The 60,948-nt window shown below is 37.6% G+C and overlaps 2 protein-coding genes across 3 annotated transcripts; one reads left to right on the top strand and one right to left on the bottom strand.

Annotated features, from left to right (window-relative positions):
* Positions 1–17,193: 17,193 nt before the first annotated feature.
* Positions 17,194–26,158, bottom strand: LOC145801996 (uncharacterized). Of its 2 annotated transcripts, XM_082894062.1 has the most exons (7): positions 25,589–26,158; positions 20,046–22,343; positions 19,675–19,962; positions 19,494–19,593; positions 18,170–19,396; positions 17,752–17,978; positions 17,194–17,329 (listed from the first exon to the last, which is right to left on the bottom strand). In XM_082894062.1, exons 2-5 carry the CDS (start codon positions 22,313–22,315, stop codon positions 18,671–18,673), a joined length of 3,384 nt encoding a protein of 1,127 aa, XP_082750188.1. In that variant the 5' UTR covers positions 22,316–22,343; positions 25,589–26,158; the 3' UTR covers positions 17,194–17,329; positions 17,752–17,978; positions 18,170–18,670. The 2 variants fall into 2 exon arrangements, with proteins under 2 accessions (XP_082750188.1, XP_082750187.1); XM_082894061.1 differs by having other exon boundaries at positions 20,046–26,158.
* A 1,502-nt stretch (positions 26,159–27,660) lies between these two features.
* LOC114311522 (basic leucine zipper 43) lies at positions 27,661–28,420 on the top strand. Its single transcript, XM_028257667.2, has one exon. It carries the CDS (start codon positions 27,737–27,739, stop codon positions 28,280–28,282), a length of 546 nt encoding a protein of 181 aa, XP_028113468.1. The 5' UTR covers positions 27,661–27,736; the 3' UTR covers positions 28,283–28,420.
* Positions 28,421–60,948: the final 32,528 nt, after the last annotated feature.

Genomic DNA, 60,948 nt, shown 5'->3' with positions numbered 1-60,948 from the left:
CCTTACTTTATATTTATCAATAGTTCCATCCGATTTAAGTTTTTTTCTCAAAACCCATTTATAGCCAATAGTTTTACAACCTGATGGTAAATCTACTAATACCCAAATTTTATTGGATAATAATGATTCCATCTCATCATTTACAGGCTCGTTCCAAAAAACAGAGTCAGGAGATGCCAAAGCTTCTTGTAAAGTTAATGGAGTTTCCTCCACATTAAAAACATGATAATCAGGGCCAAAATCTTTTTCTAATCTGGCTCTTTTACTTCTTTTAGGTTAAAAAACTATAGGATCTTGGTTTTGTAAAAGAGGAGTAGAGGAACCAGTTTCAGATCAAATATTTTCTTGATAATTTTGACCTCCATCATTTTTAGATTTAAAAGGAAATTTTTCTTCATGAAAAATTGCATCACCTGATTCAAAAATTATTTTGTTTTCAATATCAAAAAATCTATAGGCTGTACTATTTGTTGTATATCCAAGAAAAGCACAAGTGGCAGCTTTCACACCTAATTTAGGTCTTTTAGGGTCCACTAGTCTAACAAAAACTAGACAACCCCAAACCCTCAAATATCTCAAATTTGGCGTATGCCCTTTCCGCAACTCAAAAGGTGTAACTTTTGTTTTTTTATGTGGCACTCTATTCATGACATAACATGCAGTTAAAATTGCTTCTCCCCACAAATTTGAAGGAGCACATGCTTTAATTAGCATAGCATTTGCTAAATCAGTTAAAGTTCTATTTTTCCTTTCTGGTACACCATTAGATGCAGGTAAATATGGTGGAGTAGTTTCATGGATTATTCCCAAAGACTGAGCAAACGAGTTGAATCCAAAAGATTCATACTCCCAACCTCTATCAATTCTATATCTTTTAATTTTTTTACCGAGTTGATTTTCGACTTCAAGAAGGAATTCTTTAAATTTTTCAAAAGCATCACTTTTATTTTTCAACAAGTATACATAAGTGTATTTTGAAAAATCATCAATAAAAGTGATAAAATATTTATTTTCATCACGTGTTAAAATTCTTTCAAATTCACATAAATCAGTGTGAATTAATTCTAACAATTCAGTATTTCTCACCACACTTTTATGAGGCATTTTAGTTATTTTTTCTTGGCTGCAAACTTCACATTTCTCAAACTTATTTGTTAGTCTGAGAATTAATCCTAAACTACTCATGACTCCCACATATCGGCTATTAATATGACACATACGAGCATGTTAAAAGTTCATAGAAGACATCATGTAAACAACAATATGTGCTTTCTTAGTCTCAACATTTAATTTAAACATTTCATCACAAGCATACCCTTTCCCCACAAATATGCCTTTTTTAGAGATTACATATTGGTCAGATTCAATAGTTTGCTTGAAACCAACTTTGTTGAGCAAATAACTTGACATCAAATTTTTCCTCATGGACAGTGTGTATAACACATCTTTTAAAATAAGCACACGTCCAAAGGTAAAATTCAGCTCAACATCCCCACACCCGAGCACCTTGGTTAAACTGGAGTCACCAAGCATAACAGCCCTCTCCTCATTAAAAGGAGTGAAATCTTTGAACCAATCTTTATCATAGCAGACATGCCTATTGGCACCAGAGTCTGCCCACCACCCTTCCACAGATTGAACTATAAAAATATCTGTAATCATTGCCACAAATGGTTCCTTGGTAACATTAGCCTGTGGTCAAGACTGTTGTTTCCGAAATTTGCAAGTTCGAGCAATATGCCCACTTTTGCCACACACAAAACATGTCACATTTGTCAGATCTTGTGAAGGGGGTTCTTGGTTCCATTTATTTTGCCTCGGGTAATTTTTATTTTATGGCCTTTTAGTATTTTTCTAAATTTTCTTAACTGGCTTCAAATGACTATTTTTATGAAATTGACCTTTAGGTAAAGTATGTCCAGAAGTTAAATTTACCTTTGTAGTGGAATGCTCTTGTATCATAAGCGCATCTTGTCCTCGTCCTTCCTCCTCCACCCGAATCCGTGTGATTAGAGTCTCCAAGGACGTCTTTTTTTGCTTGTGACGCATCGACTTCTGGAACTCTTTCCAAGATGATGGAAGTTTGTCAACAATACCTGCTACATCAAGATTGTCTCTAATTTTGATGCCTTCAGATCCAACTTCAGCTACTAAAATTTAAAAATCTTGAACTTGGTCCACAACTGATTTTCTATCTATCATCTGATAGCAGAAAAAATGGCTTGCAGCATATTTTTTAGCGCCTGCCTCTTTAGTGTCGTATTTGTTCTGCAAGGCTTTCCAAATTTTCTTGGCAGTAGTGTAAGTAGTATCATAATAATCATAAAATTGATCTGAAAGACAATTCAAAAGATAGTATCGACATTTATACTCATCTGTGTTGTATTTTTTGAGTTTTTCAAGATGAGCAGCATACTCCTCATCGGTCATCTCTTCAGTGGGGACTTTGTTCGGATTTTTCTCGGTCAGGATATAAGCCACGTTGAGGAGATTGAGGTAGAAAAGCACCTTGCCTTTCCATCTCTTGAAATGAGCTCCCTTGAACCGGAAGGGCTTGTTGAGATCGCCGGTATTCTCGTTGGGTTTCTCCAGTACAGGCTCCATGACTTTTTGCTATTTGAATCTCTTTAAAATTGTTGGTGATAATTATAAATAAAACACCAGAAAATAAGAATAATAAAAATTACAATAACTATTGTAAGGGCTGAGGTGCGGGAAATTTGCTCTCTTTAAGGAGATTCAAGCCCTCTGCGGTTAGGCAAAGCCTCATACCAGTGCAGCAGAAAAAATCTTGACTTGTCCCCCCTAGGATACAACAGCCCAACTAAGTCGTATGGTTCACCAATACTGCACAATTGGTTGAACCCAAAGCTTTATCACATACACTCTTTTTTATTTGCCTGATAATCTCACACTAGACATAACAAAGCAACAAAAACTCCTTCTCGTATATACCAAGATAGGACATTAGCTCAATATATATAGAAGATAAGGCTTGGAAGGTTTTACCTGGTGATTAAGAAAAATGATAAAGACTTGGAGAAGACTTGATGAGGATAAGTCTTGGCGAAGACTTGGAGAAGATTTATCTTGAAAGACTTGAAAGGATAATAATGGGGAGACTAAGACCAAGACTTGGCAAGGACTTGGAAGGCTTAACCTTGGAAGAAAAGAAAAGAAAACCAACATATAACACATTATAATATTAAAATATCTGCTAGGCATCTCTAGAATCATCTAATTATGCTCTTGTGTGTGTAACTAAACCACCTAACTAGGTAATTCTCAATCACATATTCACTACATGTTTTATGAATTTCTCTAGAGACAAACCCTTGGTCATATTGTTGGCCACCATCTCTTTTGAGAGTATAATTAACTTTAATCTCATTCCTCTTCACTATATCCTAAATATAGTGATAACTTACATAAATATGTCATTCTCACCCATACCAGTATTATTGCATTTGTCTAACAACAATTGTATCTATGTGCCGGACCTAACTTAATATTTACTTTCTAGTGATACCATCATTTGTTTTGCAGTCTCATGCTCTTCAAATAGCAAAATGATATCACCTTTCATATTATAACATGGTTTCCTTTGCCATTATATCATCCCCTATCCACTTGTTTTGAGCCTAATTAGAGTCATCATTTGATTTATAAGCGGAAAGTGATTGAAATGTTGTTTAGTTTTTATTACTTTAGTCAAACCCTTGAAAATTTTGCTTGGAGTTGCCACCTAACATAGAGTTCGAATGTGTTAGGTCACCTAAAAAATAGATTTCTAATGAGCTAATACTTTTATATTTTCCTTTTATCAATGTGGGGCCTGTTTTGTTTTAATGACTCTCATTAATAGTTTGTGTGAATCATAGATGACTTTGGCAGTTTTTTGTTACGAGTAGGGAAGGTGATAGGCATCCTACATCGCCTTTTCAAGTAGTATTTTCCCTCTATATGTTGAAACCTGCTGGGAGTGGGTAAAATTGGTTTTTTTTTATTATAAAAAAATTTAGATCTATCAAGTCCAAATAGACCTAAAAATTTAAAAAAAAAAATTTAAAAATTGATTTAAAGTTGAAAAAAGTTTTAAAAAGACAAATAAATTGAAAAATAATGTACTTTTTAATTTTTCCAAATGAAACCAAAAGAAAACACCAACTTTTAACATTGATTGGACATAGTTAAAGCATAATCGTGGAAAGGGAACTATACTAGCGACCTACCCAATTTATTGTAGAAATTTTCGGGATCAATGATTGGACCATGCAAACTAGAAATACTTTTTCTTCGATAAAGGAACAGATTACTCGATCCATTTCCATATCACTCATGATATATATCATAACTTGGATATCCATTTCAAGTTCATATCCCATTTTTGAACAGCGGGGTTGTGAAAATCCACGAGAAGCGACTTGGTGTATTGTATGTGCCAATTGCTATTGTTTATTTTGACTGTCAATGTCAAATTGTTTAGTACAATTTTATGCTTACATCTTAACAGACATAATTAATTTAAGTTGAAAAAATTGATTATTTGGAAGTTAGGAAGGGCTGCTTTTCACTTATTATTATTATTATTATTATTATTATTATTATTATTATTATTATTATTATTATTATTATTATTATTATTATTATTTGTTTTTAGTTCACAATAAGTTGCACCAAATAAATCCAGTATGTCCCATCTGTAAAAAATTTTGTTTGCAATACCAAGTAAACAATGACATGTATTGCTCCCTAACTACTGAATAATTACCCAATAGCGAGATGCCTCCATCCTTCCAACCCTATCACTTAAGGAAATAAAAATATAAATAAAAATAATTGTTAGAGAAAGATAAGAAACTCACTATAAGGTAGGCAAGAAAAGCACCATCAGACAGCCTTCTGGTGCAGGCACATTAATAACACTGCTTTATTGAAAGGTTCGCATTTGTTGTGGTTCAAAGTGTCGACACTACAACAAAAATGGATTTTTATGGCTTCACATCAACAATATACAGTAAATGCAAGCCGTGGTTTTCCACTTTTACGACTTGTTTTTTTTTTGCTTGTCGTAAATAATTTCCAACCACGACGTGTCTATTGCGTAGGTCGTGAATACTAATAATAAAGATTTTTTTACGGTTTGTAATGTTAGCCGCAAATAATAAAACTTTATATAACGTGCATATAGCATGTCGTTAATACATCAACTATACATGACAAGCTTGCACTAGTTGTTAAAAATATTGAACATTTCACGACGCACAAAAAGTCGGTCGTTAAAAATTACACTTTTCACGACACACAAAAAGCCAGCCATTTAAAATATTGCACTTTCCACGACAAGCAATTGATATTGTGAAGGGTATGATTGAAAAAAAAAAGTAGCACCAAAATGAAAATTTTGAGCGCCAAACACCAAAAAATTAAAAGAAAAAAGAAGAAACAATCAAAAGCTCCAACTCTTTAGCCCCAACATAAAAAAAAAAAAACACTCTTGCACCAAACACCAAAAAAATATATTAGAAAAATAAATAACTATATCAAAATACACTCTTTAACTCTTTGAACATAGAAAGGTTGACTCCAAGAGAAAAAAACAAAGAAAGAAGGATGAGAGAAGAACAAAGAAAAACGCAGAGAAGAAAGAGAGATCTGCAAAGTTTGACTCCAAGAGCCAAAAAAAGAAAAAAGGATGAGAGAAGAACAAAGAAAAATGCAGAGAAGAGAGAGAGAGAGAGAGAGAGAGAGAGAGAGAGAGAGAGAGAGAGAGAGAGAGAACAATGAGAGAGAAGATGGCTGGAAGGAGACAGAAGAGACGAATGCAAGAGAGACTTGGCGAAGAATATCACGTCCACCCTTAAATTAGGTTTGGAGATTAAAACTAGGGTTTTGATTTGGGAATTTCTATTGAAAAATTAAGATTTTGATTGAGGAACTCAAAAATTAGGGTTCTGTCACCCTTAAATCAGGTTTGCAGATTCAAACTAGGGTTTTGATTTGTGAATTTCTTTTGAAAAAATAGGATTTTGATTGAGAAACTCAAAAATTAAGATTTTGTCACTCTTAAATCGGGTTTGAAGATTCAAAGTAGGGTTTTGATTTGGGGGTTGCCATTAAAAAATAAGGATTTTGTTTGAGGAACTCAAAAATTAGGGTTCTATTTTAGGTTATGATTTTTTTTTATTTTTTATTTTGTAAATGTGAGTTGGGAAAATTAGGGTTTTCTTTTTAATTCTTCTATTTTGTTTGTTTTCCAGGTAGAGAAATGGGTTTTCTCATTCACTCACTATTAAATGAGTCTTCTAATCTAGTATTTCATTTGTTCTGTGTACTTGTTTCTTACATCAATAAAGCTTCTTTTTTGCCGATCAAAAAAAAAAAAAAAAATGAGTCTTCTAAACTAATGCAAAATGGGTCTTCTTCTCTATTTTTCGATCTTTCTCTGTTCTTCTATTATTCTTTTTGGGTTTAAAATTTGAAGTTTTTATGCGAGTATTCTCGCAGTTTGATATTAAAACCCTAAATCAAGTGTGATTTATATACTTGAAATTTGAAAATTCTATTACAAGTATAAATTCCACTAATAAAAATCCAGCCATGATTTTCATAGTAGTTCTCCAAAGAGTGTCGGTAAAGGAGAACTATAAAACAGAAAAAGAAAACAGGTTCTAGAAATTGGAAAACAAAACAAACAGTGTGTTCAATTTTGTGTATTATAAATTTTATTGAATGTTAGTGCTCCTGGAAATTAAAACAATTATGAAAGTCCAAGTTTGGCTTTATATATTAGTGTTCCTAGAAAGTTTGGTTGGGTGTAAATGTAATAATTTATATTTCAATTTTACAATAGTGTCTAATTACAATTTGGTTGGGTGTAAATGTCTAGCATTGGTCTATACTGTTTGGGTGCTTAACTGACACTTATTGAAACACTTATTACTTGTATTACATATGTTTTGTAAGTTAACATCATGATTGAAAAGAACATAAGATAACATGGATATTATTGTCATCCATTCTATATTTTGTTATTGTGAAACATTCTGTCTTTCAAATAATCAAATAAATTATTCATATGCTCATTCTTATATTGACTATAAATTATTATCCAATTTATTGCTATTATTCTACATTCTTAATTTTTTGTCTAGGTATATATTCTCCTATTGTTTATTGCCATTCTTATGATAATATGTGCACTAAATATTATGTTCATTGTTTTGTATCATTTATTTCACTTCTAAGCATTGCAAGACTACTTGCACAAATGAAACAAATTAAGGTAATAAGAGTTGTTATTTTCTCGTTTATGTTAACTTAAAGTACTCTATGGAATTGGCAATATGTGGTTCATTTGCACATAAGCTTGAATTTGACAAACTTGGCTTTAAAGGGGGCTCTTTTTGGTCATTCATACTTGGCATTTAAGGATGCTCTCAATAGTTCATAAGGGTGATGACACATACATATATAATAATTACTAGTACATGCCAATGATGATTTAATACAACTAAAGGATGATTAAGGGAATTGGATTATACTAATTTGCCATATGTGTTTATATTCACTATTATATGCCTAAATTGCTGTATAGAGTAGCAATTGGGATAGCCATGACCACCTTGGCTTAAGTTTTTTGTTTTTTTTTTGAAGGCTTTAGTTACTTAATCTCATCAAACAAGTATGCTAATGAGTACAATAGTGTTTTTCAGTTTATTATCAATCATCTGTTCAAAAAAACTTTATTATGAATCTTCGTAAGCAAGAGTTCCATCAATCTTGAAGCTCTGAGTTAATTACTTTCGAAACCAATCATCTCGATATTTTTGCACACTTAATTCTTGTCATGGAATATATGGCTAAGCAAATTAGCTAACCAATTTATATGTATTGCAACTTCCAGCTATATTTGTTTAATTTAAATAATAGTAACCTCTAGTGTTGTAAGGATGTTGACCTAATTCAAATAAGTAGTAGCTTTTGGGCATAACTCATGACCTATTGTTGTGCTATCTAATTCAAATAAGTAGTAGCTTTTGGGCATAACTCATGACCTATTGTTGTGCTCTTTGTCTACAGGTGTGTTGCTGTTATGCCCTCTTGATCCCCAGCTTCATTTCAAGATCCATATTGGTGGATTTTTTAGGTTTGCTTCTATTCACAAAAAATAAAAGAACTCTATGATTTGATGTTTTTTTTGTTTAGTTGGTCTTTACTTATGGGTTCTCTAGCAATATGTTTTCCTTTGTTAAAGAAGATGGTCATTTACAAAATACGTAGTTTGGGTAATTTTAAAATTTGCTCTACATGTTTGATAAATTGCATAAAAGGGGTGTCGACATGTAATTATTCATAAAATTAAGATCTGACATTTTGTAAGGTTTTAGTAATGTTCTTGTGCTCATGTAACCAATAATTATGAAGGGGCAGACTCAGGATTAAAAGAAAAGAATGAAATTGGATCTACACTCCAAATCTGGTAAATCTACACTTCACCACTTTTTTTCACGCTTCCTTTGTTCAACAAGAAGAGTGTGCTAGGTTAGTTCTTTTATGTGAAATTAACTATAACCTTGTAATAATCATGAATGAATTCAGTAAAAGGTTTCTTTGCTTACTTTGGTTGGATAGCAATTTTTGTTATTATTATTATTATTATTTTTTATTATTTTTTATTTTTTTTGTTTGCTTAAGGTAAAATAGATGAGTTTATGATTTTTAACTTCATTGTTTTCTCAAACAGAGGAAATTATAGTCAGGGTGAACTTGTTGATTACTTTGAACTTGTTATAAAGGTAGCTCTAAAATGTTCTACTAGTTTATCTACTACTTCTGATTTAGTTTTATCTAGTTCTCATTCCTTTTAGATTGCTTTTGTGTTTTTGAATATTGATATTAATTAGATGTATCCACAAGGAAGGATGTCCTACCGTTTTTGAGAGATGCGTGAAGGTGATTACCTAACCGCGAAGGGACCCAAGGTAAATTTTCTTCCTCTTTCTAGCATAATGGTAATTGGAATATGGATTATTACGGGAATGTGAAACAAAAATGAGAACTTGATATTGCACTTGTTATAAATGTGTGATGTTTGATAGCCTTTAGAAACATAGTATGCTTTTGGAAAACTTAGTTGCCGGAACCATCATATGACTTGTTGCTATTTTTTTAAGTGCTGAAATGGTGTTCTAAAGTAGAGGCAACGTGTCTTATTATTGGAATTGATACCTACAGGGACCAATGTCACTCAATGATGAAATTACGGATTAAGAACCCAAGAAACTCATAAATTAGTGGCAGGTAGATAATAGTTAATGTTGAAATTGATATCCAGGAGCATACATATACATACACAAATATAATGGATCGAAGAAAAGAGAGAGAGCTAGGAGATTGGCGGCCAGTGGTCCGTAGACATAGAGGGCAAGGATCCGAGCGTAGGAGGGATCAGTCTGCTGTCCATACTATCTTCGTCGATGACATCCCTGACTCGATGGATCCGAGGAGGTTGTATTCTCTATATTCAAATTTTGGTGTTGTAAGGGATGTCTTCATCCCCTTTAAGAGAAGAAAAATGTCTCGTACCAGGTTTGGTTTTGTTCGGTATGATTGCTTAGTGGCAGCAACTATGGCGCTTCAAAAAACAGATGGGATGTGGTGTGACGATAAAGCTTTGAAGGTCAAGATGGCCCAGTTTGGGAAGGAGGAGACTGTGAAGCATAACTCAGCACATCCAAATGTTGGTAGAGATGATAGAGGTAAGTCTATTGCTGTCCCAGGGTCACACAGAAGGAATATGTCTTATGCGCAGGCTCTGCGGGAAGGTGGCTCAAAGTCAAAATCAACAATCACTGTCAGGGCACTTGAAGAAGGAAATGGCTGGTTATATGAGAGTGTAATAGTAAGGTTGAAATCCTCTTGTTCTGTAACTGATTTTCAGAAGGAGTTGTTGATCAGGGATTTGGGGGTTGTGAAATTTACAATAGGTGGGGGCAGAGATGTGATACTCTCCTTTAACTCAGTAAAGATGATGCAACAGGAAATGATGAAAATGGAAGGTTGGATTAAGGATTGGACTGACTCAGTAAAAGTCTGGAAACAAGGTATGATCTTGGATCAAGAACGTATTGTGTGGCTAAGCTGTTATGGAGTGCCCCCTAACTTATAGAGCTTTAATACTTTCAACAGCATAGGGAGGCAGTGGGGGCAAGTTATTGAGGTAGATGATAACACTTTGCAGTTAAAGAACTTGCAATGTGGTAAGGTTAGGATAGCCACATCCTGTATGGAATCGATTAACGTGTCCATTACCTTAGATTGCAAAGGCGTCTTCTACCCAGTCAAGATCTGTGAGGAGCAGATTGTTATTTCTAAGGTAGTAATGCAACATTGCAGCTGTCGGTCGATCCAAAGGGGTCGAGACAGCCAGAGTTCAAACAATGAGGCCGCTGATGAGGTTTCCGATTCAGATCTGGGCAACTTTCCGATGGTGCAGGAGGTCGATGAGGCTGCCAAGAAAGGGGTCGGTGATCATAGAGTTGCTGCCGCAGCAGGGGAGCGTACTGTGTCAGAGGATGATGGAAAGGTAAATAGTGGGCAGAGTGTTTCTGTGGTGGAAGAGACTATCAGTAGATTGGAGGTGGCATGTGGAGTACGTAATGTCAGCCCCGAAGTCAAGTTGGTGGGCTCTATGCAAGGTGTGAGTGGTGATCATGCAAAGGTCAATGATGTAGTATGCACGCCAGGTTTTATTCGAAGCTTGAGTGGTTCTGTTTGTCAAGGGGCTGGTTTAAACCTTGAGGTAGTGTTGGGCAAAGCCCAAGCCCAACATGGGGGGAATAATTCTAATCAGGCCCAAAGCCTTGGTGTCACTAGATGTTTACAAAGCCCAACTAATGGTGACAATTATTTTCAGCCTATTTGTGGGGTTTCGGCCCAGCACCAACTACAAATTCAGTCAGCCAGTGGAGTGGGTTTGGGTAAGGCCGGGGTGTGTTCAGGTCCTTCACATCAGGTTACAAAAACCCACAGGAAACAGAAGAGTAAATGTATGAGGAGGAGAGTTTGGAATAAGAAAGGGGGACTCGAGCTTCATAACCGAATTGGTCCATCACTACAAGTCAAGAAAGGAGCAATTCTTAGGTCTGCAGTGGCTGCTATTTCGCTGTCTATGGCAAGTGAATCCAGTCGTGGTAGATTGCTACTCAATGAGGCTGAAGCAACCTTACAGATGGGGCGAGTACTTGGGCTCAACTGTGAAGGCAAAGAGGAGGAGGTCATGAGCAAGCTTATGGAATTAGAGTCCAGGGATATGGACAAGGTGCACCAGAAGGGTAAAGGAGTAGTCAGTTAATTGACTTCTTCTGGGAGGCTAAGGTGTGCTCTTTTGTTAAATGAAGCTTTTATCATGGAATGTTAGGGGGTTAGGTAGGACGGGTAAGTGTAGGAAAATCAAGCAGGTGCTTAAGGAGAGGAAAGTAGACATAGCTCTCTTGCAAGAGACCAAAAGAGAGGTAGTTAATTCAGAGCTGGTGCAAACTATTTGGCCTGGGGAAAAAATGGAGTTTATGTCAGTTGATTCAGTAGGGTCTGCTGGTGGGCTTCTCTGTATCTGGAATCCTGTAGTTTTTCAGCTCAAGAACTGTTGTTGCAATCGCAATTTTATCCTCCTAGCAGGTTCAATATTCTCTTCTTTTAACTGTGTAATTGTTAATGTTTATGGGCCAAATGATTCTGTAGGAAGAAAAAGGGTGTGGGATATTCTTGTGAATCTTAAATCACATTTCTTGGAACCATGGTGCTTGGGGGGTGATTTTAATGAAATTAAAAGCATTTCTGAAAGAAAAGGTTGCTCTAGGAGGGATAAGGGTATGAGGGAGTTCAATGAATTGATAGAGCAACTAGAGATCTTTGATCTACCTATGTGTGGAAGGAAGTTTACTTGGTGTCATTCACAAGAGGGCAATGGATGGAGCAGGCTTGACAGATTTCTATTAAATCCAGAATGGTTGCAGACTTTCAATTTTAAGCTTTGGGGTTTACCTAGACTGGTCTCTGACCATTGCCCTATTATTCTGATGGAGGATGAGAGGGATTGGGGTCCTAGACCATTCAGGTTCATAAATGCTTGGTCATTGCATCCAAATTTCTTGCCATTTGTGGAACAAACTTGGGCTGCTCTAAATGTGTTGGGTTGGGCTGGATTCAGATGTTTAGCCAAATTCAAAGGGTTAAAATCAGCTTTGAAGGGGTGGAATAAGGAGGTGTTTGGAAATGTGGAGAGCAAGCTCAAAGCTATAGAGGAGGAAGTTCATGCCCTTGATCTAGTTGCCGAAACAAGGGTCTTATCTACAGATGAAATAGCAAGGAAGAGAGAACTGAAAGGTGATGCTTGGCAGCTAAGTAAAATGTTGGAGAGGATGTGGTTTCAAAAATCTAGACTTAAATGGGCATTATTGGGTGATCGAAATACTTCCTTTTTCCATGCTATGGCTAGATGTAGAAGTAATAGGAATGCCATTTGCTCCATTTTGGTGAATGGAAGTACTGTAGAAGAGCCTCTAGCCATTAAAGCTGAGGTGTTCAAACACTTTAGCAATCTGTTTGAGGAGCCTTGGAGGGTTAGGCCCACCTTAAATGGCCCCTTCAAGTCAATTGGGGAAGGCCATGATTCAGGATTTTTGGAAGCGGAATTTTCAGAGGAGGAAATCTTAAGTGCTATTAAATCTTGTGGGGGAAACAAGGCCCCCGGGCCTGATGGATTCAATATGGGCTTTTTTCAGAAATGCTGGCATATAGTGAAGGAGGATGTCTTGCTATTTATGAGGGACTTTCATCAAAATGCCAAGTTGGTTAGAGGGTTAAACAGTTCCTTCATAGCTTTAATCCCAAAAAATGAGAACCCAGCTAGCCTAAATGAATATAGGCCCATCAGCTTAGTGGGTTCCATGTACAAGATATTGGCCAAGGTACTATCAAATAGGTTGAAACAGGTGCTGCCTAGGATCATAAGTGAAACTCAATCGGCTTTTTTGAGGGGCAGAAACATTTTAGATGGCATACTTATTGCTAATGAGATAGTAGATGGGTGGAAGAAGGCTAGAGGATGTGGAGTTGTGCTTAAACTGGATTTTCATAAAGCTTATGATTCTGTCAATTGGGAATTTTTGTTCTCTATGTTAGTTAAATTTGGTTTTGGTACTAAATGGGTGAGTTGGATGAAGGTATGTGTTACTTCTGTAAGAACTTCAGTGTTGGTTAATGGGTCTCCAACTCCTGAATTTAGTCCACAGAAGGGACTTCGTCAGGGAGACCCATTGTCACCTTTTCTGTTCATTATTGTGGCTGAGGCACTTAATATCTTAATGGGTAGAGCAAAAGATTTGGGACTAATTACAGGGGCATCTATTGGGCCTAGTAGTCTGCGGATTACGCATCTACAATTTGCGGATGATACCATTTTGTTCTGTGAAGCTGATTGGGGGGAAATTGTAAATATAAAACGAATCCTCAGGTGCTTTGAAGTCTTGTCAGGACTTAGAATTAATTTTAACAAAAGTGTGGTCTGTGGGGTGGGGATTCCAGATGAGCTGGGCCAGGATTTTGCAAGAAGGTTGAATTGTAAATTTCAAAAATTGCCTATCAAATACTTGGGGTTACCATTAGGGGCCAGCCCAAGTAGTAGCAGAACTTGGCTGCCAGTGATTGATAAGTGTAAGCAAAGACTTGCTTCTTGGAAGAGAAGATATCTATCCTTTGCCGGTCGGCTGACCTTGATTAAGTCTGTTCTTGCTAGCCTACCTATTTTTTATCTCTCAATATTTAAGATGCCGGAGATGGTAGCAAAAAAGATGGAAAGTATTCAATCTGCTTTTCTTTGGGGTGGCTCAGATTTGAGGAGGAAAGTGCATTTGGTGAAATGGGAGGATGTTTCTAAAAGTAAAAATTTAGGAGGGTTGGGTGTTAAGAGAATCAGAATCATGAATGTATGCCTTTTACTGAAGTGGTGGTGGAGGTTTGGTGCTGAAGAGAACTCTCTTTGGAAGGATGTTATATGTGGAAAGTATAGGGAGTCAGGTTGGGCATGGTATCCCTCCATTGAGAGGACTAGTAGGTTGTCTAAAACTTGGGTTGATATTATTTACACTGTGGCTTCTAGGGCAGATCTGATGCAATTTTTTAGGAGTAATGCTGTGGTCAAGCTTGGGGACGGTAGAAGAATTAGATTTTGGTCTGATTGTTGGGCAGAGGGCATATGTCTTAGAGATGAGTTTCCTAGACTATATTCTCTATCAGTTGATAAAGAAGAGTCTGTATTCATGTTTCACAGCAATAGAGATGTATTTGGGAATTGGGTGTTTAATTTTAGGAGGCCTCTTTTTGCTTGGGAGGAAGCAGAATTGAGTAGACTACTAGTACTTCTGAGTAGTCCCCCTTTGCTTAGAGCTAATGTGGCCGATTGTTTGACTTGGAATGCAAATACAGCTGGTTGTTTTAGTGTCTCATCTGTTTATCAGTGGTTTGAAATGGGCTTTGGGTCTAATAGTTTGATCTATAGAGTTTTGTGGAAGGCTCCTGCTCCACCAAGAGCACAATTCTTTGGTTGGTTGGTGTGGAAGGGTAGAATCAAGTCTGCTAGTTATTTGCGCAGAATTGGTTTCCTAAATGACAACGTTGATGTTTGTTGTGTTTTTTGCAAAGAAGAGGAGGAAACTATTAACCATGTGTTACTTCACTGCCCTCGTGTGTGGCTGATCTGGTCTTATTTTGTCAGAAGGTGGGGGTGGCAATGGGCTTCACCAGGTTCTGTCCAGAGTGTTATCCAGTGGTGGTTCGGTTGTAGCATGAGGAAACTGGAAAAGAAGCTGTGGAGTGTAATTCCATATGCTATTTTCTGGTCCATATGGAAACAGAGGAATGACTCTGTGTTCAATGGGGTGGAGCCTAATTTTCTAGCTTTGTGTGAATCAATTGAGGTTCGAATTGCTTTGTGGATTAAGTCCTATGTCCTAGCTTTGAACTTCACTGTCAATGACCTAGTGCATAATTTGCAACAGATTAGAAGATGCTTGGCTTAGGAGTTTCTGTAGCAGATTGAATGGGATCTTGGTGACTTTCTGCAGCTTTGGTGGGGTAAAGCAGAGGAGGTTTCAATTACTGATGTGATGAAGAATAGTCTGTTATGCTCTGAATGCCGTATGGCTGGAGTGCAGTTGGAGCTATTGCACTGCTGAGGGGCTAGCTGGGGGCTAATCCACCTGAGGGTTGTGCTGTGTGGAGTAACTAGGCTTAGAAATTTTGGAAGTTTGTTGTTCTGCTATGGTGCCTTCTGGAGATGTGCTGTGGTGATTTATTTGTGTTTGAATATGTGTTTGAATTTTGGTCTGCCATGGAGGAATTTTGGTCTGCTAGGGTGGGAAGGCTGCTTCATTGTGTTGTTTTTGTATACATCTGGAAGGCAAATGGTTCATGGGCTGTTTTGTTTGGGAAGCCTATCTCAGTGTTCTGGTTTTGGGCTACTTGATGGTTGTTATTATCATGTTGCCTTCTTAGCTCCTAGGTTGATTCTTGCTGGATTGTTGCAGCCTAATTCTGTTTCTGGGTTGGACTGTGCAGAGGAGGAAGATTCAAAATTAATTGATAGTCACAATGGGTTACAATGGGTCTGCTGTAGTTAATTGAGTAAGTAGGTGAATGCTGGTTCTGATATTTGATACACACAGTGGGGCTGCTGCAAGCTCAGAAAATCTGATATTTGATACACACAGTTGGCTGCTGTTATATACTCCAAGGACAGCATTGGGTCAAACTTGAAGCATCTTATCAACTGTTCAAGGCTAGGTGTTTGGTATGCTTTGTTTGAGCTGTGGGTATTCATGGCATATAGCCCAGAAAATCTGTGCCTTTTTGGGTGATGTAGTGCCTTAGCTATCTGTTTTTTCTGGTTTTTTTCTCTGTTGTGTTTGCTCGTTGGTTTCTCACCAACTTGGAGGTTGGAGCTTGTTTTAGCTCCAAGCTCCTCTTTATTGATGTCATTTTCCTTTTCCATCAATAAAGTTTTCCTTTTGCCGATCAAAAAAAAAAAAAAAAAAAAGAAATTGATATCCAGGAAATATAAAAATCAAGCACTAAGTGCTGTAAGTTTGACTGTTATGCAAAATTTTATTTTTAGCTTACTATGTTGAATTTTTAAAAATATTTTATGACATAAGAAAATCATGAAAGTTTAGTATGATGTTCTACCATGAGTTTTCATTATTGAGTAACAATTTCAAGAATTAATTCCAAGGGGATAATATCCAAAAATTCATAGACTTGTCGTTGTTTTGTTGCATAATGCGTTCATGTATTACCATATGTGCTCATGATATAATTTTGAGTGAAATTAAACATTGTGATTCAATATTACAAGCATTTTGAATTATTACTCATTTGCATCATATGGCATGGCTTATGTTAGGTGTATAGAATCCTACACTTACTTCGGTTCAGCCTAAGAAATGGTTAAGCCTCGGCTAAGATGTAGTGTGCACAAGGTGAGTATATGGGATTATTATATACATTGAAAACTAAAATGTATCTATTTTTGGTCTAATTTATGCTCTTTCTGTTGATGTTGGGAACTAGTACTTTATCCATGATTATGGTCCAATATATATTCTTTATACTAATGTTGTTTCAAGCTTGGTTGCTCTAAGAAGGGAAGCTTCTAAAGACAAAATCCAAGTTGCTAGAAATTTTCTAATGCAGAGATATGGAGGTCACAAGCCAAGTGTTGATGCAATTAAATCAACCCATATAGTCCACTCACAAGAAGATATTTAAGTAAATTTTGTATGGTTTAAAATTTAAGCATAGTTTTTTTTTTTTTTTGGACGGTTTCGAACTTGAGAATAGTTTTTGATGTCTAGAAATATAATTTTTGGATGGTTTTGGAATGTAAAGTTTTTGGATATTCAGAACTTATAAATATTTTTATTTTTATTTTTTTAATTGTTTGCAACAATATTTTGGTGGTTAATTGATACTTATATATATATATATATATATGTTTGTGAAGCTTGTTTGTGATTCTTTTTTTTTTTTTTTTTATATATATTTAAAGATTATAGAACAAATGAAATAGAACCTACTGAATAAAAAATATATATATACATATTTTACGGCATGCAAAAAAAATTGTGAAATTTGGATGAGTTAACCTATCAGCATCGTTGTCGAATGGCGTATACCCCAATTGTTTAACTCTAGCCTTCCACTCTCTCCATTTTTTTCCAACAGATGCCAAAACAAATTTCTTCATTGACTCGTCGGCATCTGTATTGATCTGCAAATAATTGGCAACGTTGTGACTATTGCATACACACAGCAGCAACAACATATACGCAGCAGCATACACACAGCAGCAAGCCCACAGCAGTAGCTAATTTCACAAATCAAGATAATATTAGCCGTTCCTATGACCCAACGATGATGATTGAAAAATTCCAAGTGTGCAATGGCAATGCTGGTATTTGTCTTACAAACAAGCACTATTTTGGGTAATTGAATATAATAATTTTTATTTTTTATTTTTAATCATTTTCCTGGAAGGTAGAAAGGTCAAAGCCAGGAAGCTAGACAGCAATGCAGAAGAAAGAAAAAAAAATACAAAATAAGAAAAATAAAACTATAAAATATGAAACAAATAAAATAAATAATAACAAATTAAGATTAAAATTGATATGTAAAATGAAATAATTCTTTTACCTTTACTTCTCTCCAAATTCTCTCTTTGTTTTCCTTCGGTACATGGCTCCAAGTTCTATAAGTGAGGGGCATAAGGTTCCCATCTCGAGCTAAAACACCCAAACGAGAAGCCAAGGGTGTATACCCGTCAACCACTTGGTTCAACTCATTAGGCACAATATGTAAAATGCCACCACTTGGGTTCCAATCACTACCATGCATGAGTGTTGGGCCTCTCGAACTATGACCTACTCATCCAAATATCAATATCAAGTTAGAAGATACTAGAAAGAATGATAATACAAGAATTGAGCAGACAATGGAGCAAATGGAGTAGTGTCACTTAGTTTAAAAAAAAAGAAATATAAACATCAAAAGAAAAAAGCACATCAACAGAGAAATCTAATGGAGTAATTCAATTGAATAAAATAATTCATACCAGCAGTAGTGTCATGTGTCGAACCAGTACTCGATGATGTACTAGGCAAGCTACCTGGAGGATACCATGACATGGGTGGATCAGGTATGATGCGTGTACTCTCCTCTGAACTCTCATCTGAACTTCCACTATAAGAACTCTCATCTGCACTCCCACTGTAAGAACTCTCAGAATTTGCAGAGGCTAAATGTTGCCTCTGCCTAGAGCATCGTCGATCTGTCATGCTAGTTTACAGAAGACCACAAGCATACGTGTAGAATTTTATGGGTTAACAATGAATATAAAGTCCAAAATATTAAAAAAATTCTCTACAAATTTAAATTTTAAACACAATCTTAATATAACAGATATGATCTTTCTCAAGGACATAAAAGGTTGTCTCAAGGACAATCACGTTGAAAAGCAAACAAATGACGCATTTTAAAAGCAAAGGTTTCATTAACATGAATATCCATGCTAAAAGCACAAATGTAACAATGAATATGAAACAAAATTACAATATCATATCATTTCTTCATCATCTTCAGATTGTGTCTGTGTCGATATCCCAAGAGGTCCAATAGTTTCATCAATAGTTGTTCCAACTTCACCTTGCCTAACCCAATTTATGTCCTCTTCACAAGCAAACGAAGTTGCATCTAATTCTTGGTCGCCAAATCCTTCCACTTCATTGTGATGTTCTCCATCATTAATTGGTTGTTCTCCACACACCTCATACAAGTCTCTAGGTTTCATCTTGACTACAACATCCCAATCAGCTTCAACGGGATCATTAACATAGAAAACTTGTTGTGCCTGAGATGCTAGGATGAATGGCTCATCACTATTTTGTTTCTTTGTATATAACAAATGATTGAAATTAACAAGTGTGAAACCAAACCCATCCTGCTTCAATCCTTTGTTGTTGTCAATCCAGTCGCACATGAATAGCACATATCTACGGTCGTATGAGTAATACAATTCAATAATATCTGTCACATATCCATAGTATGCTACTTCACCTTCCACAGGATTCATGTCTCTGGTACTTGCATAGCTACAAGTCTTTGCTTTCACCATAACCCCACTATTTTGAGTTTTTCTTCTCCACTCACGACTCCTCGTATGATACCTAGTACCATTAATTATATACCCATTGAATCTCGTGGCCTTTTTACTAGGTCCCAATGCCAAAGTTTTAATCTCATCTGACAACACAGCATTTTCAATAGCTAGAAGCTCTTCAACCTATTTTTACAAAGTCAACAAAATTAAACATTAACTAACAAAGAATGTGAAAACATGAGAATTGAAAATTAAAAACATGTAAGTTATTAGTACTTACATGAGAATTAAACCATCTGGGAAACTCATCATTGTGACGGCGATCCACATCAAAATCTTTAAGACGACGATGTGACCGCTTAATAACATCACGATGCTCCCTATACATTTAAAGTACTTATAAAATGCAAGATACTTATTAATGGTATCAATAAAATTTTGGAACAAAGATTGTATCTTACTCTCGATATGGGACAACCGCAGCAGTGTTAAATAACACATACCGATGAGCTTGTACCCATGATGTGTTATCAAGCGCAAACCCTTTTCCTTTTCCTAAAGCATGACCCAGTAATATCCCAGGATTGTCGCTAACATCGTAATTCCTTATTGGTCGATTCAATTTTGACTCGACATCATCCAAGTACCTTGAGCAAAAGGTCATACACTCTTCAACTAAGTATCCCTCTGCAATTGAACCTTCTGGATGACTTCGATTACGCATATATGACTTAAGTGTCATAAGATACCTATAAACAAACAAATGCACACATGACTTTCAATTATAAACAAACAAATGACTACAACCTTAAATTGGAGTAGAATTGCACACCTTTCTATGAAGTACATCCAGCGATATTGCACTGGACCAGCAATCTTGGCCTCCTCTGCTAGGTGAATAGGCAAGTGCTCCATTATATCGAAAAAGGATGGAGGAAAAATTCTCTCAAGATGACAAAGTGTAAGAGCAATTTGGGATTGAAGACGATCTAACCCATCTGGCTCTAAAGTTTTGGAGCACAGCTGCCTGAAGAAATTGCTTAACTCAATCAATGGTTCAACAACTTTTTTCGGTAACAAATTTCTCACTGCTATTGGAAGTATTTGTTGCATCAATATATGGTTGTCATGACTTTTCAGTCCAGATATGCTATGTTGTTTGAGGTTAACACGACGAGAAATATTGGATGCATACCCATCTGGAACTTTGATATTCTTCAGGAGTGTACAAAACAAACCTCTCTCTTTATTGTTCATAGCAAAACATGCAGGCGGCAAATAATACCTGTTCCCAACCCCTTTTTTAGGATGTAATGCCTTTCGAATTCCCATATCTTGCAAGTCTCGACGAGCATTTAAATTATCCTTTCCTTTCCCATCAACATTTAATATCGTCCACAATACATTATCACACACGTTCTTCTCAATGTGCATTACATCAAGATTGTGGCGAATCAAATTATGCTCCCAATATGGAAGCTCAAAGAAAATACTCCTCTTCCTCCAATTATGATCCTCCTCGTTGTCCTCTTTTTCCTTTCCTTTCCTAGTTCTTTTTTGTCTGTTAGTTGGTTGATGCTTAGGCCCTAGCTGTCGTAACACATTAGCCCCCGATAACCGAGTTGGACATGGTTCAAATTCAGAAGTTCCATCAAAAGACGCAGCATCTTTTCGAAATTTGTGACTCGCATTCAACCAGCGGCGATGCCCCATGTAACAAATTTTCCTTCCATTCTTCAAATACCGATGTCGAGTACGTATGTTACAACAAGGACAAGCTAAAGCACCTTTCGTGCTCCATCCAGACAAATTTGCATATGCAGGAAAATCATTTATTGTCCACAGTAAGACCGCGTGCAATTGAAACATTTGATTAGTTTCTGCATCGTACGTCTGAACACCATTTTCCCACAATTCAATCAGTTCATCCACTAACAAGCGCAAGTAGACATCAATGTTATTGCCAGGTGAAGAAGGACCATCAATGAGCAATATCATCATCATATGAGGTTGTTTCATGCACAACCACGGTGGCAAATTATAAGGCATTACAATAACTGGCCAACTGCTGTGAGCAACATTCATTGCCTTGAATGGATTAAATCCATCCGCTGCTAAACCTAGTCTGACATTGCGAGGCTCACTCGCAAACTTGGGATACAAAGTATCAAAATTTTTCCAGACAAGAGAGTCAGCAGGATGTCTCATTTTGCCATCATCAATTCGGCCCTCTACATGCCATCTCATTAATGAAGCAGTTTTGGATGACATGAACAATCTTTGAAGCCTTGGAATCAAAGGAAAGTATCTCACAATCTTCTGGGGAATTCTTTGTTGCTTCTTTTTATAATCATTCTTCTCACCCTCAAACTGTTTGTATCTAGGCGTCTGACACACTATGCAATCATCCCTACTAGCTGTCTCCTTCCAATATAGTGAGCAGTCTCTTGGGCATGCATGTACCTTGTGATAATCAAGGCCCAATTCCCTAAGGAGTGCCCTCGTTGCATAGAACGACTTTGGCAAAGTTTCACCTTTTGGGAATGCATCCTTCAAAAGTTTAAGCAACATCGTGAAAGACTTGTCGCTCCATCCACTAAGGCACTTGATATGCAATAATCGAACGACAAATGACAGCGTTGAAAACTTGTGACACTCTGGATACAACTCTCTTTCGGCCTCCTTCAATAAACTGAAAAATCTTTCAGTTTTCTTATCCGGGCCTAGTTCGATATTAGAACTTCCTGTCTCATTACTAGCACGATGAACCAAGCTTGGTGGAGGAAGTCCGAACCCCTCATATATCATTTCATTGACTTCATCGCCATCATTCGAATCACTGACATTCTCATTCAATGGCACAGACGCCGGTAAATCTTCCCCGTGAAAAATCCATCTGGTGTAGCTTGGAAGAAACCCATTGACCATTAAATGTTCCCCCAAAAGGTCTTTCTTTACTAGTTTGACATTCCGACACCGTTTACATGGACATGTGACTTCATTGGATAGAAGATTATTTTGGCATGCAAGTTTAACAAATTCCTTAACCCCTTCTATATATTCTGGATGCAACCTATGCTGATTTATCCAACTTTTATCCATCTGACTTCGTCTTACACTACAACTGTCACTGTCAAATCAACAAAGTTCAAAATTATCATTTCATTTTAATTATTCTTAACCTCAATTAAGTACCTTATAATGCATGCGACATGACACCATTTACCTCTAACTCTTCTCTAATAGGTTGGTTCATCCTACTTTCCCATTCAGGAATACACAGTCTATATTGTAAAAAGTAGCTCATACCGCTCTATCCATCTCTAACGAAATTTCGGCAGCATCTCCCCATGGTTCTCCAAGTACACTACACAGACTGGGTGTATTGCTACACCTTGTCTAGTATGCACCCGGAGAACATGAGGAGTTACTACACGAAATCTCTACGAGATGGACTATATTTAAGCAGTAGAACTACTAATTACAACATAGACTTGTGTTCCTGAACTGTCCGAACTGGACAATCCAAGAAGAGCCTCATCAAAGATGACTAGGTATCTCTGATGAAGATTCTTGGACGGGTCTACGGCTATTCATGCATGCATGGATAATTACTTGCTAAATTAACAACTGTCATGATTTTTGCATCCCGGTGGTGCAACTTGAATCAACACTATCAAGCATACTAGAAGCATTTCTAGCATGAAGCATACTAATGAAGAAACTAAAAGTTTCTACAATGCTCTTGATAGATTATGATATAGAACTTCATCAAGATGACTGAGTATCTCTAATGAAGATTCTACAAGAACAACCAGATTATCTTGATTGATCACAAAGTAAAAAATTCCATGATTGTAGTTGATAGCACATTACAATGGCAAGTACTAGATATTAGGTATGCTTCATTTAGTTTGTTCTTGTACTCACAAGTAAGCAACAAGTTCTCACTACTACATGAACACCCACACATACCAATATATCTTAGTAGTTTTCTATTTCATTTGTATAGCACCATTTTTGTGTCCCTATCAAAGCCCAAAAAGAAAACTGTGCAGACGAGGGTAGATTTCAAATTACTTAACAAAAAATTATGATAAACATTAGAAATTCAAAATCATAATGTTGCACAAAAAATATAAGCACAAAAAATATAGACCAAGCACACTTGCCAAATAGATAATTAATTGCAAACATCCAACTAATCTCATACATTGTCACTTTGAGATCATGAGACCATCTACATATGTGTGTGTAACATCTTACCATGCTTATAAAGGTCAGCTGATTTGTCCACAAAACTAAATCATGACTGGACAAAAACAAAAAAAAAGAATCTTGTCTAAGTGATGAAGAAGCATGAGTCTCTATTATTGCACACAAGTCTATTCTTGCCACTCTCTTAAGTTCAGTTTCTGCCATCAATATTGAATTGGCTCCACTTGAATAATGTATTTATGCAACTATAATGTTGCGGATCTTTTTTGTCAAAAAAAGTATATTCTTGCAAATTGCCATATTGCAAAAAACAAAAAAGCTAAACTGATGTAGTAATAGTATTTTTAAGTAATAAGCTAAAATGATGTAGTAATAGTATTTTTAAGTATATTCAACTGTAGCATGTTTCAAACATCAAATTAGAGTTTTTAGAATTCCAACCACGTAGCTTTCGAATTTCTTTGGTTTAGATACAATAAAATTATTTTCTACTTGGTCCATTCAATATATAAAGGTTATTGCTTTTCAAAATTGTAGTTATATAACTGGACAATCTATGTTAGAACTGTTGTTCAAACTTCTAAGTCTCATAAGCAAGAAAGAAAACTTCAATAGAAACACTGTTGCTTGCCTACAGCAATGTGAAATTGATGTAAATTGCCATTCATATGTAAGACATGCATCAAAAGAAGATTGAATCCACTTGAATTATGAAATACTAATTACATGTTAGCAAGTTTTGCAGGGAAACATGTTAGCCAAATAGAAAATAAAATTTAATATCAGCAGATCAAAAGACAGTGGACAACAATAACAACAATCTCAACCCCCAAAAGAACTTTTTAAACCTTATGTATCACGCAATTAAGTCTATATCTTATTGCGCCCCGGATATCTCAGTGGTATATCATCAAGGTCCATTTTCCATTTGCTGAATCCCCAAGTCTAAGACCCACATACATATAATTTTCATTCCAGCCTCAATATGGGTTGATAACTAAAGGTATCTTGATTCAATCCAACTTTAGACAGAAAATGCAGTTTTTACTTGCCAAGTTTGTGGATAAAATTGGTGCCCTGATTTGTCCATCTCACCTTAGGAGTAGAGACCATCATTCAACTTCCAATATCCTCTATTAAATCTCATGTCATGGAATTTTTTCGAGTCTTTTAAGTTCACATAGCTAGTTCCAATATATAATAAAATTATCTTGCTCGTAGGCAATAAAAGAAATATGTTTACACTAAGTTTTCCACTACACCAAAGTCAACCAAACAGGATTCCCTATAATTGAAGGACACCCATACCAACTTAGCCACATATGCTTAGACAAACTGCAAAATAACCTGAAGCCCATCTGATCAAAAGCATCAGTACAGAAATTAGTCTTGCAACTATCAATAATTTATTAGCTAAGAAAGCCAGAGGGTTTCTCAGCATTCTATGATCTCCACCAACACAGTTAAAAGAGGAAGAAAGACTGTGGTTAGCGCCTTCCTTCAGAACAAGTGGAGGCAACCCTACATACTCAATTTCAGACTGATAATCATCAATAATTAATTCTAAGCTTGGGAATTACTAAAAACATACATCTAAATTTGCAAAACAAAAAAAGAATTGCAGCAACACTCGACTACAATTAAAGAAAACTCCATATTTCCATTTACCTAAACGTGAATACCATTAAGATTTAGAATACATTCAATATATTTATATATGTGTCGATGAAACTCAAAGATTATCACATTCTCATACAGGGACATTTATTTCTCAGTAGTTCTGTAGTTCATTACATCTCCAGGATAGTTCAGCCGTCCAAACAAAACAGCACAGAGCTAAAATGGCATTGTTCTGACTGTCAAATAATAAAATGTGGATAAACACTCACCGAAGGAAACAAAAACAAATCAAAAGGCCTACTAGCCATATGACAAAGGCATTAGATCAAAAAATTTCTTGACTCCAAAACTGGAGTACTTTGTCAATCATCAAACTTACCGGGGTGATTACAGTGCTATAAGCAAAGATTTAACACCCTATAAGCCTCTATAGATATGTAACCCATTATTAGAGCAGACAAAAATAAGGAAAATGACCAAATAGAATTAGAAGACAGAGAAACCTCCAGACATCCTTCAAGAGAATGAAAATTGTACCTGAGATAAGAGCAACAGAGATCGATCTGGTTCGAGAATGATATCGATTTTGGATCTGCGATTTGATGAAGAACAGATCGAGTTTGAGTTCAAGTTCGATGAAGAGACTGATCAAAGCTCTCCAGCGACAGATCAATGAAGAGCAACACCTGCAATCGAGCGAGCGAGAGAGAGAGAGAGTGTGTGTGTGTCTTTGATCTGGTTCGATGAATATCAGTCGAGGGCTTTGGAAGAGAGAGAAAGAGAGGGAGAGAGACCGAGCTATGGAACATATAGAGAGAAAGTGAGAGATGGAAAGTGAGAGACGGAAAGAGAGACTGAATTCAAGCGAGAGAGAGTGAGAGCTTCAAATCGAGGGTTTTGGAAGAGAGGGAAACTGAGTTGTGGTAGACTGAGAAAGAGAGACTGAATTCAAAGAGACGGAGATTTGACGGTGAATACATTGACCCAATACGGCACCGTTTCATTGAGGTCAGACACAACGTTTTTTGAAAACGTTGTGTTTCGTGAATTTATAGTGGCGTTTTCCTAAACGCCACAAAAAAAACGTTGCTATACACCATTTTTCCTGTAGTGATCTACGACAGGCAAAATAAGTCATTGTATTAAATATTTAACGACTAGCAATAAACGTCGTAGTTTGTCCTTTGAATTAACGATGTGCAAAAGTAGTTGTAAAAAAAAAATCAAACATGACATACAAGATTTGCCCTTAAAGGGTTTTTAACGGCGTATTACGGTTTGCCGTTGAAGTAAATGACTTTCCATGACCGGTTATAACATGGTTTTGCGTTGCGCGTTCTAGAATTATATTCACAACGTGTATTTGGTGCCATAAAAACTCAATTTTGTTGTGCTAACCAAATCAAATAAAAAAAATAACCAGAAAAACCCAACCGGTGAGCCAAATATAACAAATGAAAATAAAAATGATAATGAGAGTTCTTCACAAGTTAATCTAAATAAAGTGTTCATGACTTTTGCCTAATTCAGCTTAATGGCACCTTTGGGGGGAAAAAAAAACTAAATAATAAATAATAATAAAAATAATGACATGCCTGAATTCAAGTACTTGAGTTGAAATTAACTACTTTGATGATGGCACTATGATGGGTCCCTTGTAACCAAATTCGAAGTGGCCATTGAGTCATCAAAATTATTATTAAAATGGTCATCAAAATTCCATTTTGATTTAACAATTTCTTACTTTGTGATCTGACCTAGATTTCGTCATCAATCATTAGGTGTAATTGGCTGAAAGAGTTTTAAATATGACTCTGAAATTGACTTTTAAGACCATATCTCATTTCCATTTATTATTCTTTCTTCTTTTCCAAAACATTCCACCCACCTATATAATTATACTCCCCACATATATATATATTTTTTTGTTTTTTTTTCTCTCTCCCTCTCTCTCTGGTGAGCATTACGTCTGATTTTCCATGATTATCCAAAACCTAGATTATCCATTAGTGCATTGCATGCATGGCACAGGAAAATACATACATGCATCCATGATATCCTCGTTTTTATAGTGAAGCACGGCATTTTTTGTCCCAAAATTCTTATCTCCGCTAACGATCATATTTGGTGCAATTTAGAAGTCTGTTTCAAACTATTTGCTAAAATTTATGCTTACAATTTATGAGACAAAAATAATTTAAATAAGTTTTAAAAGTACTGATTATTAAAAAGTAAGAAAATAAATTCTTTAAATTAAACTTTCTGATAATCAAATTTCAATGTGTAAGAAACTGCACTTATTTGATATTTGTCTTCAGATTTTTATGTTAGGAATGCAATGGGGGACAATGGACAGGATCCTGGGCCATCTAGGTGTTGTTTAGGTGAATTGATGAAGTGGCTCAAACATGTTTAAGATTTAAACACACAACATACATAGTTGAATATACATACCATACATATATTTGAAGTGCTATTGCTATGCATATGTTGTCGAAGTTGTGCTTTGGTAAGCCCCTGATACTGTTGCTATTTGTTGCTCATTCTGGCCCACTAACATGCCTTCTCCTCCTATAAAACCCAACCAATTTTCATGCTATTCACCCCCACCCTATCAATTCTGTTCTCTGCAAAAACCAACCACCTTTCCAAGTAACCACAACCAGCATCATATAGATTTTAGCCATGCTTCCCTATGAGCTTGCAGCAATCCACTACCTAACTTCAGATAACCAGTCTCCGTTTCCAACCAACTTTTCCATGATGCAAAACAATTGCAGCATATTTCCAACCAACTCACCAAATTCTCAACTGTCCTCGTGCCTCAGCAACAACTCGACCTCTGACGAAGCAGAGGAGCACCAACTAAGCATCATCAACGAAAGGAGGCAGAGGAGGATGATATCCAACAGAGAATCTGCCCGTAGGTCACGGATGAGGAAACAGAAGCACCTCGATGAGCTATGGTCACAGGTGGTCCGGCTAAGAACTGAGAATCACAATCTCATAGACAAGTTGAACCATATGTCTGAGTGTCATGAGATGATCCTTCAAGAGAATGCAAGGCTCAAAGAAGAAGCCTCTGGCCTTCACCAAATGCTGAATGGTCTCCAAATTGGTAGTCCTTACCCTTCTCTCAGAGATCTCGAGGAGGTCAACTGCAACACAGCTCATCTCAGAGCTGAATCTTCCAACCAATTCATCCCTGCTTCCACAAATCTGCTTCACTGAGACAGAGTCCTTTTTTTTCTATCTACTTGTTTTTGTTTCTTTTTTCTTTTTCTTTTTTTTTTGAGTCATTTCACTTGTGTTTTATGGATGTTTATCAGTATTTGGTATGCTATCAGAAACATCTTTCAACCAGGCTAATTGAAGGCTCACACACTCTCAAACATATATCCATGCTTGAATATAAGTGTTTCCAGCTCTACTCGCCGCATAATTATTCAGCCTCTTGTGAAGGAAAATATGTGAAAATGATATCTATTGTAGCCCCAAAGACAATTCAAAGACTGTATCATGACTTTTTTTCATGATGATCATTTTCAGAACCCCACCAGCTTCAATCATACAGTACTAATCTGATCAGAGAAAGAAAATATAACAATATTTAGGAAAATAAAAAGGCATAAAAAAAATTATGAGAAAAAGAAACCAGATAATACAACATTCAATGTTTCATGCTAATTGAGGAAGTAATAACTTTTTGTCAAATGTACTAAAACAAGGTCAAGATCAAGTGTTAGCTAGAGCAGATGGCCCTTGTTGAGAATATCAATAATAAAGTTGCCCCTCTCTCTAATAGTTTAAGCTTTTAGATAAGTTAGTGGTTAACAATTCAAATGATATTAGAGCAACAATAAATACTGCGTTCGAACCTCATAGCCTACCGAATAATAAAAAATACTTGCACATGTTTGGCCCACTTTTAAATGAGTTGGTGGTAAATAATTCAATAGCCCTCAATGAAAAACAGGCAACAACTTTGAAGGAAGGCCCCATGGCCAGTCAGTCCTGTGTGTTGCACACAATAACACAGGCAATGGGACAAATGGTGGTGGTAGTGGCTAATAATATAAAGAACTACTACTATAAGAGGCAAACATTTGAAAAGGAAGCCCACTATAACTGCTGCTACTGTAGTTATCTTTTTGTGAGGACATCAAAAGCCTCTCCAGGGTGGATTATCCAAGCTTACGTTGTTTTCATCAATTTGGATTTTATCAAAAGAGACTGTCTCAGGTGTTGTCTGAACAGTACTTTTTCTTCACATTGCCATACAGTCCGCATTAGCATTTGGCAAGTTCCTCTCTCTCTCTCTCTCTCTCTCTCTCTCTCTCTCTCTCTCTCTCTCTCACACACACACACACACACACACACACACACACAAAAACACATACACACAAAAAACAACATAAAGCCTATGCTCTCTAACATATGAAGTGAACCCCACAATTAACTATCTGTATGATTTATGAATTTATTGAGAATTATTGGGGTCAACTACATGTATTCATTTTCTTCACTCCTGTCTATGTGAAGTCACATTCATGGTTTAAGACCAAGGCATTAATAATATCACATACTCAACCCATAAAACACCAACATCCCTCGTGTAATATATAAAGTTACATACTGATGTAGTTCAAGAGTCCACCTAATTTAGGTGATTTACATCATGGTGTAGAGGGGTCTGCGTTCTCACTTGATTGGTATATGACGTGCACATGACATTTTGAGCATGGGCAATAAATTGAAATGCCTTAAAGGTTAATTGCAGTTGCAACAATCTTTGTTGCACTTGAAAAAACCATTTTAAACGGATTCTATTGTTGTCCTTTGTTACTTGCTCTTCCCACACAACAATCTCTAACTGCATTTAACTTGATTAGTGCACAAGGATCCCCAACCCTCTTGAGTATTCCTCTTCTTTATCAATCATGATTCAATTCTATTTTTTACCTCTCAGCTACCCCACCTTCCTCGTGGATAACCAATCCAAAAGTCAACAAAAATGATTGAACACCACTTTGGGTTTCTCTTGCCATTTTCATTATGTTCTTTTTTTTTTTTTTATCAGCATAAGAGAAACTTTATTAATGAAGGAAAAATTACAACAGAGGACTTACATTAATAAAGAAGGGCGGTGCAACAAGCATCATAACCACACTCAACAATCCCAACTAGGTTGGCAACGAAGAGGTAGCTCAATCATATGTTAGCACTACATCCATGATTGGAGAGGATCCAATCAGCCAGCCAAGAATAAGGAAACAAAGAAAGTAAAAAACACAAAACACCCAAAATAAACACCCCAAGACTAATCCTGCTCTTAGCAGCAGGAAACAACTAGGAATAGATTCATAAGCCCCACACCTTGAGCCCAAGGTTCCATACAAACTAACTTCTGCTTTCAAAGGCCAAGACGAACAAATCCAAAGCAGCAACCATTAGCATTGTATCAGAAATACCATTGCACTAGAAATAACACTATGCCATAAATTTTCTTTATGTTCTTATTAAGATCAAACTTCAAATATTTGATATTGATCATAGAATTGTTAACTTCTAAAGTGTCTAACCTAGTTGATAATGTTGGAAAAATGGTATTATGGTAATTTTAATGTGAAATTAAAGTGAGTCTCAGCTACCAGTTGAAGTGGGATCCAACTACCAGTTGAGGTGAGATCAAATAAGTTTAGATTCTTTGAAACAAAATATTTACATCGCAAAAATAATGACCGAAAACTATTGAGAATTGAAAGAGAAATTGTCTTATATCATGAATGAGGTATTAGGAATGGTGTATAACCACCTATCTCACATTGATTGTAGAGGAAAGTATTGACGGGTATTTAAATCTCAAGTTTGTGTAAGGGCATGAACTCTTTGGGGCATTCAATTTTTTCGAAAAAAGGGAGTTATGGATGCTTTAAGGATATGCTTAGACTAAATCTATGGTCTAAGTTAGTTTATGCAAAAAATGCCCCGCGCAGCGCGCCGCCCACCTAGACTGGGCTTGGGCTTGGGGGAATGGGCTGGGCTGGGTTGGGTTGGGTTGGTGACCCACTAACCTAATCTCTTTTGGACTAGGTCTGTTTGGTGGCTACAGATATACACATATGTGTATATAGAGTCAGTAACTTATACACTTATTTCCCATCAGTTTTGGTGCATTTAGTTCTTCAGTTTTGCAAAATTGGAGTCTGCATTTGCTGCTAGGAGACTCTTCTCTCTCCCATTGTGTATAAAATGAGACCATTCTCTTTAGTTGAAGTACATAATATTTTTCTCTCAACTTATATAGTCAATCTGCTCCTATCATATTTTTCTTGTTTGAGAAAGTACTGCAATTGTCAGTTCACCGGAGTTAAATAGAAGGTGCTTCTGACTTAGCAGGTCATCATATCCTGAGAGACAGATGCCGGCATACCTCCAGCACTCACGGTGAGGTGGCGAATTTGTTTTAAGGAGACTGTGGTATCGCATAGGTTTCAGTTTGTTTTCTATACTATTTTATTTTAGTATATATTTTCGTTCATCAAGATGTAATCTCAAACATAATCTGGTTACATGATTTTTTGTTCTATAATTCGAATTTAATTAAATATGAACCTATTTATGTTTATTTAAATTCAACATTTTGAACCACAATCTTAACACATTATATATTTCTCATAAAATTAGACAAATAGATTAAATATATTCAGATTAAATGTGCATGCGTACAGTTCTGTTTCATACATGAAGTTTATGGTTACAAATTCTAATTTTCCTTTGTATACTACACTATTGTTGCTTTTGTTATATTTAATTTAATATAAAATCAAATAATAATAAATAAATAAATAAAAGGAGAAAACGTTTGTTTCCTGATAATCGAAGGAATTTTTCAGAATGCCTATGGACTAGAATTACATGCTTATGCAAGTAAATGATTGTCTAATGTTCTATCTAGTCTACTGTTCTAATTTATTTAACAGAATAAATATATTTCTCATGGTGTTTGGTTCTAATATTATGTGCAATGTGCATGCAAATTATTTTTTACTTTTTCAGTAAAATATATATATGTTCATTATTTTCTAAATTTTAGTTTAATTCACATGATCATTATTTCCTAGATTTTTAGGATAATTTGCGTAAGAATACATCTCAGCTAGTGCAAGAAGAAGATGAGTCTGTTGTGCAGCACTCCATCGAGCCTCAGCAAACAAGATCAAGTCTCAAATATCATAACTAACTTCTAACTAATTACTGTTAAAGAAGTTAGTAATGTAACCTCTCTAAGTTGGGCTAATAGTTAGGTTTTCTGTAGTCGAGTTAGCTGTTGTAACAAACTTCTTTATAAAGTGTAATAGTTGAAGTATGAATGAATAAGTTGAACAGATTCAAAATATTCTTTATGGTATCAGAGCCTATGGAATGCTCTAGCGAGCTCGAAGGTCCTTCCATGGCTTCCATGGATTCTTCATTTCAACTTGATTCAAATCTAAAACTTTTGGTCTCAAATCTCAGTGCATTTGTCACCGTAAAGCTTGATGTTAGCAATTTCGTTGTATGGAAAAATCAACTCTTCAATATTCTTTGTGCCACTGGACTGCTTGGATATGTGGATGGATCTGTTGTTCCTCCTTCTGAAATGATCACAGACAAAGTAGGTTTGAGTGTTCTAAATCCTAAATTCACTCATTGGCACACTGTTGATGCTCATCTCCTGAGTTGTATCACTGCAACTCCTTCTCCTTCTATTTTTACTTCTGTATGTTATTGTAAAACTAGTTTTGAGGTTTGGTATAATCTTGAGAAGTGATTCACCTCTCTTTCAAGATCACACATTCATCAACTTAAGAATAAGCTTTATAACATCACCAAAACTTCTTCATCAATGGAGGAATATCTTGCACAAATCAAGGATATCACTGATCAATTGGCGTTGGCTGGATCTCCCGTTGATGATGAGGATCTAGTTCTCTTGACTCTCAATGGTCTGCCAACAGAATACAGTGCATTCAATACTACAATTAGAGCTAAAACAAATCCAATTTCAATGGATGTTCTGTCTTCACTTCTCTGTTCTGAGGCTATTCATATTGAAAGTGCTTCTAAAGTTTCTTCTGATTCACACATAGCCTACTCTGCTTCCAATACTGCTTCATCACAGTCTCGGAATTCTAGTTCTCGAAATACTTATCGAAACCAATTTTTATAGAGGAGATCGCACTGATTCATGGGGTGGCAGATTTCCTTCTCGTGGCCGTAGAGGTGGACGACCAAATTCTACTTCTGTTAAATGTCAGGTTTGTGGCAAGAATAATCATATTGCTCTCAACTGTTGGTACCGTATGGATTCTTCTTTTTAGCCATCTGCTTCTTCGAAGCCTCTTCATCATTCATCCAATGAATCAAGTAAAGCCTATGTTGCTTCTGCACCAAATCCTCCTGAGAACTGGTATTTGGATTCTGCTGCTACCAATCATATCACACATGATCTTCAGAACTTACATATGTATCAACCCTACGAAGGTCATGATCAGGTAATGGTTGGTGATGGTGTCTCTCTTCCCATTCAGCACAAGGGTAATGGTCTTCTCTACTTCTTTTTACTCTTTCCAGCTTCATAATGTTCTTCATGTTCCTCAAATTTCAGCCAATTTGATTTCAGTTCATCGACTGGTTAATGATGATAATTGTACTATAACATTTGATGCTAATCATTTCATTATTCAGGACAAGACAAGTAAGGCTATCATGTACAAAGGTGTTTCCTCTCAAGGCCTCTATCGTCTTCTAGCTGCTCTTCCTTCGTCTCTTCCTCGTCAAGCATGCTTCAGAACTACTACTACTTCTTCTCCTGACATATGGCACTCTAGGCTAGGCCATCCATCTACTTACAAATTTCGAGTTCTTTGTAATAAATTTCAGTTGTCTGTACCTAGTAATAAAACTTCTATTGTTTGCTTACCCTGTTGTGTTGCAAAGAGTCACAGGCTGCCTTTTAGCCTCTCTACTACAGCTGTTAATCAACCATTTGCTTTGGTTCATAGTGATGTCTGGGGACCTTTTACAGTTCCTTCTTCTCCTTCTACTTGCAGATTTTATGTCTTGTTTGTTGATGAATATAGCAAGTTTACATGGATATTTCCTTTGCATTATAAAAGTGAGGTTTTTTTTCCCCAAATTTATGGAGTTTAAGGCCTTTGTGGAAAATCAATTTAAGGTTTCTCTTAAAATTTTGTGCACTGATAATGGTTCTGAATTTCTTAGAATTTCATTTCAAAATTTTCTCAAGAAGTTTGGTATTGTTCATCAATTAGCTTGTCCCTATACACCAGCCTAAAATGGTGTTGCTTAGCGCAAGCATCGCCATGTTATGGAAATTGCTGTTGCTCTTTTGCATCAGTCTTCTGTTCCACTCACCTATTGGTTTGAAGCAATTACTACTTCTGTTTTTCTTATAAATCGCATGCCTAGTTCCAAGTTACAAGATCTCACACCTTTTGAAAAATTATTTCATAAATGTCCTGATTTTTCTTTCCTTCGTGTTTTTGGCTGTCTTTGCTATCCTTGGTTGCGTCCTTATTCAGCTAATAAACTTCAGCCGATGTCTGCTCCTTGTGTTTTCTTGGGCTATGTTCCTGCTACTATGGGGTATAGGTGTCTAGACCCCTCTTCCAACAAAATATACATTTCTGGCCATGTCACTTTCCATGAACACATTTTTCCTTTTTCTTCATAGTCCTCTTCGCCATCTGTTTCACCATCTGCTTCTTCCTTACAGTCTTTCTTTTGGCCTGTTTTCGTTTCTCCTGACAGGTCTGTCTCTTCATCCCAGGCTGTCTCTTGCTCTGTGTCTGCTCAGTCAGCCTCTGTTCCACATATTGCTCCTACTTTTGTTATAGCTCAGCCTATCTCTGCTACTCCTGCTATATCTCCTACACCTGCTGGTCCTGTTCTATCATCTTCTGTCTCTCTTAACTTTGCTCGATCTGCTTCTCTTCCTCCTTCATCTTTAGCTCCTATTCCAGCTCCCTCTTTATGTGTTGATTTGTCTTCTTATTCTCTTCCTATTTCTCTTGTTCCTTCCTCTTAATTCTACTTCTGCAAATGTTCATCCTATGACTACTCGATCCAAAGCTGCCTCTCTTGCTGCTCCTCTATCCTTTGCTGTTGTTTCTTCTGATCTTCTTGAGCTTTCTACTTTTAAGGCTGCTTCTCTTTCTCCTGCTTGGTCTGCTGCTATGGATGCTAAATTTCAAGCTCTTCAACAGCAATGTACCTGGTCCTTAGTTTCTCTTCCTTTTGGCAAACAGTCTATTGGATGTAAGTGGGTCTATCGGCTTAAAAAGAATTCAGATGGCTTTGTGGCTAGACATAAGGCTCGTTTGGTTGCTAAGGGTTATCTTCAAGAGGAGGGTTTGGATTATCAGGAGACCTTCAGCCCCGTTACTAAGCAGTCTACCATTCAGATTTTGCTCTGTCTGGCCTTACATTTTCAGTGGCCTATTAAACAAATGGATATTTCTAACGCTTTCCTTCATGGAGTTTTAGATAAAGAAGTGTACATGACCCAACCTCAGGGGTATGTTGATCCTCAGAATCCTCAGTTGGTTTGTAGATTGCACAAGGCCTTGTATGAGCTTAAACAAGCCCCAAGGGCGTGGTATTCTACGTTCTCCAAGTTTCTTCTCTCCAATGGCTTTGTGATTTGTTCTTCTGATTCTTCTCTTTTCATTCAACATACCTCTGCTACTCTTACTGTGCTTCTCATCTATGTTGATGACATTCTCTTAACAGGTAACAACCCCTCTCATATTTTTGCTCTTATTGCCTCCATGCATGCTGCTTTTTCTATGAAGGAGTTAGGAGATCTTAACTATTTTTTGGGCATTTAAGTTGTGCATTCTCCTTCAGGGTACTTCTTGTCTCAATCTAAGTATGCTCTTGACATTCTTGATAAAGCTGGCCTGACCAACTTCAAGCCCTGTGATGCTCTTATCTCTGTAAAACCCTCCTCTGTTGCTTCTTCTTCGGTTCCCTTTTCTCAGCCATCTCTCTATCGGAGTCATGTGGGGGCTTTGCAATATCTTACCCTTACATGGCCTGACATTGCTTTTGCTATTAATCATGCTTGCCAGGCCATGCAGTCTCCTTTTGAGGCTGATTTTGCTGCTGTTAAGCACCTTCTTCGGTATTTGAAGGGGTCTCTCTCTCAAGGATTTCAGTTTACTTCTGGTCCTCTTGATCTTTTTGCCTATTCTAATTCGGATTGGGCTGGCAGCTTAGTTGATCGTAGGTCTACTATGAGTTACTGTGTGTTTTTCGGACCCATTCTTATCTCTTGGTCTACTAAAAAGCAACCCACCGTCTCCCATTCATCCACTGAAGCTAAGTATCGTGCTTTAGCCTAGGCGGCTGCTGAGCTTAGATGGCTTCAAATTCTTTTATCTGATCTCAAGGTTCCTTCTTGCTGTCCCATTTTATGGTGTGACAATTTGTCTACTATCTCCCTTAGTTCCAATCTGGTGTTTCATGCTCGATCTAAGCATATTGCTGTGGACTACCATTATATTCGTGAACGGGTCGTTGCTAAACAGGTTGCTGTCTGGCATATTTCTTCTTCTAGCCAGCTGACTAATCTCTTTACTAAGACTTTACCTGTGTCTCGTTTTCAATTTCTTTTGTCCAAGCTCCTGTCATTATCCTCTCCTCTGAGCTTACGGGGGCATGATAAGAATACATCTTAGCTAGTGCAAGAAGAAGATGAGTCAGTTGTGCAACACTCCATTGAGCCTTAGCAAACAAGATCAAGTCTCAACTATCATAACTAACTCCTAACTAAGTACTGTTAAAGAAGATAGTAATGTAACCTCTCTTAGTTAGGTTAATAGTTAGGTTAACTATAGTTGAGTTAGCTGTTGTAACAAACTTCCTTATAAAGTGTAATAGTTGAAGTATGAATGAATAAGTTGAACAGATTTAAAATATTCTTTAATGTTCATTATTTTCTAGATTTGTAATTTAATTTGCATGCTCTTTGTTTCTAGTTTTCCAGTAAATTTGCATGCTAATTACTTTCTAGAGTTCTAGAATTACTTGCATGATTTTATTTCTAGATTTGTAGTGTAATTTGCATGCTAATTGCTTTCTGATTTTTTAGTTTAATTTACATGTTAATTGCTTCTGGTGTTCTAGAATTATTTACATGTTTATTATTGTGTAATAATTTCATAGCCTATTAAATTTTAATTAATTTTTGGAGTTATAAGTTTTCTTTTGTAACTTGTCTTGCATTTATTTTAGTTAATTGGGCTATTAAATAGATTGCTAGATGGGGAAAAAAATAGTTATTTCTTTAGCTTATTAGTTTTGTATTATGTTGTGTTTTTCTGCTAACTTTCTCTATAGGAATACCTATGCGAAAGGGAATGTAAAAAGAAGTACAAAACCAAATGAATAGAATTTGGGACTGTAAAACCAAAAATTTGGACTACTAACCTTTTTGTTGACCAGAAATACTTAAGCGTGGAAGAAATTGTTGGACCAAAAGAATTCTTATTTGGACTGGTCAAATTTCTTATAATTAAAGCAATTTTTTGCTTGTGTTCTAGTAGTAGTTGGATTACCTAATATTTTGAAGCAAGTTTGTTTACTTGTAATTTTTTTAGTAGCATATATATTTGCTTATAAAGTTTCGGTAGCAATTTTGATTGCATGTAATTTGGGCAGCAATTTTTAATTGCTTGAAAGTTTATTTGGAATTTGGTTTGTTTAACCTAGTTTATCCCCTGAAAAACTTATTATAAATTTGTTTCCCATGGACAACGAGTCAACAAGTTCTTAAATGTTTTGTCTAAAGTTAATTGGGTTTTAAGTGGGACCAGTGAGACCCTTCCAATCTTCTTGGAAACTTTCTTAACCATGTTCGATTTTGAAGTTAGAGATAAGACTAGTTTTGAATTAAATTTCAGACTTTAAGATTTTCTAGTATTAAGTTTAGTTTCTGGAAAAATAGAATAGTGAAATTCTGTTGTATTTTTCAAAATTGCCAGCTGTGACTGATGATGCTGTTATTGTTTCAAATGTTGGTGGGGATCAGAACCTCGGTTCAATTGGCCTGACAACCCTTACTGTGACCCCTGTGGTCAATCATGTTACTACTCTTACTGTTTTAGGGATACCAATCAACCATTATGAGCGTGCGGAGAAATTCATCGGTGTGAGTTTCAAGAGGTGGTAGAAAAAAATGCTGTTTTACCTGACAACTCTTAGCCTTGTGAGGTTTATGAGTAAGGATCCATCAGCCGTGGAAGGGAATGAGCAAGACAAGCAAAAGTTCATGGCTATAGATACTTGAAGCATTCAGGCTTCCTTTGCCGGAATTATATTTTGAATGTCTTGGCAAATACACTATTCAATGTGTTTTATGCCAAGAAGTCAGCGAAGGAGTTGTGGGCTGCTTTGGACAAGAAGTACAAAACCAAAGATGCTGGGGCAAAGAAATCTGTCATTGGATGGTTTTTGAATTTCAAAATAGTGGACTCTAAAACCGTCATTAGCCAAGTCTAAGATTTCCAAGTAATTCTGCACGAGATGCATGTAAAGGGAATATTGCTAAGTGAATCATTTTAGGTAGCTGTTTTGATTGAGAAGTTGCCTAACGGCTAGAAAGCCTTCAAGAACTATTTTAAGCATAAGTGAAAGGAGATGACAGTCGAAGAGCTAGTTGTCAGGCTCTGGATTGAGGAAGATAACGAAAAGAAATAAGGGAATACCTCCATTGTGAAAGAAAATACGGTTGAGAATGGCTAGTCCTCAGGGGTCCAGAAAAAGCCACTAACAAGTAAAAAGTCGAAGTTGGAGGTTAGAGGTGGTGTCTCTAAAAGGCCAGTCTACAAGCCGCAAGAACCTACTTATAAGTTCAATGGAAAGTGCTTCAACTATGTCGGGCTCACAAGAATAGGGTGGTTGGTTGTCACAAGAATAAGAACCCTCACAAGAAAAACCCTCCACAGAACAAAAGTCGGGCTCACATGGCTGAAATGGAGGATCTGTCACAAGATGTTAATGATATGCACTTTTCAGCTGTCGTCTTAGAAGTGAACATGGTAGGGTCCAATCCGAAGGAATAGTTGGTGGACACTAGGGCCACTTTCCACATCTGTACTGAGAAGAAGATGTTCACAACTTTTGAACCGGTTTCAAACAGTGAGAAGTTGTTCATGGGGAATTTTACAACCTCAATTGTTGAGGGGAAATGTAAGGTAGTCCTGAAGATGACTTCAGGAAAAGTGTTGACTCTGAAGTCCTATTTTTGCCGAACATTCGTAAGAATTGTTTGGGTTTCTTCTAAGCAAGCATGGCTTTCGCATGGTTTTTGAATTCGATAAGGTCGTGTTGACCAAAAGTGGAGTCTAAGTGGGTAAGGGGTGGTATGTTCAAACTCAATGTAATGACTGTTATCCCAAAAATTAATGAGAAAACTTCGTCTTCTGCTTATATGCTTAAGTCCCCTGAATTATGGTATCGTAGACTAGGTCATGTGAATTTTGATTCTTTGCGTAGATTAATCAAGTTAGATCATATACCATCTTTCAAGATTAATCCAAATCACAAGTGTGAAACTTGTGTAGAAGTAAAATTGACTAGGACTTTATTTCATTCTGTTAAAAGAAGTACAAAACTTATAGATTTAGTGCACAGTGATGTGTGTGATTTGAAAGTCGTACAACAAGTATTTCATCACTTTTGTTAATGATTGCACTAAATTTTGTTATGTGTATTTTCTTAAAAGCAAAGATGAGACGATATATAAATTTATTCTTTTTAAGAATGAAGTTGAGAATCAACTAAACCGAATGATCAAGACTTTAAGAAGTGATCATGGTAAAGACTATGAATCACCGTTTATTAAGATTTATGCTTAATCTGAAATTATCCACCAAAATACAGCGCCTTATTCCCCTCAGTCAAATGGTATTGTTGAGCGAAAAAATAGGACGTTAAAGGAAATGATGAATGCAATGTTAATTAGTTTTGGGTTGCCACATATCTTGTGAGGGAATACAATTCTCTCCACAAATTACATTCTAAATAGAATACCTTAGAAGAAAGTGGATGAGACTCCGTATGAATTATGGAAAGGCCAAAAGCCTTCCTATAATTTCTTATAAATGTGGGGGTGTCATGCAAAAGTGGCGATACCTACACCCAAGCAGGTTCGGATAAACCCGAAAACTGTGGATTGTATATCTATTGGCCATGCACAGAATAGTAGTGCATATAAATTTCTTGTGCACAAGTTTGATATTGCTGATATACACAAGAATACCATTATGGAGTCAAGGAGTGTGTCCTTCTTTGAGGATGTGTTTCCTTGCTGAATCTGAGGAGAGGATCAAAGTTTTGAGAAGGAACTTGAAGATGATGTTAGTGATAGTGTTCAAGATGAGGGGGTAAATGGGCCAAGAAGGAGTAAAAGGGTTAGGACTTCCAAGTTCTTTGGTCTGGACTTCTTGACTTATATGTTAAAGGGAGAACATCGAACTTTCCATGAAGCTGTGACTTCACCAGAAAGTTCTTTGTGAAAAAAAGCGATTAAAATTAAGATTGACTCCATCTTACAAAACCACACCTGGGAGTTGGTTGATCCATCCCCAAGCAGTAAGGCCTTGGGCAGTAAGTGGATCTTTAGAAGGAAGATGAAAACATACGGGTCAATTGATAAGTATAAAGTTAGGCTAGTTATCAAAGAATATTGGTAGCGACAATTCTTAGATTACTTTGATACGTATTCACCTATGACAAGGATTACATCCATTCGCATAATGATTGTGATAGCAGCTTTACGTGGGCCGGAGATACATCAAATAGATGTAAAGACAACTTTCTTAAATGGAGATTTAGATAAAGAAATCTATATGGAGCAACCCGATGGGTTTATAGCTCCAGGGTAACGTAAGAAAGTTTGTAAGCTTGTCAAATCATTGTATGGTTTGAAGCAAGTTTCTAAGCAATAGCATGAGAAGTTTGACAATGCTATGTTGTCAAATGAGTTTAAAATCAATGAGTGTGACAAATGCATATATGTCAAAGACACTGGTAGAGATTATGTCATTTTGCATCTATACAATAATGACATACTCATTATTGGTAGTAATGATGAGATGATTAGAACTGCCAAAAGATTGTTAAACTCCACGTTTGACATGAAAGATATAAGCCTTTGTAGATGTAATTCTGGATATTAAGATTACCGAGACAGTTGGTGGTATTATACTTTTTCAATCTCATTATGTTGAGAAGATACTTGCAAAATTTGGTAAATCAAATATGAGTGTGTCAAGGACACTAGTAGACTTGAGTCTACATTTGACAAAGAATAATGGTGAAAGTGGCTCTCAACTAAAATATTCTTGGGTCATTGGAGTTTAATGTATTTGATGAGTTGTACAAGGTACGCTATAGCCTACTTTATTAGCAGGCTTAGTAGATACACGAGTAATCCTAATGCTACTCATTAAAAGGGCATTATGCCAGTGTTGGGTTATCTATGCTACACCCAGGATTATGGGCTACATTATAGTAGATACCCAACAGTACTAGAAGGGTATAGTGAAGCCGATTGGATATTTGGTATAAAAGACTCCAAATCCACTAGTGGTTATTTATTTACCCTCAGAAGGGTAGCCTGTCTTAAAAATCTTCCAAGTAAACATGTATATTGAGATTAACGATGGAATCTGAATTTATTGCTTTGGATAAAGCAACAGAAGAAGCTAAATGGCTATGCCAATTCACTAAAGATATTGCACGTCGACTGAAACTTACGCTTGCTATCTGTATTCATTGTGATAGTCAATCGGCGATTTGATGGGCATAGAGTAATTTGTATAATGGAAAGTCTAGACATATCTATTGAAGACCTAATTCCATATGACAACTACTCTTTAATGGAGTTGTCTCTCTAGACTATGTATAGTCTAAGCACAACATTGTGGATCCGCTAACCAAAAGGTTAATGCGAGAGAGTTAGTAGAAATGTCATGAAGAGGAATGGGGTTAAGGCCTTTAGTAAATGTTATTGGAACAAAAAATCCAATTTAGTTGACTGGAGATCTCAAGATCTAGGTTCAAAGAGACAACCTAACTGGGTGTAACAAGTGAGTCACTGAAGAGGAAAATTCTCTTGCCGATTCTTTTATACAGTGATACTTTGTGGAAATGGAAGGTTAAGCTAATGTTTTGAATGACTTAAGTGATGTGAATAGTCAACCTTGGTATAATGAGATACCTTATATAGGTCACCTATATGGGTGTGAAGTGGGGCTGCTTCCTGAAGAATTAATAAGGCCGAATTCTTTAAAAACATTCACTGAACCAAACTAGTGTTCCGGGGCCAAATCGAACACACAACTGAAAACAAGAACAATGGTTGGAGTAACTTCTGTGTGAGGCCTATTGTCTCGATTTACACAAACGACAGAACAGTTCAAGACATCATGTTCACTAGTTATCCAGTAAATCTGATAGACTTTCACTATAAAAGGTTCAAGGCCAAAAAAAGGTAGTTTGTGTGCTCTCTCTTCGAGTGTTTGTTGTTAAATGTTGTCCACTTTCTTTATTCGGTCAATTTTTATTCATGTGAGGGATTGTTGAAAAAATGGTTTTATGGTGACTTTAATATGAAATTAAAATGGGTCCCAACCACCAGTTGAGGTGGGATGAAATAGGTCTAGATTCTTTGTAACAAAATCTTTACACAAAAAAAAAAAAATGACAAAAAACCATTGAGAATTGAATGAGAAATTATCTCACAAAGTTGGCCTCATGAATAATGTATTGGAAATGGTGTATAACCACCTATCCTACATTGATTGTAGAGAAAAGTATTGATGGGTATTTAAATCCCAATTTTATGATAAGGGCATGAGCTCTTTGGGGCATCTAAATTTTTCAAAGGTAGGGAGTTATGGATGCATCAAGGATATGCTTAGGCTAAAACTATGGTCCAAGTTGGTTATGGAAAAAATGAGACACGCACAAGCGCGCTCGAATCAGATTGAGTCGGGACCAAGTTATGGTCCGTGGGCCATGGGTCGTGGATCTTGGGACTTCAGCTTGGGCTTAGGCTTAAGGCTTGAGGCTTGTTGGAATGTGTTAGGTTTGGGCTGGGTCGGGTTGGTGGCCCACTAACCTAATCTTTTTTGACTAGGTCTATTTGGTGGTTGCAAATATACACACATATGTATATAGAGTGCAGAATTGAAGTCTGCATTTGCTACTAGAAGACTCCTCCTCTCCCCCATTGTGTATAAGAGGAGACCATCATCTTTAGTTGGAGTACATTTTTTGCTCTTAAATTAAAGAGTCAGTCTGCTCCTATCATATTCTTTCTGTGTGAGAGAGTGCTGCAATTGCCAGTTGGCCGAAGCTAAACAGAAGGTACTTCTGACTTAGCGGGTTCTAACCATTGTATCCTTGGAGACAGACGCTGGCATAACTCTAGCACCCACAGTGAGGCAGTGAATTTATTTTAAGGAGATTATAACACCCCCAAATTATTTAATTTAAAACATTACTTAATACATGGTTAAACTAGAAGCTTATCATGATTATAATGACATAATACCCAAAGGCCCTCTTTCTCATTGAACTAAGGTTTCAAAATATAACTTTCATGTTCATTTATTAAATACATAACCCATTCCATAGTTCAAATAGCTAGAGGATAAATAAATTATATATATATATATATATATATATGCTTTAATGGCTTAAAATTAAACAAGGCATAGCCTTGTGCAACAAAATGGACTCTTGGTCCCAAAACATATACGCTCAGAGCTTCCACACAATACATCCAAGAGCTATCTTGCTCTATCAACAAAAGAACGTCCTTGTCACTAAGGTGGTGGCATATCACCCAGTCCTAAAATTTGTTAGATAGGACTAAGCTAGATGTCTAGTAGAAATAACAGAGCATCTAATTATTTAAAGATCTATATAGCACCATCACAACCCAAAATATATTTAGTTCAACTTATAATATTACTCTAAAAGACAAAACATGAATTCATAGTTTCCACAAATTTCACAATTTCAATACTAGGGGTAAATACACCATGAAGTCCTTAAAAAGAGTCCCAATAGACACATCTACGTAGGTTTATATCCAAATTATCCCGACATTTGCCTGCTATTAATATAGCGGGAAATGGGCACCCAAAATTAGCCTTTTTTTTTTTTTTTTTATTCTTTTACCCATTACAATACGATAAGATCAATGGACACTAAAAAATATTTTCTCACATTCGTCCGGCGATAAGCTCAAGACAATGCAATTGGGCACCTAGCCTTTTCCCACGCGGGTTCCAACCACACACACCTTTTTCTAAAACCAACTCTCTGCCCGGACTCCCACGCTATTTAACACTCTCTCAAATAACATTTCTATGGATTTATACATTCATAAGAACAAGAGTAATATCACCATTCAAATAATTGAGACTTTTTATGTAGACACAATATTCATATTTCAAAAGAAAATCTCACAAACTTCCAATTTCTGAAGTCTCTCACCAAAGTACATCTCAATCTCATTATTCCATCATAAATTTAAAGAATTGAAGGCTAGTTATATTTAAATGTATCATTGTTCAATTTCAAGAATTAGGGTTTTCATAAAATTTGGGGGTTTTGCTCCTTCATCATAGTAAATGCTATTTTTCAACTAAAGCTTTCATAATTAACAAACATTAATATAAATTTTTGAGAAAATATAGAAGAAATTCCATTTTTGAAATCAAAACCTAATCTTAGTAACTTAGACATTAAGTTATAGTATCAATGTAATAATAGCACCACATAAACATCTTAAAAATAAACAAATACAAGATTAAAAGTAATCCCACCTCAAGTTTCAAGACTAAAAGGGCTAGATGATCAAAGAACTCTTTGTGAAATTCCAATCCAATCGGTAGGAAGATTGGTACTAACTCAAACTTCAATTTTTGCAACCAATGAGCTTATGAATCTAAGTAGAAATGAGAGATTTCTAGAGAGAAGAGTGTAGACACCCCATTTTTGACCGCCCTTAAGGCTTGGGTGATTCATTCCAAACACTTGATGATGAAAGTTACGCTGTGCAATCTTTTGAATTCTCAGTGAAGAAATTTGGATTCAAGTTCTAATCTCAAACCTTGCACCCCATTTTGGCCAATATATTTTAGACCTTAAAACCCTCTATTTCAAAATATTTTTCCAAATGCTTCTACAATGTTCTGAAGCTCGCATTTCGTTTAAAACAATGCACTTTTCGGTAAACTGAGTAAGGACAAAGTGGAAATAAATGGAAGGGAGATGAACTCTTTAAAAAATCTTTAAAAACATCCTATTTATAGGTTTGGAGTTGGAGGAAATAGGAGGGGATGGAAGAAAACTAGTTTAGGAAAAAGTTGAGCATCAAACCGTTGAGAAAGAATGAACGGTCTTCACTAAAATAGGTATATCTCTTTGTACATTTAAAATTTAGGCGTGAAGTTACTACCATTGGAAACTAGTCTTCCAGGGCTTCAATTTAGACTCTAGAATTACCTAAAATTGAGTCCGGATGAGAGAGATATGCCCATTTGAAGTCGGGCCTGAAGTGCAGCTTTTTAGACCCGGCTAAGTCCATTTAGAACTGGCCGAGCTCAATGAAAACTTTTCTTGGGTTGCTTCTTAGGCCTGTCTGTGTGTTTTTAGGCCCGACCGTGGGTTTTGAGGCCCGACCGGGTCTCAATAGCGCCAGACAGACAGGCTGGCGGGATTTGAACAAATATCTTTGTTTGAAGATATTTTTGACCATTTTGGCTCAAATTCTATAAATAGGACATCTTCCTTCAGAATTCAAGGTTAGCAAAATTTCCAAAAACTTTAAAGAGCTAAATAGACCTCCTTCCATCTTCCTTTCTCCTTTGACCCTCAAACCTTCTTTAGCTATACATACACACTACATATACCATTAGAGCTTATTCTTGAAGCTTTTTGTTAAACTTTCAAACCATGTTTCATAAACTTGAGGGTGTTTGGAATCAAGTTTGATCAACAACCAAAGCTTGCTCTCTTTCAAGAGGTATAAGCTTGTCACCTTTTCCTTGCTTTTATTTCCATCTTTTTTTACCTTTTTCTTGAGTTTTTATACTATTTTGGATCCATTCCAAGTGCTGAAACTTGGGGTTAAAGAGCTACCAAAGGGTAGAGAGGTTAACACCCTTTCTTACACCTTATCCCATAGCTCATACCCTTTATTCTTGCACTCTTTTCTTTGTTTTTTTACATTGATCGTTAAAAGGGTTGAAAAACATGGTTTAAAAGTCTCAAATGTGGAGGGGTTAGCCACATCTCCTTGATTTTGCTTACTAGCTTTATATCTCTTGCTTTTGTCTATCTTTTTGTGCTCTTTAAAGACACTTTTTAGCCACTGTTTTGGGACTGTTATTGGACTGTTTTGGGGCTGAAACATGTGATTTGAAATTGCAAAAAATGGAGGGGTTAGCCTCTCCTCCTTAGGCTTTGTTCCATAGCTTTTTCTCTACTCTTTTTACTTACTTTCTTTTACTTTTTAGGGGCTGTTATGGGCTGTCTAATTCATTTGATCAACAGCCCCTAATTCAACCGGTTGATGGTTATTCAAAATATGAGCTAGAGACCTATGCTCAATGGCTTAATCTCTACGGAGGTTCATTGCCAAGGCATGGTCTCTCCTTCATATTTAGGAGCACTTCTCGCTTGACGTTGCTTTCGTTTAGCGGACTTAATCATCACCTTGGACCTAATGGACTAAAGAATGGAAAGGTCTAAAAATTGCTAAAATGAACCAACCCACATAAAGAAAATGAATTATATTACCTGGGTTCGACTGGACGTTATGCCGACTCCATTGTGTCCAGGGTTGTCTTACATCAATTCATGATGTTTTGATGAACCTTGAAGCGTCTCTACCTCTCTGTTTGAGTTCACTCCATGGTAGGAGGGAGGGGTGGTTATTATTCGTTTTATTTATTAACCTATGTCCAAATTGTATCCAAGATCATCAAGCAATCAAATTGCTCATTGATGGTTTTGGAAACGATTCCAACCTTCTCTTGAGGCTTTCCCATAACAGAGAAGTGTGAGAGGGACAAACTGAGTTCAGAACAACTCTGTCTGCACTATTTTCACTTCAGAACACAAAACAAGATTTTGAATAAAATTAAGGCACAGCCAGCCTTATTTAGGCCCGGCCAAGCCTCATTGTGGCATGTCCGGCTGTCAATGTTTAGTTAGCAGTATGTTTTACAGAAAACAATGGACAATGGCTGAAGGTAAAACAGAGCAGGCCCAGGCAAACAGAGCAGTTCTTGGACATCGTGTACGCAACCGTTGTGCATCCTTGCTCACATCAATGTTGTACATTAATGCCCCGAGTATTGTTGTAATTAATTATTATTATTACCATCAGTCTTGTTAAGTATTTATGTTGTAATTATCATTATTGTGTATTTGCAATTATTATAGCTAGTTAACTTAGATAGCTAGTGTAGAGACCCCATTTTTGACCATCCTCAAGACTTGGGCGTCACCGTTTGAACACCCGGTGATCATCCATGTTTGTGTTCGACTTGAGTTCCCGGAGGTCTCAGCTACGCGCCTTGCCTCAGGATCTCTCGACTCGACTGTTTTGTGTTTGGTTTTGCACCAAACACTTGTGTTTTTGCTCTTGAGGGCAGGGAATGGCTTGTTGGCCATCCCCACACTCCATCGGCCATGGCTTGAGGCCACTGGCCACTGGTTTGTTGCCACCGGCCAAATGTTTGGCCGACCGGAACTCTTTGTAGTCGACCGGCCATCTATTTTGGTCAAATTGCATTTTTGGCTGGCCGACCACTGTGCATCTGCTTTTGGCAGATATTTTGTGCCAGCTGTGATAGCTGGCACCCATTTTGTTCCCCGCTATACACGTGTATGGAGGGATCTCCCTCTTGACTAGCTTGTTTGGAAAGCTTTACAAGAGGGATTGTCTATAAGAGGGAGCCTCTTCTCCCTCTATTAGGGTTACAACATTTTTCTAGAGGGCGCTGATATTAGGGTTAGGGTTTGCATATCCCCCATCTCTATATCTCTCTCTCTTTTGTGTATAAATGTGTGTTTGGTCTTATTATTGCACACAAACACCCACCATTACACCTTACCTTGGCTACTGAGGTGCTAGGGAGCTGTTCTTGAAGTTCTTGACTGGTTTTGAGCTCAAAGAACCAGCTAGAGCATTATTTGTGAAGAAGGTCTACAAGGGTAAGAACTTTACCCTTTATTCCCCATTTTTTCATAGCTTTTTAACCTATTTTGTAACTGTTTTTAGACTTTATGTATAACATATAAAAGTCTTGCTTTTGCCTGCTCTAAATAGTTGTCTAAGAGTGTTTTAAGCTTTGGGGTTGTTTGATCCCTTTTAGGGATTGTTTGGCCCCATTTTTATGCTATTTTGGTGAGCTCCGGGACTACCTTGTTTGGGCCTCCTCACCACTGAAATCTTTAGGGATTTCAGTGGTGAGGATGGTGGTTAAAGGTCCTAAGAAGGAGAGGGCCACCCCCTCTCCTTGTTATCTTCAAAATGTGTCATTTAAGCCTCATGTGTGAACACCATTTTTGAACTCATGTTGGCCATGTTTCAGTAGGTATTTGGTAGTATTTTGCCATACTTTACCTCTGTTTTTACTTGGTTTAGACACACCATGCTTGCTTAGTATACATGTCTTGTAATGCCATGAATTGCCTTAACATGCCTTGTGCTTTGAGCCTTGTTTCTAGCATGTTTTTGGCTTAGCTTTGTGAAGCTTTTATGCTTGTTTTAGCATGCTAAAGGTCTATTTTTGGTCATTTAGGTTGTCCATGCCTTGCTTTGTATAGCTACCATGTAACCTCTCTTGTATGCCTTAAGCATTAACCCCTCTAGCATGCCATCCTTGCATCATTTCAGTGGTTTTGAACCACTTGCCATGCCATTTCAGTCCATGTGGTGTGCTTGTATGCTTGCATCTGATGCCCTTTTAATGTGTTAGGGGTTTGGTGTTTCATGCTCCATGTTTGTGCTATTGTGTATGCCTCTAGGATTAGATCATTTAGATGCCATCTAAGTGGTTTTTGGGGCCTACTTTTACATGATTTGAGACTGTTTTAATTCACTTTGACCATTTGTTTCATGTGTCACATGATCATGGTTTAAGTCACTGGGCTAATTCCAAGCTTTTATGCATGCTTTGCTTGTTTTGATTAGTTGGTTTGGCACCTCTTTTTCATGATTTTCAGAGCTTATATTGCTTGCCATATGCCCACGTTTAGCCTCTTTTAAGTGTGCTTAGGAGTTGCTTCTTTATGCCTAAGTGATGAACCATGTTTGCATGCATAATTGTATGTTTAGATACTTGGTTCAGGACATGTTGTTGCATGCTCACCTTGTGTGTTGATTGCATACTTGTGTGTTGTTGCATGTTTAGGTTGCTTAACATGTTTGCTCCAGGTGTTGTTGCATGTTTGAACATCCACATTGCATCTTGCACACTTGTTGGTTTGCATTGCCTCACGCCTTGCATGCTTGCTTGCATAGGTTGTATGCCTAGTATGCATTGTGCATTGCATGCCCATGTTGCACACTTAGTTAACATGCCTAGGTTGCATTTGGCATGCATGCCTTGCCTTTTGATTAACCATGATTGAGGTTGGGCCCCTCGTTTGTTTGTATGCATTTCATTCTAATATTGAATTGCATGCTTTGGCTTCTTGGGCCATCACGCATTGAAATGCGCGATTGGTGGTCCGAGGGTCGAGCACCATACTCCCTTGAGTCTTAAACATGGTATGGAGTGTGGTTGTGCAAACATTTGCTTTGAAATGCATTGCCATGCCTTGTCTGTCCTCTGTTGCTGTTAAAACAAGTTGCTGCAGGAAGCTTTGGCCGGCCAACCATCTATACTGCTAACCGACCAATTATTGATGGCCGAGAGCTCAACAAATGGTCGATGATCATCCGGACATGGTCGGTGGGGTTTCCACTTGGTCGGTGGTGATACACAGTGTCCATGGAGCATACCTTGGGATTTGTGCAATTTTTAGAGGAGCAGAGCAGGGGAAACAGAGGCAACTTGTGCATGGCAATGGACTTCCGAGCGGAGCCGAGTGCGCATACATTGGGCCCTCTTCCCTAGGCTGCTTTTACTGTTTTATTAGCTTAGTTAATTGGCTTAACTAGTTAATTGTCGGTAATATTTAATTAGCTTGATAGTTAGTTAAATTGTATTATTCTTTTGGTCCCCTCTGAGCAAGGGCGAATTTGTAATAAGTGTGGGTGCGTGTGTGTTGTCGTCCAACCCCCACTTCTTTCTCCCTTTTACTTACCTGCTTTCAATGGTTAGAATTAGGGCATATTTAAATTAGCATACCTTATGCTATGCATGCGTGCACCCATACATTTATATTGCATGCACCGGGCTCGGCGCATCATGCTAACTGCATAAGTATTTCAAATCTAACTTGAATATGTGCAACAAATGGTTGCATCTCACATGCCATCCTAGGATTAGCCAAGCCTATCCTAATTGCATCCTGTACGTGTTGTATTAGCCATCTTAACATGGACTTGGATCATACATTGATTGCTAATGAGTTCTTTGTTTTGGCTTGGAGTACACTGTAAGTGTTTTGTGCTTTGGCATTTCACACGAGTGTGAATGTTGCCATGATAGCATGCTTACCATGAGGCTATTTGCTTATGTGATATAACTGCTTGAATGCCGGTGGATGAAGGTTGGATTATCTAAATTGGAACAATGCATTAACTATGAGTTTTAAGCCCACTAGATAGTGGCAAAACCATCTTTTCTAAGCCCACTCGAGGGTGGCAAAACCCGCATTTTAGCTGACTTGCAAGTGGCAAACCATTTTCAAAACAAACATGAAATGTTTTGTTCCAATTCAGGCGATCCAGTCTATACTTGTATGCTTTGCGCATCACGTAGTAAATCTAGGCTAATAACCCGAATAAGAACACATAATGTTTTCAAAACAAGATATCACGGTTAGTAGAGGCCGATCTTTGATCGGGCGAGAGGGGGTGCTCATAGCTGACCTTTCCCAATCGTACCTAGGTTCCCGAGCCGAGGCAACTTTGGTGATGACGGACACGTGGACTTTGGCACCGAGTCAGGGTTTTCTAAATTTCTCAAAATAAAATATTTAGGTGGCGACTCTGTATCTGGCAAATCAGTCCATGTTTGGCACTTCTTTACAAAAATCTGTTTTGCAAAACGATTTGCCGGATTTGGACTCTTTGACGATTCATCGGTCTTGTATTGCACTCTGCGAGATTAGATACAGGACCGTGACTTTGAGTCCTGAACTGTAGTGAGCCCATATGAACGGAACGGGGGATTCATCATCCCAGGACGTTCGGGGACGTCTATAGCTAGTTTATTTCTCGTTATTATCCTTGTTGTAATAGAGTAGCTATCTAGTTAATTCTATACTTAACTCATTCGGCTTTGTAATAGTTAGTTTATTCGGACTCTCGGACATTGATTCGCACCTCCTACGTGAGGCCAAACATGTAATAAGTTGTATGTCTTCCAACCCTACGTCTTTCTTCCTTTCACTTATTTGCTTATGATGGTTAGTATAAAACATCATTTTTCAAATTAGCGTTCTTATGTTTTGCATACATTGCCTTGCATGCATCCAAGGTTCGGCTCATCATGCTAACTCAATATCAATGTTCAAGTTCATTACTTGAATACGTGCTTTATTGCATGTCTTGAATGAAATCATATGCCATGTTCATAGCCGAGCCTACAAAATTACATAATGCATGCGTTGCATTTAGCCATATTGCATTAATTAGGATCATGCATTTTTCCAACTCTTTTCTCTTTTTTGGCTTAGAGTACTAGGTGAGCCTTTACTTGCTTTACCATATTGCATTGTATGTTAGTGTTACCATGTCAAAGCATATTTCCATGAGGCTAAGTGCTTAATTGATATAACTGTTTGAATGCCTATGGATGAAGGATAATTACTTAAATTGGGATAATTTGCTTAATGTACATACGAGCCCCCTTTTTCAAGTGATACGTATTCAAACAATTTTTAAAAACAAACATGAAATCAAATGTTCTAACTTTTGCAAAATTAGTCTATACTTGTGTGCAACACATAGTAATGTTAGTCTAATAAATCGGAAGAAGTGCATATAATGTAAATAAAAAAACATCATGATTAGTAGAGGCCGATCTTTGATCGGGCGAGTGGGGTGCTCAATTCATGACCTTCCCCTCTTGTACCTAAGTTCCCAAGCTAAGACACTTTGGTGATGATGGACTAATGGCCTTTGGCACGAGTCTCGGGTTTCTCAAATTTTTTAAAAATATTTAAGTGGCGACTCTGTAATCTGGAAAAGCACTCCATTTTTGGCATTTGATTCAAACATCGATTTTCCAAAAGAATTACCGGATTTAGACTCTTTTTGTGTGTTTTCACTGTTTCACATTGCACTTGTGAAATCAGATTCAGAACCACGGGAGTCTGAACTATAGGGCTAGTTGTATCCGAGATGAGCATGAAAAGAAAGCTATAGTTTCTGGCGACTCCATTGGGGATTTAGAGAACTTGACGTGAAATGCATGATGTGATATTTTATCTACACTTATCTGTTCTTTGCATTGCATTTGCATTGTTATTTTAAGTCACTGTGTTTGCCATCTGCTATTCCTGGACAGTTTGTCGGAGGCTTGCCCAAAAAGCTTGCAAAAATGCTGACCGGTCATGGGCTCTGCCATGGAAACACAACCCTTAGATTTAGGTTACCGTTGTATCGCTTAATCCTCCTTTCACTTCTCGTTGTTAGGTGTGAGAGGTATATTAGGTAGTCTTGTTGAGGTACTCCTTTTGACCAATTGGCCTAAACTGCATATACTCAGCCTTAGTGACTTTTCAAACATAGGACATGATGCCCTCCTATTTACTAGGCTATTGTGATACCACTTGTTTGAATAGTAAAAGATGTAGATCACTCTAAAGCTAGGACAGGGAAACTTTAACCTCTCATCAAGGTGTTTTGAATGCTTTTGTGCAGAATGTGAAATTTTTGGCAATGTGTGATGTAATCCTTGGAGAGTCTTACTCTTGAGGAGGTTCCTTTCAAACCTTAAGGGTCATATTAGAATCAAAATTTGGGTCAAAATCAAGGGGTTTGTGTTTGATATGGTGGAAACATACCAGAAGCAGAACCAAGACCAAAAATTGTATCTTGCTTTGTTTTGACCAGCATACCCGGTATCCTGATGTGATGGGGCATTTGTTTTTAATGCTTTGTTTGTCTGAGCCAAAGAAGGAGCTGTACCCAACTCAGGCCCAGTCCATCTGATCCCCAACGACCAACTCATAAAAGATCCATCCAATGCCAAAAAACCAATTCTAAAAAAAAAGCCCAATCAAGTCAAACCCGTCTAGACCAATCCAGTTTAAATACATCAAGTATAAACTAGGTCAAAATCCTTGTTAGTCAAATCTTAACTTACACCCATCTATTTCCTTGATTGCCAACTCAGCAGACCCGTGATGGCTTAGAGTTCAGAATAAGTTGTGGCCATGATAACAGCCTTAAACCAGGGAATCGCAATGCAGGATGAGACCAATGCTGAAATGCAATGCCGATCTGGGGCATCTACCACACATCCAGTCTCGGGTCCCCAGCCGAACTTTGACCCACCTCCGCCAGCTAAAGATTTGCAAGGCCCAAATCCTCGAGAAAGGTTGGCTCAAGCTCTAGTTTTCAAACCCCTGGTGCAACCTAATGACGGGCTTTTTCCCCTTGATATTAATGATCTCGACACGACCTTGTTAAAAATTGCTAATCTTGAGAAACAATTTGAAAAGGCACAGGGACTTATCTCCATTCTCGACAATGAGGATGGGTACACTAAGGCTGTCGTAAGACTTCCAGACAGATTCAAAATGCCATACATTGACCGTTTCGACGGGTATAGAGATCCTATGGTACATATCTGGCTTTTCTTGGATGTCTTGAAACCGATGGGTCTAACGAAGCCTCAGAAACTCTCTCTGCATGAAAGCACCTTGTCGGGTATAACAGCCACTTGGTACGCCAAGTTGGAGGATAAAGTGAAGCAGAACTGGGAAGATTTGGTTGAGGCGTTTGTCAATCAGTATTCTTACAATACGCAAATTGAAATGACCACCCAAAAGCTTGAAGCAACCCATCAGAATCCTAAAGAACCTTTTGTGGAATTTGTTGCAAGGTGGAGAGCAAAGGTAGCACAAAGGACAGATCGACCTTCTGAGAGGGACCAAGTACAGATAGTGGTGTAGAACCTTGAGCCTGATATGTTACAAAAGTCAATAGTCGCTCCACTGTTCACTTTCAAAAATTTACATGAATTTGGGATTCAGATTGAGAGTGCATATAACAAAGGGATTATTCTTAGAACAAGCGAACCAACAATGAGGGTGTTTTTTGAGAGTACCAATGCTAGCAGTAGCACTATTCCTGAACCCACTGAAATCAATACCGTCGTTAACCCATAAACTCCTGACCTATTTGCTGATACCAACTCACAAACAGCCAGCCCAACCCAAGCTCAAGGCAGAACTTTCACCTCCCTCCATATGAGTCTAACCAGCGCACTAAAAGTCCTGATGAAAAGAGGGTATCTCAAACCCCTTTATCTCCAACCTCTTTTTGACCCACTCCTTGCTAGACATAACCCCACCAAATATTGTCCGTATCATTAGCAGCGTGGTCATGGTACCGATCGTTGCTACCGCCTTTGTCATGAGGTTCAAAATCTCATTGACAACATGACAATAGCTCCACCTCAAGAACCCAATGTTACCACCAATCTACTTCCCATCCATAACCAAGTACCTCCTCCTTACCTTAACCTTATCCATACACTACCACCTACCTTCAACCCCAGCATATACATCACTCCATCCCATTTGCCTAAGCGAAAGGTGTTCATTGTTGAAAGTACCGATTTGTGAATGATGGATGCACCCAATCCGGTTCGGGTACATCAAGAGCGCCAAATGGCCGAACCCACTACTGCCGAGATGTTGAGAATGATTGAAGACCATCAAGGAATGGTAGCAGATTTAACATTTGGGGTTTCAATCCCGTCAAAAAACTCTCCAATCTTGGGCCGAGCTGCAGCTGGAAATGGCCAACCCGAAGCTCTCTCAAGTCCGAGTAATGACATATCAACAACAAGTGGGCCTCGCTTCGATATAGCCACTCAATCCCTTGGCCAAGTAGAAGCAAGTAGCAAGAATGAGTCTGGGGTAACTATCGATCCCTATGCACACCTTCGATGGGTCATTGAGACCTTCGGTGGGTCATTGAGACTTTGAAGGTCAAAGGGTTGAATAAGCAGTCGTTGCAAAGACTGTGGATGACACATTTATCGCTCAGGTTGAGAGCATTTTGAATCAAGGGGAAAACAATGAAAATGGATGTAGAAACACCCATCCTGAGTCCAGTCCCAAGCCCATAAATACCCAGCCAACACTCGCCAACCCATTTGCCAATGTTTCTAAACATGATGCTTCCTCCTCCCAAAAACAAACCTTCATCCATCTCTATATGAGCCCAACCCTCGCCTTAAAGGTATTGATGGAGAAAGGGCATCTCAAACCACTCAATCCTCAACCTCTCCCTAACCCTCTCCCACCTAGACATGACCCTACCCAATATTGCACATTCCATCAGCAGTACGGTCACCATACTGACCGCTGTTTTCGTCTTCACCATGAAATTCAAGACTTTATTGACAATAAGGTCATTACCCCACCTGAAAATCCTAAAGTTGTCAATAAACCTCTCCCTAACCACAATAGATTTCCATCCCATAGCATAAATCCCATATGTGGCTTGCCAATAGCCAACCTTGACCCTAGCCAGCACGGTCAATGTAATGTGTGGGAACTACCAGGGGAACTATAAGACCCAATCTGCGAGACCCAATTTAAAAGCCTGCTAGGTGCGGATGTTAGGATTGTTGAATGGAAGGCTAGTTTGAACCCTCTCATGGGTTACTTGAAGTTGTTTTTGAATTCTTCAGATGGACTTGGAGAATGAAAACCCCTTTTGTCTCCAGGGTGCTGATTTTGTTTTGGGTTGTGTCTTATAAATAGTTGAGTTGTGAGTTTTATTTTCTTTGACTTTTCTTGCGTTGTTGCGTCAGTTGAGTCTTTTCCCTTGACTTGCTTTCGTGTACCTTCGGGTCTTCATCTTTATAAGAAAGTGAGAGTCAAGTTTCTGATCATTTTATTGCGCCTATAGTGATGCATGTGTGACCTTTTACAAATAGAAAAAGGCTTTGAATTTGTTTTTTTAATGAGATTTTGTTAATAAGTTCGAGTGTTGAGAAGGATCCCCTGAATGGTTTGAGTGAATTCTGACTTATCAGTGTAAAGTCATTCCTGATTTCAAGAATTTTAAACTGTTTCTTTTGCAAAACTTGTAAAGATAGGTTCATAATTGTGTGTGGTGTTCTACATTGTCCTGGGGATTATCTTCGCCATTAGGCGATCATTTTGGCAAGCACAAGGCGGCTTTCAGACCTCACAAATCATAGAATTTCTCCCCTGGTGTTTTCATTATTTCGAAGAGAAAAGAATAAGAGAAACCGAAAACAAAGGAAAAAAAGAAGAAAAAAAAAGAAAGAAAAAAAGAAGGGAACAAAGGAAAAAAGAAAAGAAAAAGAAAAGAGAAAGAAGTCAACTATCAAGACAAAGGGTATCCATTGGACTGAAATCCAATCAACTGTGAGGAAGGGAACTTCTATCTGAATTCGAGGAAGCCTATACGAGGAGGTATCACGGTGCAAGAAGAGCCAACTTTGCAAATGGAGCGAAAGAAGGAAAAAGGCATACATAAAAGAATGGAGAACCAAGCTCAAATCAAGGCGAAGCCAGTTCCAGTGTTAGGGTAAGGATGACTATTGATCAAATTCACCACAAGTGTTGTAATGTTATCCTTGAGAGGCTCACTAGGCCGAAAACCTAAAAGGGCGACCTGGGCAAAAGTTAGAGTATGAAAAATGAGAGATCAAAAAAAATATAGCTCGCAAGGTTAAAAACCCAAAGGGGCGACTTTGGCAAAAATTAGGGTACAAACGAAGAGTGTCAACATCCGAGTAAGCCTTAGCCATGAACTAAGTTGACCTGATTCCCATTCTTGGGATACGTAGGTAGCTTCATCCTGAAGTTCGGCCTCAACCATATCTATCTCATCCATCTCAACTAAATCACCTTGCCCAATTCACGTCGTTAGCTTTGCATCAATCCATGAGCTACACTGATTGCTGTGCATATCACATACTTGCATTGGGTAAGAAGGAACTAGCTTGAATCAACAAGTGGAGAAATTTTCAATACCTGAACTAATCAGTAGAATCTTTATTTTGAGCAAAAAAGGAATCGAACCCCGGGTTTTGCGAAATTGATTTCTAAAGAGAACATAAGTAATACTAGAGGCACTATGAATCATCAGTTACCTTAAGTCTTTTTTTTTTTTTGGGGTCAATTGTGAGTTCTGTTATGTCATGCCTGATGTTTGTCTCAGTCTGCGTTCTTCAGCAAGTCACCATAACACAGCTGTCCCTCAAAAGTGCTCTTCATTGAGTCACCATAACGTGTTTGTTGCTTAAAAAGTTCAACAGAGCGGCGTGGTCAAAATTCCATACACAAATGTTTACTCCAATCTCAAAAACAAGTCTATGTGTGGAATTCATAAACAAACTGAGAGTGCCCATACAAAGGGCATCGCGTTCATGATCATTGAACATGATCATTGCAAGGAGCATCTGTCACCACTTGGGAAGGGATTGGAATAAGTTCTCAACAGGAAGGCAAGAAGAGAAGCATGTGTCTGACTAGTGGGCAACTGTTCCAAGATCTGATGATCCCCATCACACGTGCCTGCATAATGTTAAAAAGATGGCCAGTGACTGGACACTAGGGGCACTTTTCAGTACATTTGACCACGCAATCCATCGAACAAGGGGCATGAACCCAACCAGTGGCCAATGACTGGACGCTAGGGGCATTTTTCGGGCCATCGTTTGAACAAGGGGCATGAACCTAACCTTTCTCTCAGTCCACTCAAAGCCATTTGTCAAGCACTTTCCCCCTAGATTTGGGTGAGCTCACCCCTATGATGATTCTGATATGATTCAACTTTTGAAAGTTGTCTCCGACCATTTCAAAACTCTCTTGGGATTGCCATTTTCCCCTCTGATTAATACATGTGCTTTGGATTCTGCGTACATTCTCATATATTTTGGTTGATTTGAATTGCATTATTAGTTGCTCCTGTTTTGTCGAGTTACCTTCTGCAGTGTTTTTCAATTACAATGTAATAAGTTGTGACAAGTTGATTTCAAATAAATTGTGGCAAGTTGCCCTACACTCATTTCATAAGGTACATGATGCATTACTCTACGTACTACTCATTTCCCTCTATATACCATGCTCTTTCAGTTTGTATCGCACTGTTTTGTGCACCTTTAGTTTGCACTGTTTTGTGAATTCACCTTGAGTTCGCACTATTACGTGCACCTTGCATCGCACTGTTTTGTGCATTCACCTTGAGTTCACACTATTATGTGCGCCTTGCATCGCATTGTTTTGTGCATTCATACATCTTCACCCCACTTGCACTGTTTTGTGCATTCATACATCTTCACCTCACTCGCACTGTTTTGTGCATTCACTTTAGTTCGCACTGTTTTGCGCACCTTTAGTTCACACTGTTTTGTGCATCTTGAGTTCGCATTGTTTTGTGCACTTTCATAGCAATGTTTCATTCACTTTGTATCACACTGTTTTGTGCACCCTGTCTTGCACTATTTTGTGCACCTTGAGTTCGCACTGTTTTGTGCACCTTGCATTGCACTATTTTGTGCATTCACTTTGCATTGCACTGTTTTGTACATTTACTTTAGTTCGCACTGTTTTGTGCACCTTCATAGCAATGTTTCATTCACTTTGTATCGCACTGTTTTGTGCACCTTGCATCGCATTGTTTCTTGCATTCACCTAGTATCGCACTGTTTTGTGCACCTTGCATCGCACTGTCTTGTACACCCTTATTGCACTGTCTTGCGCAATTCGCATCACACTGTCTTGTGCACCCATATCGCATTGTTTTGTGCATTTATACATCTTCACTTTGTATCGCACTGTTTTGTGCACCCTATTTCATACTATTTTGTGCATCTTGTATCACATTGTTTTGTGCATCTTGCATTGCACTGTTTTGTGCCTTCATACATCTATTCTCCTTGTATCGCACTATTTTGTGCACTTTGAGTACGTACTGTTTTGTGCACTTTGTATCGCACTATTTTGTACACCTTGAGTTCGCACCGTTTTATGCACCTTGCATTGCACTGTTTTGTGCACTTTGAATTCACACTGTTTTGTGCACTTTGTATCGCGCACCTTAAGTTCGCACTATTTTTGTGCACTTGCATAGTAATGTTTTGTGTACCTACATAGCACTGCTTTGTGCATTCACCCCCATCGCATTGTCTTGTGCATTCAAATAGCATTGTTTTGTGCATTCATTCACCTAGCATTGTCTTGTGCTCTCACTGGGTCTAGGAGACCTTACATCCTCTAAAGGCACAATTCCTTTGGTGATTGTCGTGCTCGAACGGCTTTAGACGGTTTGGTATAACCACCTGACTGTGTTTGCAGTGAGTTCTTAGGAGACCAACTGAGACGATGGAAACTAGAGTTTAAATGGCGATGCCTAGAACGCAAAAGTTTGCGATTTTCGAGACTAAAGTCTGGTTAAAATACTCAGGGATGTATCCTCGGCTTGAAATCTGTATGGCAACCCTATAGGTTGAAGTAGCATGTATGTGCCTCAATTCTAGATACTGAACCAACCTAGCCTGTCATTTTTGGAGAATAGGGAAAGTTGCAAACATAGCTAGGGAGAAAAGTAGTACCCGTGTTTTGGAAGAGCAAGATGAAAGAAGAAGCCTTAAAACCAAGAAGAAGAGGAACCTCCCCAGCAACTTAAGGTGAGCCATCGCCAATTGCCCCTGTAAGGTACTTTCACGTCCCAGTTGCTACATCATATCTAGTACTTCTATCGCATGCATCTAGTACTTCTATCGCATTGCATATAGCATCTATCGCATTACCTCGTTTTATCGCCTGCATTCTTTCCATGTTAAGCTTAGTTTGGCACGTGCTCATATCTTTCCCTCGTTGAAACATGGTTCTGTTATGTGTAAGTACCCATGCTGCGCTAAGGCCAGTATTGAGGGTGTCGGCACCTTTTCAGTGTTAGACGTGGTCTGTTTTGTGTCCATGTCTTTTTCTAGGTAAGACGGGTTGGCCTGTGTCCCTTATTCACAGCATCCATTGTATTCATTGCATCGTACTTTGTTTTGCTACATTTAGCATTTAGGATCATTCTCTTTCCCCTGTAGATCATTTCTCACTTATATCATACCATCCAATTACTTGTACTCTTTCTCTTTCTACAAAAAACATAGTGTTACAGGTGCTCGCAACCCTTTCATGTTAAAACATGGTTCTGTTATGTGTAAGCATCCATGCTGTGTTGACGCCAGCATTGAGGATATAGGCAATTAGCCTGTGTTAGGCACCGTTTGGCTCATGCACACACTTCTTTTCTATATAAAACGTAGTTTGATTTGCATCTCCATTCCTTTATGATATTTTTGTGGTAAGCACTGCTCGTGGCTTAGATTGCTTGCATTGTATATCATTTGCATTATTTTGTTACATTGCGTATTATTTTGCACTCTGTCCCTGAACTACGCTGG

This window comes from Camellia sinensis, chromosome 11, assembly GCF_055761805.1.
Source record: "Camellia sinensis isolate YWXY chromosome 11, ASM5576180v1, whole genome shotgun sequence".
NCBI classification, from domain to species: Eukaryota; Viridiplantae; Streptophyta; class Magnoliopsida; order Ericales; family Theaceae; genus Camellia; species Camellia sinensis.
The sequence above is the reverse complement of the archived record's forward strand: the minus strand, read 5'-3'. Positions and strand labels throughout refer to the sequence as shown.

Coding starts and splice junctions, on each gene's coding strand:
- LOC145801996 (XM_082894061.1), bottom strand. CDS start 22,315: ATGGATAAAAGTTGGATAAATCAGCATAGGTTGCATCCAGAATATATA. Junction 19,594..19,674: donor GCGGTTGTCCCATATCGAGA/GTAAGATACAAT, acceptor TTAAATGTATAG/GGAGCATCGTGATGTTATTA. Junction 19,397..19,493: donor CCAGATGGTTTAATTCTCAT/GTAAGTACTAAT, acceptor TTGTAAAAATAG/GTTGAAGAGCTTCTAGCTAT.
- LOC114311522 (XM_028257667.2), top strand. CDS start 27,737: ATGCTTCCCTATGAGCTTGCAGCAATCCACTACCTAACTTCAGATAAC.